Raw genomic sequence first — 65,671 nt, forward strand, 5'->3', positions numbered from 1 at the left:
ATCTGTCAGTGACTTTGACAGTCAAAATGAGTACATTCACTGGTTCTGTCACTGTGTTTAATCCTTTCTGAGCATAACTGTGGTATAGTTCATGCCACACGAACTATAATGTGTTTTATAATTATAGTTTATTTTGAAATAAAAATAGTAAAATGTTCGTTAAGAGTTACATTTTCGCTGAAAGAAATAGCTGTGATTATGAGGTGAGCACTAAGGAGATTGGAAACCCGATTGCTCCTATATGACATTGGGGTACAATTGATACAAGTGTATCCATAGCAAAGAACTGCAAATAGGAATAGTTTATAACAATTTTTCTCGCTCGGTGGTTAGCTGATCAAATGAAAAGCGAAAGTCGGGGAGGAGCCGAATTCTGCAATTGAATTTAAAGGGGACAGAGACGATAATTTGGTCTACAGTTTATGAGCTAATCGGAAAAGTTTAGGGGGGCTGAATAGAAATATAGGGGGTCCAAAGCCCCCCTAAAATAGGCCTAGCGACGCCCATGTTTGTGACAGCACCAACTTGCTGATATTCAAGTCATACAATGACGGGACGGAACTTTCAGTCGCTAAATTCAACGAACATAATGGTAAATAAAAAACCGCATACCTGTGCTTTACTGGATTCAGTCTGTCTATTCTGTTCAAGATTTGGCTGGATGTTTTTGTGTTGTATGTGTATAAATCCGCGAAGCAGGTGTAAAAGAGGTTCAACTCATTTTACCTCATTTTTCCAGAGCTCAAACAGCGGCGCGCGCTTGAGCTCGGCTTCTGTGGACCGTAAGCCCCGCCTCATTTGATCTGATTGGCCGTCACAAACATTCTGACAATGACGAGCGCCGCTTCGCTGAGCCGGTGTTGTGCCGAAATGTGTGACCCGTCGAAAACTGTGACTGAGGGCGCTGTTCAGTAAAAATTTCACTCGGGAACGTGCTTGTCGCTCATGCACGTGACCGTGAACGCGCAGACACTGAAATCAAGCGATCAGCGTCGAGCAGTGCTGTAAAATGATGTTTTAAATCCTGGGATTCAGAAAACAGGTTCATGGAAGAACTTTAATTTAGTCCTGATATGTTGACCATCCAAATTCTTGTAAAGAAGAAATAAAAAAAATTCTGACGCTGTTGTTTCCTGATAAACTCGTAGTTTGTAGGTTTCGTTATGAAATAGTTTATGCATTCCAGATTCAAACTACTGACATATGACACTGTAGATCAGCTTTACGGAATCTGAGGTAATATTCATAGCCATCTAAATATTCTACTGCATATGCCAGATTACAATGATTAAAGTTACAAAGGCAGGCAATCTTCTTTCTATTTGTATAACATTTTTACCAGATATTAGGCTAATATATATTTTATAAACCGTGTCTGGAATCTGAAATTCAGCTATTGAATTGCCATCCCTCTTTTATTTGTGTGATTATGTTTAATAAAATAACTCATGTCATATCTACTGCATCTAAAGCATATTGACCAGATATTTATTTACAAATGCTGTAGTCACTGAATCTGAAATTAATAACCATATTCTTCTATTCATATGAATGATAATAATGTTTAATAAAATGACTCATGACGCTCCTCCATATGATCTGATTTTCTGAAATCTTTATAAAGGTTATTGACTCTGACAGATAAAAATATATGCCTACAGAATTCTTATTTCTCTTTTTCTCTAAGGATGCATGTTTGATGTCTTTAAAAAACAACAGGGTCAAAATTAGCGATTAGACATTACAGAAATCTTGCACCCTACAATTTGCAGTAATGTTTACATGTCAGCAACTGGTATAAGTAACAATTAAATGACACTGATATTCCCTCTGGTGTTTTTTTTTTTTTTTTTTTTTTTGCTAAGTTTTTCTAGACATAAAAATCACAGGTTTGTAATTTGTATTTGTAAATTTGTAATCAAAAGGGTAAAGTTCGACTGTCTTTATAAACCTTAAAAACAAAAAATATCAAGTTAATTTTAAAAAATCACATTGAAAAACTACACTTTGTGTACACTTTATAAGTGTTTCAAAACTGGAGTCAGGCAGAGATCATCCTTTTACAAAAAAATAAAATAAAATAAATACAGTGGGGGAGAGAGGGGATTTTACTATGGATGTCAAGGTTTACAACCTCCTTCAAAATATATATATATTTGTGTTAAACAGAAGAAACTCATATTGGTTTGGAACAAATCAAGGATGAGTAAATGATGACTGAGTTTTCATTTTGGGGTGAACTATCTGTTTTTACTCATCAGATTCAGTGACCTAAAGATCAAATTAACTATATCAAAGAATAAGTGAGTCTGGTCAATATTGCTTTATAAAAGAGGAAGATGATGGACTGACGCATAACCTTTATCCCTTTATCAAATATTATAATCAGTCATCATATGGTGTAACCTAACATATTTCAATGAATTTTATGAGTCATTTTCAGTGAACATCAATCTATATACAAATAAAACATCTCAATAAATTAGAATGTCATCAAAAAGTTGATTAATTTTACTATTTCAATATAATTCATATATTAAAAAACACTTGAAATATATCAATCGGTGTGTAATAAATCTATATAATATACAAATCTATATAATAATAATTGTAAAAGTAGACTTTTCAATAAAATAAACAATATTCTACTTATTATTAATAATAATAATAATAATAATAATAATTGTCGTCTTCATTAACATTAATAATATCATTATTAAAATATGATTTTTTTCATTTCCTAATAAATAATAAATATTACATTTAATTTCTTAATTTCTCATTTAATTTGTTGTTGTCTCCTGGTAGACTGGTAAAACTAAAGATTTAGTTATGAGTTTGAGTTGAAAAAATCGTATAGTTTGTTCATTACAAATGCTAAATACTGAGTTCAAATTACATGTGACACAAGTAAGATTCATAGCCATAGAAGTGTGTTATCCCTGTATAACCTTAATTATAATGTTTAATAAATCGACTCATTTTGTGTCAGACCTATTCCTGTTTTATAAAACATTGATGACCTGATATCTTTATACAGGTGGATGTCAATAAATTAGATGTCATCAAAAAGGTGATTAATTTGACTAATTAAATTCAAAATGTGAAACACGTATATTATATAGATTTATTACACACCGATTAATATATTTCAAGTGTTTATTTAATATATGAATTATATTGAAATAGTAAAATTAATAAACTTTTCAATGACATTCTAATTTATTGAGATGTTTTATTTGTATATAGATTGATGTGCACTGAAAATGACCCATAAAATTCATTGAAATATGTTAGGTTACACCATATGATGACTGATTATAATATTTGATAAAGGTTATGTGTCAGTCCATCATCTTCCTCTTTTATTAAGCAATATTGACCAGACTCACTTATTCTTAGATACAGTTGATCTGATTTTTAGGTCACTGAATCCGATGAGTAAAATCAGATAGTTCACCCCAAAATGAAAACTCTGTCATTGTTCCAAACCAATGATTTTGACCCTGTTGTTTCTCAAAGACATCAAAAATGCATCCTTAAAGAAAAAGAAAAATGACTGCACTAAAACAAAGAGACATAGGAATTCTGTAGGCATATATTTTTATCTGTCAGAGTCAATGACCTTTCTAAAGATTTCAGAAAATCAGATCATATGGAGGAGCGTCATCAGTCATTTTATTAAACATTATTTTCAGTTAATTTCAGATTCAGTGACGACAGCATTTGTAAATAAATATCTAGTCAATATGCTTTAGATGCATAAGATATGACATGAGTTATTTTATTAAACATAATCAAACAAATGGCATTTCAATAGCTGAATTTCAGATTCCAGACACAGTTTAGATAAAATATATATTAATCTAATATCTGGTCAAAGTTTTATGCAAATAGAAAGAAGATTGCATTACTTTATTAACTTTATTAAACTTTATTATGAAACATTGTAATCTGGCATAGGCAGTAGAATATTTAGATGGCTATGAATATTACCTCAGATTCCGTAAAGCTGATCTACAGTGTCATATGTCAGTAGTTTGAATCTGGAATGCATAAACTATTTCATAACGAAACCTACAAACTACGAGTTTATCAGGAAACAACAGCGACAGAATTTTTTTTTATTTTATTTATTCTTTACAAGAATTTGGATGGTCAACATATCAGGACTACATTAAAGTTCTTCCTTGAACCTGTTTTCTGAATCCCAGGATTTAAAACATCCTTTTACAGCACCACTCGACGCTGATCGCTTGATTTCAGCGTCTGCGCGTTAACGGTCGCGTGCATGAGCGACAAGCACGTTCCCGAGTAAAATTTTTACTAAACAGCGCCCTCTGGTCACAGTTTTCGACGGGTCACAGATTTCGGCACAACACCGTTTTCACCGCTCACACTTGCCCGGATTTCTACACATACTACACAAAAACATCCTGCTCAAAGCTGCCAGGTCCAACCATCCATCACTGAATAGTTTAAGACGCACTGAATCAGGTAAAACGCAGGTAAAAGCCATTTTAATTTACTCCAGCATCTTTGGTTCATTTATACTTTTAGTGACTGATTGTATGACTTGAACCTGAGCAAGTTTAATGACTATTTAAATGTTCTGTTACTCAAAGTAGTAGCCTAAATGTAAAGTTGTCGACATTTGAAGTAAATGTTTTTCAAAATTGCCAAAGATAAGGGTGTTCAATGGTTTTAGGACAACTTAATGACAAGGTTTGATCTACTTCAAACTTTGTTTATCTGCCTCACTTTTATCACACCTCACAACAACAGTCAGGCGGACGCTGTTTCCGCGTACAATGGAAACAACTCGCGTTTAAAGGGATAGTTCACCCAAAAAATAAGTCTGCAATTTTTCTTACCTATCTTTATTTTGTCCTATAATTTTTGTTATTTTTGGATTCGACCTCTGTCAGCAAAATCAGCATCAAACAATTACCATTAACTACAATTGGAGGTACAAGATATTAATATTGAGGTAAAGTTGATTTCATAGTCACACATTCCGACTTTCACCTTCTTAATATATTGTTAGAAAAGCATTGTTTGCAAAGCCTAAACAGTAAAATCATATTAGCAGCCAATGACTATCAAAGTACAACATTGTTCACAGCTAATTAAATAGTACTAGTGTTGTTTTGAAGTCTTTTTTCACATACCCATACCCAACACATCCAATATTCAAATCAGCGTCACATTGTCACTGTTCAAAAATGAAGGAATGTCCGACTCCGAATAAAAAAGCAACTTTACCCCAATTATATTTATTCATAATTATGTTCCAGAATACCCACCTTGCCTGAGGTAAAGTTGGCTTTATATTCACACAGACTTTACCCATAATTATATAATTTCAGAAAAGTACTCTTTGCAACTGAGCAATTTCATATAAATGTCCACCTAGCCATGAAAAAAAAAAAAGTTTTCACCAAAATAGAGAAACCGTTTCTTCATTTTTTGTGTAAGCATATATGATACAGTACTCTAAAAATACTCAAAGTCTCTGTTAGTGTTATCAAACTATTATATTTGCTTTACAAAAGTCACCCAAGTGGCAATTTCAGATCAGTCACATCCATAACGAAGCTTTTTCCTCATAAATGCAAAAATGTTGTAGGATTGGGTTTTAAACCACAGCGGTTCAAACTGTAGTTCTGCCGAATGACTAAAAAGTTATCAGTATTGATGGTAAAAAACTGTACATTCTAGTCAAACCATTCTTCTGCAATCTTATACCAAAAACGGAAATAAGGGCAGTATTAATAGCTATAAATGTGGGAGAGCGTTGATATTATGTGATTGTATTGTATTGCAATAAGGAGCAATTAAGTGTTGATGTTAAATCAAAAGTAAATCACAGAATACTTGATAATGAAATGATTCAATGACAATAATTCTCTATGGTTACAACTGAATTAGTTACAAAATAACTGTATAAAATGATGATAAAATATGAAATGACAAAAGCATATGATATAAACTGTACCCAGCTTACATGTAAAATTAAAAGTTACCAGAGGTAGAAGGAGAGACACAGGGGGAGGGAGAGAGAGACAAAGAGAGCAGGCCCAGAAGTTAGCCTGATTGCAGTAGAGTCAGAGAAGATAGACTCCAGAGAAGGAGAGGAGCAGAGCAGCCTAGCCTAGCCTAGCCTAGCAACAATAGCCTAGCCTAGCAACAATAGCCTAGCCTAGCAACAATAGCCTAGACCAAAATTCACCGGCTTTTAGACCTATTTTGTATCTTTCTTGACCATGTGACTAAAGCCCAAATGCTGAGACTGACCAAACTGACCAATCATCATGTGACCACATCGTAAAACCCCCAAAGTCCACACACCAGGCCCTGATCTTATCAGTATCTGCCTTTGGAGTCAGTATGGACCTTCTTGAGTCAAAAAGACATGTTTTGTCATGTAAACAAACGCATATAATAATTTAGCCTCCTACAATGTAAAATAAAATCAAATCAAGGATTTTTGTTCTATAGTGAGCCAACTCTTTTCCTTTTGATTTAGCATATTTTATTTTGGGTTGTGCAGTTTAATTCACAGAATTTCTACAAAGTATGTTGTAGACTGTAAACTCGCACATTTTTTTGTCACATCCATAACGCATCTTTATTTTGCTCATTTCAAATATAAAACCGTTGTGAAGTCATTTCAGAAGTCTATTTCAAACTGAATGTTCAAAGTACCATGGTAAACATTATGTTAAACAGCATGTCTCATGTTTTCACTGGTTGAATGTGCAAATGTAAAACAAGTTTCACCTCAATCCAGCCTTGCAGTATTTGGTTTCAAACTGTTTTTCTCATATTTCTTGAATTCACAGTCATTGTCATATTTCCATTGTTAAATTGATTTATTTGTAGGCTAGGATTTGACCAAATTAGATTTTTCATACTTTTTTATTTTTCTGAATATGATCAATCGCAAAACAGCTCATAGCCTTATATGAATGTTTACATTTTTCTGTTTTACCTTAGGAAGCACATTGCTTTCGTTACAGTTAGTTTTTCCACAAAATACATGAAAGCAAAATAAATTCCACATAACCATCAGATATCAGCATGACAGGCCACCATAACTATTATGACTGCCAATTAAACATAGCACATATTTCTATACAATAATTCTAAGGCAAACAGAAATAAGTGAGATCAAACAGCATGAGCTCATCAGCAGTATCAGTAAGTGTTTGAGCAGGAATGGAAAAGGTAACCGCATTTTCACACAGACATACTCTCACAATCCGACATCACACCTTCACAAGCTCATGCAGAAGCTAATGGTCCAGCAGAACAAACCATGTGTCACTACAGGCATGCACAGAATAACTGAGAAGAGTGCATTCTTTTGCACATACGTTTAACTTTTTCATCAATCTACCTCAGGTAAAACACATGTTTTAGTTGTCTATCAAAATAGTGAGCCATATATTTAGGTAATGTGTTAAAACCCTTCTTTTAAAAGGATCACAAGTCCTTTCTTTGTCATGTTTTAAAAACTGGAGATTCTACATCTCTTGTCAATCCCAAAACCATAGACTACAATAATCTTGATATCTCAACTAACATCTCTCCAATATATGTTTTTGGCTCCCATGTTCATCTTCAACTCGTAACTGGAGCATACAGCACCTGCTCTTGCTTTCTACTGCTCTGTAAAAACAACACAAAAACATAGATTTATTAATCTTAAATGCATCTTGATTATTTAGATGCAGAAAAAAAACACTAATTTAGAACATGTAAACATGTATTTATTTATTTATTTATTTATTCAGAAATCATGTAATCTTCCTTGTTCAAAATTTAATGCCACACTGTATTGCTATTTTACACTCTATTCCTATTGTTAAACTTCACAACACATAAATAAATTTTACAAATCGAGTAGGCTACAGGATGGGAGGGAAAAAAAATTTCATGGATTCATGGGATCTATTTTTGCTGCTAAAATATACCAAAACAGTCATTATTTCATTAAATATGTAAGTGACTTAATATTATTAACTTGTTTGTTGAGCTGTCATATGAAATCAGTGTGACATTTTCAATCGTGAGGTGATGGTAAATTAAGTGACGTTCAGTTGTCAGCTCTCTTGGTCGTCAGGTCGTGTGATGTATGTTGCTGAACTGTATTCAAATGTTATAAATATAAAAACACCACATTTTGAAATTTAACTGCAGTGTGTCAATTTAGTTTGTGTGTGCTGCGCTCCTAGACTTTAGAAAACGCCGCTCATTTGTTTGATTTCTCTTCAAGAAGCTGAGCAAGCCTCAAAAATGTAAGATCCTTGCAGCCTGACTGAGTCCGAAACTGTCACATTCATTTTTTTTATATTCGTCATTTAGTGGCTGTCAATTGTCAAAAACACCCCTCAAAATATTTGCTACGGATGCGAAAAATGCAGAAAATCTGAACCAATCGAATTAATTTTTATGATGGATTCGAATTATCTATCTATCTATCTATCTATCTATCTATCTATCTATCTATCTATCTATCTATCTATCTATCTATCTATCTATCTATCTATCTATCTATCTATCTATCTATCTATCTATCTGTCTGTCTGTCTGTCTGTCTGTCTGTCTGTCTGTCTGTCTGTCTGTCTGTCTGTCTGTGCAAGGTGGTGTTTGGGATGTGGAGGAGTGGGGTTGGGGGTGCACTGGGGCCAGCTTTGGGGGGGCCAGCTTGCAAAAGGTTGAGAACCCCTGTATTGGTGTATCAGGTCACTATAGTTAACACTATTATTCAGTAGCATTTATTAACATATGTAAATACTCTAATACATGCAGTATACTGCACTTTACCATAGTTCCATTACTAGACTTGAATACTATTAGACTTTATAATCTTGATTTATTGGATTTATCTATGCTTGTACACATTTTTTAATATTTTATGCAGATGCAGAATATATAAATATCACAATGTTATTTTATGAACAGCCCTTCTGTTCTGATCTGTCAATCACCAGTCGTCTATAAATAGGCCAGATCAAGACCAGATCTGTCTTCAAGTGCCTTTTGCAGATTATTGAAAAGAAAATATATTATTATTATTATTATTATTATTATTATTGTTATTGTGCGATCAGTAGCTGCATCCCCGGTAAGCGTGTGCATTAATGTACCTCTGGGTGAACGATCAATGCTAATCAAAGGTCACTTGAATCTTTCTTTTTTCATGAAATATCTCTGTGCAAATGCCCATGCTTTTTATTATTATTATTTATGCCCTTTTTCCTTTCTATTTTAATTTTTAAATTTAATTTCTGAATTTAATTTCTGAACATATAAAGCACTTGATAACATATACAGAGGGTTTTTGGGTTAAGCAAGCGGCTCTGAGTGAGAAAAGCAGAATCTTCAGAAAAACTCCCAAACACTCAGACGAGCAGAGCAGAAACGTATGACTTAATACAATAAATAGGATTGAGTAAAACTGATTTGTTCTAAGATACTGCATTAGTGACATTTTAAAGACTTTGTGGCAGCAGATCTTTTTTATTTTGTTCTGTTGTTTTAGGTCGAGTGTCTTTTATGTTTCATCCATGTGATAACTGTGCTAAAACTAGTGCTGACGTAGTAGTAGTAGTAGTTGTAGTAGTAACATGCTGTTGCTAGTGATTTGAAAATGTCACCATTGCAAAAAAAAAAAGTTAAACATTCTTGTGGAATGCTCTATTTTTAATGTTATCAGACAACAATTTTTATCTGGAGAGACTTTAAATAAAATATTTTTAAACGTGAATCCTTTTAGAATTGTACATTTTTTATTTAAAGTAAACCTTAAAAAACAGTTTTAGATTTTTATCTTATATATTATCGTTATTATTATTATTATTTATGTATTTTATTTAATTGTTAAAATGTTTTTATTGCTATAGAAAAGTGGTATTTATAAAATGTGGTAAACTCATAGGCGGAGCGTGTGTAAGGCTGTGTGTAAAAACTGCATTGAAAACATGTAACAGGTGTAAGGTGTAATATGAATGTAACTTAATGTTGATGATTAACACAAGACTTTAGCTATTGTAAGTTTGTCAAATTTAAAGTCCCCCTTCGCACAAAAATGGAACTGTCCAACTCCGCACTTTGCACTGATGAGCGCTGTTTATTACTGGAGTTCGCAGCTGCTCTGAAAACCAAACCAAAACTGCTGGTCAGCGGACTATTCTGACTTGCTGGTCAAGGACATAAGTAATAAAACGACACATGAATATTACGAGAGAGGTATAATAAAGTATTATTCTGGTTTAATTTGTTTTCAGCATTAAATGAAATTGCTAGTTTCATTGTAACGTAGTCTAGCCTATAGTGTAGTAATCAGGACCGGAGTAAGCTGAACTGGTAGGGGGATATAACTGAGGACTCGGTTGGTGAGGGAGGTGTCGCAGACGCCGCCCTCTCTATTCTGTCGCCTCTATGGACGTCCCGGCCCTGGTAGTAATCTTGTTTAGGCAATCGTTTGGAGCTTTACATTTTAAAGGTCAAATATTTATTGCTGAATTACAAGTTCGGTTTTCGATTGGCCTCGTGAAAAAGAGAATGATTTCGTATTCTCAGGGCCGGCGCATCCAGAGGGCAGCAGAATAGTGAGGGCTGCGTCCGCGATGATGAATTTTCAGCTGTCTTCAGAGTTACACGATCCTTCAGAAATCACTTTATTATTATTATTATTATTATTATTATTATTATTATTGGTAATAGTAATAAAAGCAACAAGGAGTAATAATTTCATTTGAAACTGCACACAGTAAGTAATAAATAAATATTTAATAATTAAGTATTTAACAATTTTTAAATATTTAATAAATGCCGTCTTGATGAACAGAATACCTTTAATTAGATTTTTAAATAAAAGTAATAATAATAAAAAATAAATAAACTGACCCCAATCTTTTGACAGGTAGTGTAGATCAGTGGGTTAGTTTAATACAATAATTTAATGTGCGAGTTGAATATAATAGACGTTTGTTGATTGGCGGTGCTTTTGTTAAAACCTCATCTTGGTTGGTCGCAAATCTTTTTAAATGCATTAAAGGGCAGCGCTTATATTAGCCTTACCCTGGAGTTTGTTCACCCTCCGCCTATGGGTAAACTTGATCTGTTTTTTTTTTTTGCCATAACATAGCCAAAGAAGCTGAAATGGCAATAAACTCAAAATGATCTCTCTCTGCTAGCGATCTGATTTAAGATCTTAATTTAATTTTAAACGTAACATTTCAGTAATTACTTTAAAATACAGCCTGTGTTGTGATTTCATGCAACATAAGAATTTCTCTTTAAGGCTTTTATAAATATAATTTATCATGCTATTTTCGATGTGTGTGACAGATCAATATATAGACAAATTCTCTTACTGATTCATGTACGCGGCTTTTGTTGAACTCCGACAGCGTATAAATGACCTCTGTTAGAATCTCAGCTGTTTCAACAACAAAAAAAATAGCATTGTGACTTACGCATGTAGAAATTAAAGCATTAAAACACACATTTCTCTTGAAAGTTCTGTTAAAATTATTAAACCTGACATTTGGCTATATGCTGACATGATTTGACATTGTTGCATAATTTCTGCACTGAGACGTTTGAGATTTATTTGTAGGATTTATGGCTAGAACTGGAGCCGCTGCAGAGCTTCAACAGTCTTCATCCAGAATTTACCTCAGGTTAAAAAAACTGACTAAAAGCCGAGACTTAATCACAAAAATGTTATGCATTTAAACTAATTTTGAATTTTTCATACTGTTTATTTGTTTTTCTGAAAATGATTAAGCCCATTTGTCATAAAACTAATAATAATAAACAATATTATGACATTTTATGGACATTTTAACTTGTCATGAACGGCAGCTGTGCTTTAGTTGCATTGCTGCTTTTATAGTTTATTACTCCAGAAAAGTGATGAAAGCAAAACTAATTCCACACATCTGTCAGTTATCATTTAACATTCATATTTAACTTGACATTAGGCCGTATGTCCACAGGATTCTATGCACTAAGATGTACAGTATGTATAGAATTACGCTGTAACTGTGTGCAGTATTAATTGTGACTTTTAATTGACTCAAATATTTGACTATATAATAATATTTCTGTATAATACTTGTTTTTTTTTTAAAAAAGTAGCTTAACTTGCCTTCTGAAATGGTTTCTCTGTGTTTCCTGCAGATGCAGAAGATCCAAACTGCAGAAATAATCAGCAGAGATCCAGCAGTAGCAGCAGAGATCAACATTAGCAGAGATCCTGAGCCTGGAGGACCTGAAGGAGACCATTATTATTGTGAGTAAATTTCTACTCAAACTCTTATTTTGCTGCTACTATACCTTCATAGTGCTGCCAGAGTGTGTTGGTGTCTAGTTGTGTGGTCTGGTTGCTGATAGTGTTGTTGATCACGCAGCTGTAGGTGTTTTTATCCTGATATTCCACCTCCAGAGGTAGAGAGAGACTGATGCTGAGATCAGACACACTGATGCTGGACAATAAACTGTTTCCTTTGTACCAGGAGAGACTCACAGCACTCACATTCACCACTGAACACAACACTGAACAATACTGTACTGATGAAGATGAAGAACATTGAGGAGAGTTGAAAATGACAGGAACAGGCAGGCGAGCTGAAAAACATAAGAGAATAGAGATATAATAGAATGTCAACTCAAACTTTAAAAAGTAAACAACTTAACTGAGCGGGTTTAGCTGAAGTGAAGAGTAAATGATCTCTCTACTCACCATTAACAGAAACTCTGAATGTTTTTGCTGTAAATTTACTTCCACTTATGGTCACTTCATAATCTCCAGCATGTTCAGATCTGATGTTTGGGATGATCAGTGATCCAGTTTGATTGTCCACCTTCAGTCTGTCTCTGAATCTCCCATCAGGACCATCAAACATGGAGAATATTTGCCTCATTATTTTTATATTAGCTATTTCGGCCTTTTCAGCTCCAAATGTCCACACTATTTGATCATCTTTGACAAACACGTCAGTGTGTAAAGTGACCAAATCTCCCTCCGTCACCGACACGGACTCACCAAACACACCTGGAAAACATTCAGATTATACTCAGGTTAGAGCTACTAATAGTTTACTAACACTTAAATAACTTGTTATTTGTTACTGCTGCAGTGCCATATGAACGTTTTTCTTTTTTTTTTTTTTTTTTGAAATTATTAACACCATAGAATAGCTTTCAAAGTCACGTTGGTTGAAGTTACATTTTTAAAAAAACTTTAAAAAAATTTACCTTTTTAAATTAATTTTACTCTACAGTTGTTATAAATCTCTACACACGCACAGACCTGGACTCATATTTTGGTAACAAATAGCTGACTAAGTCAGTCACTGCCATTGTATTTATTTATTTTTTTTACTATTTTTGAAATCAACTGTCTGGTTACCAACATTTATAATATTTTCTTCTGTTCAACAGAAGAAACTCATAATTATTTTTATTTCGGCATTTATTAATGTATTTGTAATAAGTTAAGCAATGAGAAAAAACACTTGTAATTCTATTCTTATTTCCATTGTTTTCCACATATTTCACATATTTAATATTTTTATGTTATATTTAACATTAATATATATATATATATATATATATATATATATATATATATATATATATATATATATATATATATACATACATACACTGTATATATAGTTATATTATATTCTATTTTATTTTATATTATATTTCTATGATTAACTCACCAATTGGACTCCACCAGCACAAACATATAACAAACATCCGAATCATTCTCTTCAGCATTTCAGATGAGACGTTTGATGAAACAATTCTATAAACACTTCCTCTGTGAATCCGCCCACAGAGAGTTCGGCCCTCCTATTGTCTGAAATGCTCACATCCTTTACTAATGATGTATGATTACATACTAATGCTCTTTTGAATCTTTCATACCCTAAATTTGTAAATATTCTTTGATCTCTAATTTAACGCATCGATATTTAAAACTGCAAGGCCAAGCTTTTGAAAAGTTTAGTATTGTGTAAATATTTCTAAATCTCATTCTAATGTAGGGCTTGTTGATTGTTGACTTTTTAAAATGGTTTCAGTGAATGGATTATTTGCTATTATGTATGAGAGGAATGTTAATAATGTCTGCTCTCTCTCATTGTGGTTCTTGCAGCTTAAACACGAGTCAAACTGCAGCCTGCGGTGGGGGGTTTTCAGAGATGTGGTCTGATGGCAGTTTGTAGGTGAGAGTGATGGGCTTTTTGGTTTTGTTTATGTGTGTTTATACGTGTAAAGGTTGTTGCTTTTTTGTGAACTTTTGGCAGCGCAAACGCTCAAGATGTAATAATAATAATAATAATAACGATAATAATAAACCACTTTGATGATGGACTTTGGCTGAGGGATTTTAGAATGACCTAAACAGCATTTCAGATGTTTTAGATTAGTCTAATTTCAATAACAAAAACAATAACTGAAGGGTCTAACATGTCTATCCAGCTTCTATCATATTGTTTAGAATATTTTAGTGTTTTAGGTTTGGTTGTTTTACTCTAAATCTGTGGTTATCAGATAGAGTCAGTGTAAGAACACGGGGCTTTATTGCAGGTATATAGGTGTAGATCAGTTTCTATATAAAGATATGGTTTTGGGGCCCTAGCATGGGTATATATATATATATATATATATATATATATATATATATATATATATATATATATATATATGGCATATTTTTTGTTAATTTCTTTGTCTTGTGTGGAAAAGTACAGCAGTTCTGTAATGTGACCTTGAAGAACTGATATAAGCCGAATAAAAACCTCCCTTCCTTGTCACACTCTGCAGTGACCTGTGTTTCTTTATGACTGTCTGACGCTCTTGCAAGAGAATCAAAAGATCTTTAAATATAATTGGACAAGTTTAACTCTTTTTCAGTGATGTCATTTTAGAATTGCCACAACAGGCATTTATATGACGGTCAAATAAAAACCAACCGTTATGTTTTATTTTTCTTTTATGCCATTTTCAGACATGCAACAATTTTGCTTTATTGATTGTCAATGTCAAATTTATTTATATAGCACTATTATACACAATCAAAGGTTGACCAATGTGCTGAACAATACAAATCACAAAGAAAAAGGTAGAAAATTATAGCTAAAAACAAACAATTCTCACTGATAAAATGCCAAATCAAAAAGGTAAGTTTTCAACCTAGATTTAAAAACAGACAGAGATGATATAGACCTAATACAGAGGGGCAGAGCATTCCACAAGGTAGGACCAGCTACTGCGAAAGCCCGGTCACCCCTGCATTTCAGCTTCAACTTTGGGATGTATAAGGCTAATGTTCAGTCAACAGGTCTGACAGGGAGAAAGGAGCCAGGCCGTTTAGTGATTTAAATAACAGGATAAGAATTTTAAAAGTGACTCGATAGTGCACAGGCAACCAGTGCAAAGAGCGTAGGACTGGTGTGATGTGGTCATATTTTTTGGTATACCAGTTAAAAGCCGTGCAGCAGCATTTTGAACTAACTGTAGGTGGGATAGAGTTGTCTGACTGATCCCAAAATCTAGTGAATTACAGTAGTCCAATCTAGAAGTAATAAAAACATGTATTATTTTTTCAAATTTTTTTCTAGATAGAATAGGTTTGACTGTTTTTAAAAGTCGAAGCTGAAAAAGCAGGATTTGATCACTGCGTTAATCTGTTTATCAAATCTCAAGCCATCATCAAAGATTGCAATGTGTGGATGTAAAAAAAAAAAAAAAAAACTAAATATCTATATCAATTATCTGCAATAAGGTGTTTCTCATTGGCATTTTAAATGGATTTTAAGGCCCAATCCCAATTCTATTTTTGTACCCCTTCCCCTTATCCTTGGTCCTTAAAACTGAGTGTGAAGGGGAAGGGCTTCAAAATTTACCTCTAAGAATTGGGACACCACTAGAACACCTGCACACGTCATCATATGTCATCGCAAGCTTGTACTTCATACAAGATCAGATGATTACGACTGCTCTAGTTATTCCAGTTGGTATTTATCTCCAGGAAATCACTGAAGGCATATATTATGCTATCATAACAATCTAATGTGGCAATAAGATCATAATTATACTGTGCATTTCACATAGTGGCCATATTCGTCTTTGTAAACACTCCAAAAACAACATTAACATTATAGCAGACACTGTAAAAAGCTCATTCCCAGCCATTAGACTTTTCTGACAGGGTATCTGAGTGTCATCGAGTGTCAGAATGTTGTGGGACTGCTGTACAGGAGTTATTATTATGGATTATAGATCGCGAAATTTAGCAGTTTTTATTTTAGCGTTTTTTTTAAGCATGACGGTAAAACACAAACGCGGTTATGAATATATTTAAATGTGTTTGTTTGTTTGTTGTAAAAATTCGTAATAATGACGAAAAATAATAATTTGTGGATCTCCTGACTTTCAGGTGCAGCTATCCTGCCATTGTGGCTGGTGTATTCTGGGAAATTTTCTTACCCCTTGGTTTCAAGTGTGGTCCTGAAAAATCTTCGTTCGAAGGGGTATCTAACCCTTCTCCTTAGCCCTACACCTTCAAGCTAAAGAGAATTGGGACACCCCTACCCCTTCACAGGAACGTGCAAAACGAGGGGTAATGGGAAGGGCTAAGGGGTAGAATTGAGATTGGGCCTAAGTCTGAGTAGCAAGAATGCATGTTGTGCAGTTCCCTGGTCTGATAAACACACAGAGATGTGTGTACATTCATTTTGATCCACTAAGCATAATATGCAGAAAAAAAAAAAGTCACAATTACCTGAGACTAGTATCTTCCACAGGCCATGTGGTCTCTCAGTCAGAATATAACACTTTCGTTTTTGCACATTTACAGACATTTTGCAGTTTTTGGTGCCAAATTTTTTTCCTTGTAACTGTAGAATAACAAACAAAATTCAATACATTTCCATTGGTAACTGATGTATTTGTAGGATTTACGGCAAAAGCTGAAGCAGGTACAGACCTTCAGCAATCTTTATCTATCTATACTAATTAACGACAACTAATTATTCACAAATCAGTTCATTACTGTAAGTGAATTTAATATTTTATGATTTACCTTTGGAGAGCAGCTGTGTTGTGTTAGTTTCTCCACAAAATGGATGAAAGCAAAATAAATCCCACATACCCAGCAGATATCAACATAATAGGTGACCATACATTAAATAACTACTGAAAAAGCATGAGCTCAGAATCACATTAATCACACATTACTATGAGGTTTGACCTTTTTGTGAACTATCAGCACTGATGAGTTTATTATTGTGTAAAACAAGCTGTAGAGCAGAAGTCTCAAGGTTACACATGAGTAGGAATGGAAAAAAGCAACCACACGTTTTTACACAGACGCTCATTCAGAAACAGATCAAACAGAACATCACACTTTCACAAGCTCACGCAGAAGCTGTTGGTCCAGCAGAACAAACCACTAGACAATTAGGCATGTGCCGGTATCACATTTTCATGCTGCGATTAATTGATTGAGCTTTTATCACGGTATACGGTATTATCACGATATTGTAATTTTACTAGAGAAACAGGTAAAAAAAACACAAAAAACTTCAGTTTCGTCAACTTAGTAACTTTAATAAATTTTTAATTAACTAAAAGTACTTCAAACATTTAAATACAAATAAATATAAATAAAACAATACGCAATATAAAAGTAAACTTGAGCAATTATATCAAAGTGAATGTGCAAAGGGAAACAGTCAGATCAGCAATCCCTGTGCATTTTTTTGGAACCCAAAATATTTCCAAACCTCTGACTTTACCCTTTTTGAAGGGGGATAAATTGTCGGCAGCGTTTCTCTTTCCGCCATGCTTCTTCTTCATGTGAGGATTATAGTGCGGTGGCAGCGGCGGCGCGCACACGGTGCTTCTACATGCGGGCATTGTTTACATCAGAGTGCGCATCAGTTCTGCGCAGCATATACGCAGTGTTTCTTCAAGCGGTTGATGGAAAATAAGCTGAAGGGGGATAAATTGTCGGCAGCGTTCCTCCTTCCGCCATGCTTCTTCTTCGTGTGAGGATTATAGTGCGGTGGCAGCGGCGGCGTGCACACAGTGCTTCTACATGCGGGCATTGTTTACATCAGAGTGCGCATCAGTTCTGCGCAGCATATACGCAGTGTTTCTTCAAGCGGTTGATGGAAAATAAGCTAAGGCGCGCTCTAAGAATATAAATTTGGATCTATTATTTTTCACGGTATTTTGAAGTGCCCGCGATAACAATATCGTGCATATTCATTACCGTGATTTATCGCATTACCGAATACCGGCACAAGCCTATAGACAATACAGATAGAATTAGAATAACTGAGAAGAGCACTTTCAACACACTTTTTGGTCAGTATTTTGCACGTATGTTTTACACTTTTGCACTGATACTTCACCTGAGATACACTTAAAGGTGCAGTATGTGCATGTCTTCAGAAACATTTTTGTTGTGCTGGTTGAAAGTCTCTTAACATTCCAATTGTAATGATTACAGTAAATGATCTAAATGTATTTAAATGTATTTTATATTCTGGGTAAAGTATGAATAAAACATGTTCATCCAATTAAAATTTGTCAGGCCTGAAGCTACAAACACAAACCAACTTAGCAAATATGACCAACAGCAGGCAGCATCAGGGCACAGACATGCGCATCCACAGAATTAAGCCCAATCAGATGATAAATGCATGAAGAGTATCTGACTTACTGGAATCAATCAGCCGGAAAACAAAGTAAACTCCAATGTTATTTAGACCTAAATAGAGATTGTACTACAGCAGTACAGCAGTACAGGACAGTAAATTATGAACAACAATGACCAAATACAGGCTGAGTGCTCACAGTCTGACTGTAAACAGACAGAGCTGGCAACCCTGAGAGCCGCATCAGCCCAGTCAGAGGTGAAGATGGTGGAAAACTTCCTCACCCACTGCACAAACTATCAGCACAGAGAAACATTCTACCCCAAACTACAAAGCATTTACCCACAATTCACTGAGTCAGACAATGAAACACAACTGCAGTATTTACTAGGGAAAAAAACTGACTATATCCTTCTAGCGGCACTATTCCACCTAGCCTGCTTTACTGAGGCAAAGTTGGTTTTATATTCACATTGGTTCATTTTTGAACAATGACAGCCTGTGATGCGCTCCCTATATTGTTCACCATGCTACTCTGAATATTCGGTCTGAAATGGCATGCAAGTATGGCTTAGTAATACGCGTAATTCCTGCAGCCCACCGGGCAACCACCAAGTATACAGTAGCTTTAGGAAGCCCTTGAGAGAGTGAAGCCAGCAATCCTTGCATGCATGAAATATTGCACATCATGACAAGTTTTGCTACTCATCTGAATACATGCTAGATATAATAGTTTTTCGTTTAGAATTCTAAAGTACTATAAAGTTTGCTAACTGGCAAATCACATGATCTAGTACAGGCATGTCCAAGCTCGGTCCTGGAGGGCCGGTGTCCTGCAAAGTTTAGTTCCAACCCCAATCAGACACACCTGGGCTAGCTAATCAAGCACTTACTAGGCTTTCTAGAAACATCCGTGCAGGTGTGTTGAGGCAAGTTGGAGCTAAAATCTGCAGGACACCGGCTCTCCAGGACCGAGTTTGGACACCCCTGATCTAGTAGGTCTCTGTCATCTTTAAGGTGTGCGCGTTCGCGTGATATCAGGAGGCGTGGCTTTGGACGGTAGGGGAGGGATTGTGTTTCAAAGCTATTATGCTAACCAATTAGCATTTAGGCAGATCACCTACTGCACCTTTAAGGCTTTCGGAGTCTATCATTATAATACCTGGCCATTTAAGTTATGTAATTTGTTAAAACTCTGTATTACAAGGACAGTAGTTTCGTTTTCTATGGTCCACCCAGTTAGTCCAATGAAGGTGTCTACTGGTGGATGAAGGCTCACTGTGTGTTGGTCTTTCCAATGCACACTTTTGTTTTTGGCAAGACAAGACCAGTTTATTTTCAAAAAGCTCATTTCATACACAATGGTAATTCAAAGTACATTACATAAACAAGACTAAAAGAGACAAGTGTTAGAACATAAAAATAACAAAGATTAAAAATTATTAAAAACAGATTAAAATTAAAACAGATTAAAAGATGTTCATTTAAAACAATGAAAAAGAAAAAAAAAAGACATAATACTGTGGTCTGTTGGACCAAGTGGTCATTCGGTAAAGGCACAGCTAAACATATGTGTTTTAGTTTAAATGTAACCCCACTCTTGCTCCAATTTTAACGAGGTGGCTTAAAATATTAATATTATATATTAATATTTGTTTCATCTAGTCGTAAAACATTAAGAAGCTTATTGTAAAATTTAATTTAGATGAACTCATTGACTACACTATTCATTGAAGATTATATGTAATTCACAATTAAGAATTGATCAGGCTTGATTATTAGACAGAGGTAAATGGAGAAGTTAATTGAGGTAGTGTAAATATGAACTAGTTTACCCCCCCAAAATGTATTTACTCACTATTTACTCGCACTCAATTGGTTCCAAGCCTTTGAGTTTCTGTTGAACACAAAATAAGGTGTTTTGAAGAATCCATCGTAGCCAAAGCAACTCCTGTGGAAGTCAGTGGTTACAGCTTTCCACCATGTTTCAAAATATCTTCTTTTGTGTTAAATAAAAATAAGAAACTCAAAGGTTTGAAACAAATAAAATGAGATTAAATGACAATTTTCTTTTGTGTGAACTTCCCCTTTATCAACACTGAATTTTGCATGGTACAAGTCATTTTACACTTTATTATTATTTTTTTTTAAAGAGCCCATATTATGGGTTTTTGAAAATGCCCTTCCATGTAGTGTGTAACACAGCTCTAAGTGAAGTGAAATGTCCAGCTACGGCTTAAATCTGTAAGTGTACAGTGTTTAAAACTATTGATTCATCTATAAAAGAGTCGACTCATAGTGCTTCAAACGAGTCGTCTTGATAACGAGTCATTAGGTGCTTCGTGATGACGCGGCTGCGAAACACAAGTAGTTGCGCGCGCAAACCCGGGACATTCGAAACCTGCGGCCCCGCCCACTAACACAGAAAAAAAGCCCCCCACACACACACAGAGACGCACACAGACACCGGTCGAATGAAGTCACGCTGTGCAGATGGATATTATTGACAGTCTAATCAAAGATGAAACCTCAGCAATATAGCCTAGCCTTGAGCAGTTCGAGTGCTGTTGGAAACTACATGCTTACAAAGAAGACTTCTTCAGTTTGTTAAAGGAAGGATCAGTATAGACTGTCAGAACATGGATCAGTGCATCATGAATCAGTTTCTTCCCCCATTTCACCAGTGTAAGTACGTGCGATTAAAACTGTTGCCTCATTTACTCTAGCTTGCAAATTATGTATTTAGTTGTGTTTTGTTACTTGTAACCGCGTGTACTGTATCAGGGTAACTTTATATTCTCATATCGCGTGTAAAACCACGTTGAAAACACGACGCGTGCCGCTTTGTTTACGGATCGTCAGCTGTTCCTACACACATGCAACGGTCAAGTTTCAAAATGTTCAGCTCAGATTCAAGGGAGCTGTCTAAATTGGACCCAGCAAGCTGAACTGGCACTCTAGTCTAGGCGAACGATGAGTGTGTGTGCGAGCGTGTGTGTGTTGCGCAGGGCCGGTTCAGCAAGCTGAACTGCCGATCTAGGTTAAGGACGATCACACCACCTTCAACCCGAAAGTGAAAACGAAAGTGACCCGTTAGCAACGTGAGGACCGGGGGGTGTCACAGACATAACCGAGGACGCGGGTGGTGAGGGAGGTGTCGCGGAGGTGTTTGTGTGTGTGTGTGTGTGTGTGTGTGTGTGTGTGTGTGTGTGTGTGTGTGTGAAAAGAGCAGGTGAAGGGCTCCTCGCCAGTTCTTGGAGTTTTTGCTCAATAAAATAGTTTGTCGTCTGTTTTTTTAAGTCCATTGTCTGTATTTACATTCACCCACTGGCAGCCAAAATCCACACCTTACACTATGAAGCGTGTATGCACTGTGACTACTTTTATATTGTTGATTAGCTGCTGGGCATTCACTCTGTCTCGCGTTGAAGGCTGTCAGTTTCGACCAATCACAACAGGCTGTCATCGGTCCAATCAGCGCAGATTAGCTTCGCGCTGAGGACGGTTTGGGAACAAATGAATCGCTGAACGAATCATATGGGAGTCGCTGGGATAATTAGGTAAAACTAAATGCAGATTATAAGACCATCAAAGTGTTTTATGACCTTGCATGCATATTAGACTGTTGTTGGAGACCCTTAAAACCTAAATATGACCCCATTTCATGTATAATATGGGCTCTTTAAATAAAATGGTACTAAGAGTTGTTTGCCATCTTAAATTTACAAAGCTAAGCAGCTACATTTTGATACAACCTACAAATCTTTCGGAATTAAAAAAAAAAAAGTTTAACATCAGACAATAAACAGTACTATACACCAGTCAGTAAACAATACAGAATACAGGATAGATTGAGCAAAAACAAAAGATGCAGCAGCAGCAAAAGATGTGGCTTATTATCCAAGTTAATGCTGTCAACAATTTCATCTGACTGGCCACTGGCAGTTTATTTAATGCACAGACTGAGCCCTAGGTTTAATAGCTTTAGTAGGAAATTCCAGTCATTTGAGGCAGCAAAAGCAAAATGACCATTAGTAGCTTTCTCTCTGGGGTTAGTCAAGGTAATAGAGTTAGATGATGTAGTTGTGTTTGTGTTTAAGTAAAGTTGCAGGAGCTTTTGAAGACATTCAGGTAACAGACTACAAATTGTAAAACATCTGAAATGTTGTTTTGGTTATTTTATAAATCACTCAGTCCGTTGTCACAGACACAGCCATATCACCCGGCAGCCCAAGACCCGTTACTCAGTGAATCAAAGGAGGGCTGAGCCTGGTCAGTACCTGAAAGGGAGACCACATAGGAAAACTAGGTTGCTGTTGGAAGTAGAGGCCAGCAGGGGGTGCTCAACCTGTGGTCTGTGTGAGTCCTACTGCCCCAGTATAGTGAAAAGGACACTATACGTCAGTGAGCGGCGTCTTTCAGATGAGACGTTAAACTGAGGTCTGATTCTCTGTGGTCATTAAAAATCCCATGGCACTTCTTGTAAAAAGTAGGGGTGTAACCACGGTGTCCTCGCCAAATTTCCTCCATCTGCCCTTATCCATCATGACCTCCCAATCATCCCCATCCACCGAATTCGCTCTATCACTGTCTCTCCACTCCACCAATAGCTGGTGTGTGGTGAGCATTTACATTACAGAGTTTTAAGCGTCTTAAAGAGCATGTCACGCCTCCAAAAGCCACCGTGTGCTCATATGCATTTCGTCTTCATCTTCTGAGGCACAAATGATTATATGAGAATAAGGCTCACAGAAGCTTCTCCTACCGCAGAAAACTCCTTTTTGTTTTTGGATATTTGGCACCAGTTTATCAGGAAAAGGCTATTTTGTTCTCTTTTGCTCAGTGGATGGAAAGAGCGATTTATTCCCAAATGTTTTATGGGATATTCCAGGGTTGGGTGCAAGTCCAATGTCTAATTCTGGGGCAGGTCACAGGTATTAGAGTGGAGAAACTATGACGTCAATTTGTATGCAAAAAACCTGAAAGCGAGTCAGCATTTTAGCAGTTCCGATTCCCTCGTCCCCAAGTCAATGGGCTTTTTTAATGAGATTTCAGTTAAATCGCTTAAGTTTCATGGCTAACACAAACTCAAGATACTTTAACATTTTATTCTGCAACATAAAACACAGTTACATCTCTTGATTTTTTTAAATTGGTTACGCTTCTTTAAAGACGATTGCTATCAAGTTGCTAAATGGGACTACAAGTGGTGTCGGAGACATTATTCGCCATCGAGCTGATCTGGAACGCAGCCCGCTTGTGTTGGGCATTTAGATTTGTCTGCTGTTTTCATAAATAGTTTTTTATAGTTTGTAGTATTTTTCTAATTGGGATTTCATATTGTGTGTAGATAATGCCTTCATAAGTAGAGACCGTCAAGATAGATTAATTTGTTGATCCTTTATTTTAATTAAATGATATTATGAAGATATTACTTACCAGTGCAGCATGTCTCTTTCCTGCTCTCAGTAATGCAAACGTGTGAATAAATGTGTAAAAACATGTTAAAATGACAGGTAATATTTATGCAATTAATTGATTTTTTTTTTTTGGGTTCTTTTTCATCTGAACACATTTATCTCTGTCATAAATGCAATATTTACAATCTTCCTTCACATGTATAGCAGATGTGACTGTATGGGCTACTTTTCGCTGTACTTCCTGTCAGAAAAAGCATATCGAATGCTGTTCTCTATCCATGATGGAACTTGCAGACATTTGATAGCTGTCCTTCGCGCCTCATTTCTATCGTCTATTACTAGGTAAGCACATGCGCGATACACTTATTTAAATGTATTATGATAATACTATGTAGGCACGTTTGTAAAACGCAGTATGTGTTTTAAAACTTTTACAACAACTGTGAAGCAAAACGAATGTATTTCCCACAAAAAAAAAATATCTATCCAAAAGGCACGCAGGTCTATATACAGATGTGTTGTAATGAACAGTGTTTGAACACAGCTTATTATTTACAATCTTTGAAAAGCCTATGGGAAAATCCTATGGGGATTTTATCGAGGCAACCAGTTTTATGCTAGCAGCCGATTAGCCTTCAAGGTGATGTCATAGTTCCTCCACTCTATTGGACGGAAAGTATTAAATCTGGTCAAAGAGATCGGTGTTGATGAATTGTCCCATCAACAAGATGTTGAGCACAGAGAGCTGAAGTTCTGTTCAATCACCTTCTCACTCCGGCAGTGCTGATCCTCCACTGACCCTCTTCAACACCTCCTCCAAACTGAAGCTAATCAGTTTTTTTAGCACCAAGTTTCTTCACGATTCTCCAATAGCGTATCCTCTCCAGTCTCTTCTTCAGGAACAATATGTTGCTGTGTTGTTTTATTGGCAGCCTGAGTCTGATTTAAGAATCCCCCATCTCCCTCAAAGGACGCTAGTAGGGTCATCACGCTAGTAGGGTCATTCACAAAACAAAGATATGATCAGACCTGTTAAAGAGGTCTTGGATTTGTTTTTCCTGCTGTTATTTATGAAATACCTCTCTTTTTTTTTGTCCATTAACATTTTTTCAATTATATCCAAATAAAATCTGTAATCAATCTGTACAAAATCTCCTGCACTACAATATAGCCATCACTACATAAATAAACTGTCATAATAATAATATTAATAATAATAATAATAATATAAAATGTATTAATATGCATATTTTACCCCACTCTTGACTTGTTTCAAACCTGCTTGAGTTTCTGAAGAATACACAAAAGAATGTTGGAAAAAAAATCAGTCATTGCTCTTCATAGTTGGAGAAATATAGAAGTTAATTGTTAACAGGTTTGCAACAATTGACTTCCATTTTTTTTCTCCTACTAGGAAGGGCAATGGCTTGGAACTAGTCTAGGCTAAGTAAATGATGGCAGAATTTTAATCTCTGGGTAAACTATACCTTTAAATACCACTTAGAGTTTTATTTTGGTCAGAATATTACACATCTTGTTAAATGAACTGTGTGTAATACTTACATCCTGTGCTGCTGATCCAAATTTTTTTAGGCGAAGATAATAAATCACACCAGCAACAACAGCAGCAACGACAACCAGCCCAACAACTATTCCTGCTATTGCACCTCCAGACAGATGTGAAGGTGGAGGAGCTGAAAAGAAACAGTCATTATTATCAGAGAGTGAAGGATCTTCCTTTTAGTATTTAACAACAGCTTTGATTCACATTCACACTTCTCTGCTTTGGTCATCAGGGGGCAGTTTCAATAAGGAGGTTTAATCAGTAACTACTCTGAGATAGTAAACTTTTTAGTTTTGGGTTTCAGATCAGCTAAATTGAGTTCAGTCAACTCTCAGCACCAGTGATGCAGTCCTTGCTATATGCACGTATACTCCATATGCATACTTTTTTCCATGACCTCTTTGGCTATTACCACTTCTGAGGATCAATAATTGCGTATACCCTCGGTATACTCACTTGTTTTGCTGATTAGACTTCCCTAAATTGTATGTATTCACGTCCCCTTTAACTGTATACCAAATGTTTTTTTTTAACTGGCATCTTCATTTGTTACAATTGGTGCATTTTGTATAAATCGCTCCATTCTCCGCACCCCTGACCAGAGCAGCAGCTGTGAGAAAGTTTCGTGAGTTTTTCGAAGACCACGACAAGTCAACTGAGTGATGGTGTCTCGCTGAAATGCTCAGGTAAAATTATAAAACAGCATGGGCGTCGCTTTAGCCCTCCTATATTTATTTATATCTATTCAGCCCTCCTAAAAGTTTTGCGATTAGCTCATACTGTACACAACTATATTAATCGCCTCAATCCCCTTTAATTTTGATATGAAATCGCCGGCAGACTTCCGCCGCTCCGTTTTCGGCTTGTTTTATATTTAATCAGCAAACCACAGCTGTGCAGAGCGAGAGCACAAGGTGTGTGTGTTTATCGAAAAATTGTTATAATATCTGCATATACAGAAACACTTGTATCACTTGTACCCCAATGGGTCATGGAGGAGCATTCGGGTTACCCAATCTACTGTTTCCTCTGCGCTCCCCTCATCATCAGAGCTGCTTCCTTCAGCGAAAATGCAGCTTTTAATTTCGCTATGTTTATTTCAAAATTACCTATGAAAACAAAACGCATTACAGTGCATGTGGCATTAACTATAGCATACATTCATGCACAGGACTAAACACAGTGACAGAACCACTGTGAATTTCAACTGCATATCATCACGTGTTGTATCTTATTATTTATTTTTCCTATTATGACTTATATTATGATAGTGAAATATGTAAAATAGCCTGTACATTTTTATGTTCATATTTATGCCATTTTGAATTTATAAAGTGGCCGTTTTATTTATTTAATATATGGAAAAAATTTATTGAATATATAAAATGATTTGTGCTACAGTAAACGGGTATGTTGAGCATATTTGGCTCATTCAGAACTTAAATGGCTTTGCCTGTCTATGAAATACAGTGGAATACTGCTAGTTTGGTATACAACCCTACCATATTAGTCAAAGATTTTTAAATGTATTATTTTAAATTCTTTCTTACACGCGTAACAATATGCAATTTAAAAGGGAAACTAGTATACAATAGCGACAACAGAAAACAGACTCCTAATAGCTTGGTTTAAAACAAGCATGCACAAACGTGACAATCAAACATAATAGCTGACTGATGTTTAAACCTATTAAATGTAAAGTGATAAGCCAGTAAAGAAAGTAAGTTTCAATATTAAAATGATTAAATAAACTACATACTGTAGCTTATTTGACTTTTTGAAGAAGTGTGTTTTGCCTTTGTTTTCCTGATTTTAATTGATTTTAAATGTACAGTTTATGTTAACAACATACAGTACTTGATATAGCTCTCTTGATTTTTCGTACAGTATTTACATTTTTACAAGTCCCTTTAGAGTTAAACAGTTGGGTTTTACCACAGCGTAATATATTCAGCCAATCTCTGGGTCTGGTGGGGGCACTATTAGCTAAACATAAATTACTGAATAGGATTAGATTATTAGCATCTCCCTTTAAAACAAACAAATTTGTTTTTTGTTTTTTTTTCTTCTTTTTAAATGGATAGTTTTCCCCCAAAATTCAAATTTATATCATTTACTCAACCCTAACTTGTTTCAAACCGGTTTGTCTTTTTTCCCCTCTGTTGAACACAAAAGAAGATATTTTGAAGAAAGCTGGAAACCTGTAACCATTGACAAAGTATTTGTTTTTCCTTTCGTGGAAATTAATAGTTACAGGTAACTGAAGTTAAATTAATTGTGTGTGTGTGTGTGTGTGTGCGTGCGTGCGTGCGTGCGTGTGTGTGTGTGTGTGTGTATATATATATATATGCATGCATGTATGTATGTATGTATGTATGTATGTATATGTATATGTGTATATATATATATATATATGTGTATATATATATATATATATATATATATATATATATATATATATATATATATATATATATATATATATATATATATATATATATATATATATATAGCTAATGAATCAAAGAAACATTGACTTTTGTCGTTTATTTGCCTACTTTCATTTAAAATTTCTGTTGGGTGAAATAGTACACCTTTTTTTTTTTTTTCATATCATAACTGTAAAAAGATATGATCAATGGAGCTCCAATATTGCGATTCACCATAGCAATGGTAAAAAAAATGTGTAGATTTGAAATATAAAAAAGTTAAATTATTATTAAGTTAGATTATTGAACTAATAAGCTATTCGTTTTCATGGTATCCCATAGACAAAAAAATAAATTAAATTAAAAAAGGACTTTTTCTACATGCAGCATTAGCAAACATTCTTAACAATAGATCCTATTTAAAGAAAGTGCTTATATGGTTAGATACAATAGTTCTGACTCAAGATATATTTTATAACATTGTATAAGTAGCTATTCTTTGCAATAAGTGTACATAATAACAATAAGATGCTATTTATACTTGTACAGGTAGTTACTTTTTGTATCTCAGTATTATAACATGATGCAATAAAAGCAGATTTGTAAATGATTATGTTTAGGGGTGTCAAAATTTATGGTTTCTTCAATGCACCGTGATGAAGATGTGGACATTTTGGTATCGGTTCAGCAATAGATCATAACTGGTTATTACATACTGATGTCATTTATATGATGTCATTAAGCACATATTAAAACTGTAAAGCGCCATCTCTCTTTCACTTTAGACCTTTGACCTGCTGGAGTGTTTGTGATGTGAATGTTTTCTCCACCATGTCAATCATGGATCAGTTGTGATAATTGCAGATTTTCTTTAGTGTGCACATCACTGCTCTGTGAACAGTAAGGTTGTAACGGACTCGTGATCACAACCCACGATTCGGAACACACGTGACCTGCAGATTAATACTTTTTTTTTTAAATGGTAGATTAATCCTAAATTTGTAAAAATCACAGAGATCTTATCTCGCAATATTCAATCACATATATGAAAGCATTTAGGCATTCCTGTAACATATAATGACTGAAGAAGTTATGGTAAGTTATTCGGGATGTGGTGGTGGGTTTCTAAGGTTATTAAAGGTGTTTTCTGTCACTACTTGTTTAGCCTGCATAAATGCATTCAGTGTAAGCTGCACGATTAATCAATAAAAGATCAGTTTCTCAACACCCACACAACATCAATTATAAATTACACTGATTTACATGTTTATTAATACTTCGAATCGCTGTACTCAAATCTGTGTTATGCATTTAACGATGCTCAAAAATTAAAGTTGTAGGCAACAATTACATTTAATCAAAAGGGGGAGACAACCAGCCATCAAAAATATGCCACTGAATAATTCTTCAAAAATTATCATCTAGCAATGAAAAAGTTTTATGAGTGAATAACACAATCATTTATTAAAAATGAGACTAGGAATAAATATGGGTTGTTAGATTTCTACATTTAGTGTTATCAGCAACAGTAAATGTTCTACAGTACTGAATATTTTACAATTTATTTTCATTCAGCTGATTATTTCTTCATTTTATTTTTTAATAAAATTACAGGTTCTTAATTCTGTTTGTTAAAACCAAGTTTCTTTCAGTACTGTTTTTGTAATAAATAGAAAGCAAATTTGTCTCCTCTTTTTGGCTGATCTGAAAAAATGGTCCGATCCATGACTAAAAAAACCATAATGTGATCCGAACTATGAGATTTGTGATCCGTTACACCACTAGTGAACATCGCTGATCGCTAGAGCCAATCACAGCCATTTCTGTTGAGCGTGAGAACAATGGCCAATCTAAGGTGTTAAGGAAGTCACACGACGCTCAAAAAGCAAGCGGATTATTATTTACTTTTTCTGTATTTGCTCTAAATGCTCCTGTTGTACCTGTGGTTGAGTTTTGTTTGATGCATTAAAAAAGCATGTTTTCTTTCAGCAGGTAAAATGAAAAGTACAGTTTATGACACGATCATTTTAACCGATCAGAACTGTGAGGCAGTGTAGGTTCACACCTCTAATTATATTTATTTCAATTATACTTTTATCTTTATAAAACACTTATTAGGTGCTTTTTTGACATTCAACATTTATTAATATATATATTAATATATATTTAACATTAAAATAAAAATATATTGTAATGTGATATTAGCTGGGAAGTGTAAGAAAAGCAAGCTCTGCAAAAAACAAACTCATTCAATCACATTATTAGTTACTTCATGCTTAATGGAAAATTTAATCCACATCAGAGTTGGAACAAAATTCTAATTTATTACAAAGTTCAAATAGTTTAAGTAAACTAAAAAGAATGAAAGTAAACCTTCTGAGATAAGCAGAAGAGGTGCACCCCTAAAAAAAGCAGAGGTTGAGAACAAAGATGTTTGCAGACTGGGCAGGAAACATCAAATGTCTCCTTTTGTACATTAGGGTGTCTAAAGTACACACGTGAGGCATGTGTCCAAAGTACAGCATATTGTAAAATAGCTTAAAATAAAGTTACTTATTCTAAAAAAAATTAAATACAAAAGTAGAGAACAGTTTTAGCACAGCAGTTTTCAGACATCTTTCTTGTAATATAGTATAATGAACTGTTTTAATTTAAAGATATTTAGGGAAAAGAATTAAATACTCACAAATGACAGTAAGACCGAACCTCTTCTCTCTGGTGATGCTAAAGCGTCCGTCACTCCTAATGAAAATCTCTGATGTATAATTTCCAGAGTCTGTGTTTCTGATGTTTGTGATGGTGAGGGATCCAGTGTCATTGTCCAGTTTCAGTCTCTCTGTGAATCTCTCTTTACACTGAACATCAGTGCAGATCTGACTCTGATTTCCAGTGATCTCAGCAATGAGAATATTATTATAAAAAAAACTCATCACAACATTTTGGTCACTTCTCACGCCAGGATTAAAAGTGACGAATTCTCCTGGGTTTTTTACTTGATTACGGTGAGCATCAGGATTATCTATTTATATAAAAAAAAAAAAAAAAAACAACAACAACAGATAATCTTTAGTAAAATGAAAAATATGAATATATGTATGTATGAATGAATGTATGTGTATGTGAATATAAAGTGGTGTGTAAAAAGTGTTTCCCCCATATTGATTTTTTTGCACGTCACAATTTAATCTTTCAAATCAAATACATTTTAAAAATTAGTCAAAGATAACAAGTAAACACTTTTAAAAGATGTTTTTTATAATTAAGGGAGAACAAAATGTTTGCCCTTCCTGTTTTCTTGTTTTCTTAATAATGTCTTGTTAAGAAATTGCTTAAAACCTGCCTGACAAAGTGAAGTAGACCAAAAGATCCTCAAAAGCTAGACATCATGAAATTCAAAAACGCATGAGAAAGACAATTATTTACCAGTCTGGAAAAGATTATAAAGAAATTTCTAAAGCTTTGGGACTGCAACAATCTACAGTGAAAGCCATTATCTACAGATATCAAAAACATGGACTGGTGGCTGGCCAACCAAAATTACTCCAAGGGTACTGCGACAAATCATCCAAGAGGTTACAAAGTGAAGTTTATTTATAAACTAATTTCGAGAGGATCACATGCTTATGATTGCTAGTGGCTGGACCCGCATTATCTAATTCTCAATGCACCAATCAGACGACTCCTAAGCAACTACAAAAACCCTGGGTTATGCATCACCGCTATCTTCGTTTTGAAGAATCCCCCTTCCACCCCTCCTCCTTCCTAGATAGGTGACACGATGGCCCAGTGCTTAGCACTGTTGCTTCACAGCAAAAACGTCTCTGGTTCCAGGCTTTACCAAACCAGCCGACGTTTCTGTGCGGAGTTTGCCCGTTCTCCCCGTGCTAATGTGGGTTTCCCCCGGGTTTCCCGGTTTCCTCCCATCGATCAAAAACATGCTACCTAAGTTTATTGACTATACCAAATCAACACCATAGACTTGCCCCTAACTAGTACTTATCTCTTTAAGAGCAACTACTACCTGCTTTTCAGCTACCATGACAGGGAAGTTCTCGAGCTCTACCTAAGCTCAAACTCCCCTCTCGCCTTGCAAACGGGAGGGAGCCCCAGGCCCCGTTTACACGAATGCGTTTTTGTTTTAAAACGCATAAGTTTTGCTACGGTTACGCCATCCGTCTACACTACGCCGCAGGTTTCGAGCCCCGAAAACGGAGCGTTTTGAAAATGCTGGAGAGGTCGTTTTCATTCTAAAACGCTGCTGCTCCGTCTCAGTGTGGATGGGGGAAAGCGGAGACATCTGGAAAAGAAGGCGGGGCTGCAGACATTCGCCTATTTGATTGGGGCTTTTCCTCAATATTAAGTAGCCTACACACAGTTCTGTCTTACATCCTCTCCTTGTAAGTTCAGACTTCGCACGTTTGATATGGGGCCCCAGGCTCAAAGACCTTATGAGCTCAGGGCTCTCTCCTGGGACAGCATGACAAAGTAGCTTATAATCAATCATCAGCTAAGTGTGAACTCTTGAAAGAACCCACAACAACAGCCAAAGAACAGCAGGCCCCAGTTAAAGTGAGTGGTCATGATTCCATCATAAGACAAAGACTGGCCAAAAATGGTTTGCATGGCAGAGTTCAAGATGAAATCCACCGCTCCAAATCAATCTCAGTTTTCCCAGAAAATTTCTCGATATTCCCCAAGACTGTTGGGAAAACACAGTGTTGACTGACGAGCCAAAAGTTGAACTGTTTGGAAGGTGTGTGTTCCATTATGTGAGGGGTAAAAGTAACACTGCATTTTAGAAAAAAAAAAACCCATTACACTAAGAGTAAAATATGGTGGTAGTGTGATGGTCTGGGGCTGTTTTACTACTTGAGGACCTGTAGGCTTGCTTTGATAAATGGAACATGAATTCTGCTGTGTAGCAACATATCCTTAAGGAGAATGTCTGGCCATCTGTGCTCTTAAGCTAAAGCAAACTTGGGTTCTGCAGCTAGACGGCGATCTCAAGCACAGCCTACTTCTGAATGGCTGAAGAATAAAGCCGTCAATGGCCTAGTCAGGGGCGTAGCAACCAGGGGGACGGGGGGATATGTCCCCCTCACTTTTAGAGACAAACCATTTAGAAACAAGTGATTAAGAATGTAAACTTTTGGATTTCGTACAGCTGTCCCCACCACTTTTAAAATGTCCACTACGCCCCTGGGCCTGGTCAAATTCCATAGCTGAATCCAACTGAGATGGTGGGTCATGACCTTAAAAAGTTGATTCATGATGGAAACAACATTCAATGTGGCTGAATTACAACAATACTGCAAAGCCAAGCAGGCCAAAATTCCTCTACAGTGCTGTACAGCCTCTACAGACTTATTGCCTGCAAGTTATTGAAAACACTTGATTGCAGTTGTTGCTGCGAAGGTGGCTCAACTAGTTGTTAGGTTTAGGGGCAAACAGTTTCCCATACAAGGCTAATACACTAGTTTTTGAATTTTGTTATCCCTTAATAATAAAAACCTTTATTTCAAAACTACATGATGGGTTTACTTGTCAATTTTGTCTAACATTTAAATCTGATTTTAAAGTTTTAACTTATGTATTAAAAGCTCTAGATGTACTTGCTTCGGCCTATATATCTGAATTTTGAAGTTTGTATTCTCCCCCAAGAACCCTTAGGTCTAGGGCTGCAACAACGAATCAATAAAATTTATAAAAATCGATTAGTAAAAGCGTTGGCAACGTATTTCATAATCGATTCATTGTGTCGCGCGACACAGGGTCGTTTGATTATTAAAAACACTTTAGTTCATCGCGGAGCGGAGTGAACACCGTCTCTCTTGCGCAGTGATACAGAGTTCGGCGCCTGAGGAAGAAGAGCAGGGTCCAACTTTTGTTCCGTTATGAAGTGAGGACCGTAAAGTCCCTAGTGCTGATGTTTTACTCGCTATCCAGCTTGACAAGCGTGACAATTTAGCAGGGGCGTAGCAACCGGGGGGGGACACGTGCCCCTCACTTTTTGGAAACAGGTTACTCTGTCCCCCGACTGACCCACACGTTTTTTTTGACCTAGCGGCCACAAGTGTTCTCTGATTTACTTGATTTGAGTGAACAATCACTCAGCCAATCACAGCGCGAATCTCTTCAGCGTCTGCCACGTGCTTCATTCATTCACATTGCAGTCAAAGACAGGGATGACGCGGAAGGGAGCAACAGCTACAACTGGGTAAATCACGGTAAATCACTAACGTTACAGAATCCTACTTTTGTTCCGTTTCGAAGTGAGAACCGTAAAGTCCCTGGTGCTGGTGTCTTGTCTGTCGCTGAACCAGAGAAAGACAGCGGGGTTAAGTTGGTTTTGTTTTCGGTATTCCTGACACATTCAGTGACAGACGGCATTAACTAAAAAACCCTCTCACCCTAAAAAGATCTAAACTGTATTCCCTACAAAAAGACAAAGCTGGTTATGTTTCACAGCTGTCTTTCTTTTTTCGCTCGATATTATGAGCACTGCTTGAGCAGTCGCAATATGCGTTTAGCCAGACAGAGCTCGCGCTGAGCTAAGCTCTCAGTAAGGGACCGTCGAAAAGTGCTTCTTTTTTTCCCGAAAACAAGACCAACTTAACTCTGCTGAGAAAGACGTGTTATATTATCACAATTATGCAGCGTTTTAACCGCCTAATGCTTAATTTATGTTTTAGACATGTAAATACACACGCGTACTAGTAAAACAAGAACTTTAGAGTTTGTAAAACACACAAGGAAGTCTAACAATCCATTCAAATATAATTTGCTGATGTGTTTTCACATCAGATACACATTACCCATAGTGAAAGTAACTATAAAGTTGAATCTATTCTTCTCGAAGTTCACCAGCCACTTGCTTGCATGTATTTGGGAATAACTGGTGAATAATTATTATTATTATTATTATTATTATAACAGCTCAGGGATGAGCTTTTTTGAATAAGCGGTTGAAAATTAATGTTTTTTTATTTGAATCTTTTTGGCTCGAGACTTCCAGTCTCATTCACTTTCATTTACTTTTAGATGTTAAAAACAGCTCATTTTGCTGCTTGATGTTGCAAACTGATATTTTTATAAAATATATTATTCTACTTTGTCTGTTTAGCTCTACAAACAATCGTTTGCATGACAAGTAGTTTGACCATTTTCTGCCATTTATTATTCCTCATCATTTCTCCCATAGGCAGCTGAATCAGAAGTTCTAAAACAAATAGCAAAAATGAGCGCACTTCCGCATTGAGGAATAAGGTTAATATCAATAAAGTTGACTTTGTTGGATGATCTGAAACATTACAATGTGACAAACATGCACAAAAATAAGAAAGGAGAAATTAGTAAACACTTTTTTTACACCACTGTAAGTGTATATGAATATACAGGCACACACAAAAGCATGAGATGACATGATTAGACATGATTTAAAAATTGTAAAACTTAACAGCTGGTTAACAAAAATGATTTTGTATTAGATCAAAATGAATGTTTGATGTAAACTGACAAAAGTGCACGTGCTTATGAATCAAAACACATTTTTGATAATAAAGATTCTAAAGTTTTCTGAAAAGAATCAAATTATTATTAATAAATGAAGTGATTTCATTGATGTAACTGTAAATTAAGAGTGCAGATAAAGAAAATCAAAGGATCTTTAAACATTCATGAATAACTCACCATGGACAGTAACATTAAAGCTCCTTCCCCCATTGCCTTTGCCATTGCCATTGCCATTGACCACTGGATGATATTCTCCAGAGTGTGTGTATCTGATGTTCATGATGGTCAGAGCTCCAGTCTGATTGTCCAGCTTCAGTCTGTCTCTGAATCTCTCAGTGCCTTCATTACACTGAACATCTGTACAGATAAAACTGAGATCTGCATCGCGTTGAGCGATGCGGAGGTTATTAAAATACCATTTAATGTCTGCAGGCTGTTGATTTTTAACATCAGTGTGTAGAGTGACTGAATCTTCTTCCATCACTGACACCAAGACAGCATCTGCATAAACACCCGTCACACCTGAAGAAGATGCAGTAAACATAAGCCAAAGAAAATTATACAATAAAAATATACAATAAATCAGAGATTGAAGGCAGTTGAACAGTTTAATAATGTTACAGGCAAACAAACAACAGAAGAACATCACTGATTAACACATTCACTCTTAAGACAAATATAGGCAAGACTCATAGATGATCTTTACCATCAAAACAGTACATTCTGTGTCATAATTTTGGGATTTTATTTTCATTACTCCCAATGTTTCTTAGCTTCTGACCAATATGTAACAATTCTTCTGATTGGATAGACATATCATGAAAAAAAAGCACTAGATGCACTCCGAAATGCATTCGAGACTGATATAAATCTGATTGTTAAAAAAAACGGAGGTGTGGCCTAGCATGAGGGGGGTGGGGGGGTGCAATAATTAAGGTTGTTAATTTCCATGAAGGAAAACTGGTGTTCAGATTTATTAACAGAATAAGTAGTTTGTTCCATTTATTTTAATGGTCAATAAAAATACTATAATCCAATACATCTTATACACGCAACATGCTTCACTTAATAATTCATACATTAACAGTACACTATACTCAAGGTGGTCATTTGATTTGATTTTTTAATGATTTTTCTAATATGACTCTTCGGTAAAAAGTCAGTATTTTCCATGATTTTGGAATGTTATCATTTATATGTGATTGAAGTAGGGAAAATAAACATTCGTACAAATTTTTTTTTCATTAATTTAGCAACATTCCACATGAAAAAGGGGAAAATATTTACAAAAAAACACAAATAAACCAATAAAACAGTCATAATTACACAGTAAACACCAAAATAGTAAGTTGTGAATATGAAAAGGAATGTGAATAGTCATGACAGCCGGGTAATGACTTTAATACTATTAATTTAAACTCGCAAATAAAACACGATTACAGCAAAACAAAGGAATAATAGCATAGCCTACATGCAAATTCATGATTATTATATACCCAAATATGAACAAAAGTGACGATTTTTGATTATCCTTCATTTGAATTCATTTACGCGAATAAAAGTGAAATAAGATTATAAAACTGCAGCGCATTAAACACACGCGTCTTTAAACTACCGCAAAACACAGAGTAGACGCGCACTACAATTTAAAGCACAGATAGCGTGACCGTCTCTCTCGGAACCGCAGATGGCGTGATCGCAGTGTAATGAACTGTGTTTTTACACAGAGCTTATTATTTGCAATCTTCAAAAAGCCTATGGGAAAATCCTATAGCGATTTTATCGAGGGAACCAGTTTTATAGCAACCGATTAGCCTTCAGAGTACCTCTGTTGTGCCGAAATGTGTGACCCGTCGAAAACTGTGACCAGAGGGCGCTGTTCAGTAAAAATTTCACTCGGGAACGTGCTTGTTGCTCATGCACGCGACCGTGAACGCGCAGACACTGAAATCAAGCGATCAGCGTCGCGCGGTGCTGTAAAAGGATGTTTTAAATCCTGGGATTCAGAAAACAGGTTCATAGAAGAACTTTAAAGTAGTCCTGATATGATGACCATCCAAATTCTTGTAAAGAAGAAATAAATAAAAAAATTCTGACGCTGTTGTTGTTTCCTGATAGACTCGTAGTTTGTAGGTTTCGTTATGAAATAGTTTATGCATTTCAGATTCAAACTACTGACATATGACACTGTAGACCGGCTTCACGGAATCTGAGGTAACATTCATAGCCATCTAAATATTCTACTGCATATGCCAGATTACTTTGTAATAAAGTAATGCAATCTTCTTTCTATTTGTATAACATTTTTACCAGATATTAGATTAATATATATTTTATAAACTGTGTCTGGAATCTGAAATTCAGCTGTTGAAATGCCATTTGTTTGATTATGTTTAATAAAATAACTCATGTCATATCTTATGCATCTAAAGCATATTGACCAGATATTTATTTACAAATGCTGTCGTCACTGAATCTGAAATTAACTGAAAATAATGTTTAATAAAATGACTCATGACGCTCCTCCATATGATCTGATTTTCTGAAATCTTTAGAAAGGTCATTGACTCTGACAGATAAAAATATATGCCTACAGAATTCCTATTTCTCTTTGTCTTGGTGCAGTCCTTTTTGATGTCTTTGAGAAACAACAGGGTCAAAATCATTGGTTTGGAATAATGACAGAGTTTTCATTTTGGGGTGAACTATCTGATTTTACTCATCGAATTCAATGACCTAAAAATCAGATCAACTGTAGCTAAGAATAAGTGAGAATGGTCAATATTGCTTTATAAAAGAGGAAGATGATGGACTGACGCATAACCTTTATCCCTTTATTAAATATTATAATCAGTCAGCATATGGGGTAGCCTAACATATTTCAATGAATTTTATGTGTCATTTTTAGTGAACATCAATCTATATACAAGTAAAGCATCTCAATAAATCAGAATGTCATCAAAAAGTTGATTAATTTTACTATTTCAATATAATTCATATATTAAAAAATACTTGAAATATATCAATCGGTGTGTAATAAATCTTTTTTATAGAAGGTTTATGGAAGAACTTTAATGGAGTCGTGATATTTTGTTGTTGTCGTCTCCTGGTAGTCTGGTAAAACTAAAGATTTATTAATGAGTTTGAGTTGAAAAAATCGTATAGTTTGTTTTTTGCAAATGCTAAATACTGAGTTCAAATTACATGTGACACAAGTAAGATTCATAGCCATAGAAGTGTGTTATCCCTGTATAACCTTAATTATAATGTTTAATAAATCGACTCATTTTGTGTCAGACCACTCGTCCTGTTTTATAAAACATTGATGACCAGATATCTTTATACAGGTGGATGTCAATAAATTAGAATGTCATCAAAAAGGTGATTAATTTGACTAATTAAATTCAAAATGTGAAACACGTATATTATATAGATTTATTACACACCGATTGATATATTTCAAATGTTTTTTAATATATGAATTATATTGAAATAGTAAAATTAATCAACTTTTTGATGACATTCTGATTTATTGAGATGCTTTACTTGTATATAGATTGATGTTCACTGAAAATGACCCATAAAATTTATTGAAATATGTTAGGTTACCCCATATGCTGACTGATTATAATATTTGATAAAGGTTATGCGTCAGTCCATCATCTTCCTCTTTTATAAAGCAATATTGACCATTCTCACTTATTCTTAGCTACAGTTGATCTGATTTTTAGGTCATTGAATTCGATGAGTAAAATCAGATAGTTCACCCCAAAATGAAAACTCTGTCATTATTCCAAACCAATGATTTTGACCCTGTTGTTTCTCAAAGACATCAAAAAGGACTGCACCAAGACAAAGAGAAATAGGAATTCTGTAGGCATATATTTTACCTGTCAGAGTCAATGACCTTTCTAAAGATTTCAGAAAATCAGATCATATGGAGGAGCGTCATGAGTCATTTTATTAAACATTATTTTCAGTTAATTTCAGATTCAGTGACGACAGCATTTGTAAATCAATATCTGGTCAATATGCTTTAGATGCATAAGATATGACATGAGTTATTTTATTAAACATAATCAAACAAATGACATTTCAACAGCTGAATTTCAGATTCCAGACACAGTTTATAAAATATATATTAATCTAATATCTGGTAAAAATGTTATACAAATAGAAAGAAGATTGCATTACTTTATTACAAAGTAATCTGGCATATGCAGTAGAATATTTAGATGGCTATGAATGTTACCTCAGATTCCGTGAAGCTGATCTACAGTGTCATATGTCAGTAGTTTGAATCTGGAATGCATAAACTATTTCATAACGAAACCTACAAACTACGAGTCTATCAGGAAACAACAACAGCGACAGAATTTTTTTTAAATTTTATTTCTTCTTTACAAGAATTTGAATGGTCAACATATCAGGACTACTTTAAAGTTCTTCTATGAACCTGTTTTCTGAATCCCAGGATTTAAAACATCCTTTTACAGCACCGCGCGACGCTGATCGCTTGATTTCAGTGTCTGCGCGTTCACGGTCGCGTGCATAAGCGATACGCACGTTCCCGAGTGAAATTTTTACTGAACAGTTTTCGACGGGTCACAGATTTCGGCACAACACCTCCACTCTATAGGCTTAGTGGTGGGCAAAGCGAGGCTTCGTGAAACACTGAAACAGTTGAAGCAAATGTATCGAAGCTTCGAAACGTTTCGAAACCCCACTCTACAGTGACGCCTAGTGGTCATTTTTTTATGTCTTGCACTGGAACAGTTTCAACAAAGAACAGTTGAGCAGATTGAGGTATTACATCCCACTTTGTAAACTGGAATCCACAAGTGATATAGTGGAGTGGTTAGAGTTCCTGACTTCCATGTGGGGATTGTTTGTTCCAATCCTGGCTGATGTAGCTGTTTTGAGATGCTTTAATATCAGTTTGAGATTCTTTGTTCGTGCATCGGTCTGTTTCAACATTGGTCTGACATCCGAATAAACACTTTGTGAATAAATATGGCTTGTTTCGGTCATAAAACAGGGTTGTTGCTAGATCAGATACAGTTGTGGACAGAAGTTAACAAGAATTATTTATATTATTCATTAAATTTCCCATTTATTGTATTTTATTAACGTCTACCACAACTCTAAACCCAACCATCACAGTACTGTAAAATATTCCTTATTGTTTTACAGTTACAAAAATGATGCTAAATTGATGGCGTATCAGCAGCTGTATCCTATCTAGACTACACCATAAACAGTAACATGATTAAAATACATAGAATCTCGATTTTGGAGTAAATTTGTACAAGTCGGGATTCGAACCCAAAAGTCAAATGAAGTCTGTAACAATATGCACACGCACAGTCCATTTGGCCATACGTGACAAATGCTTATGTGTGACCCTGTCAGTCAAATGCAGATTCTCCAAGTCTCGAAACGCTTCTGAACTGATCGACGCTTTGAATCGTTTTAGTCACGTGACCAGGTGTTTTGAAACACTTTAGTCACGTGACATGGGTGTTTCGGATCATGCTGCGGTACAGTGTTTCGAAACACTTGCGCTTCGGAATCTAGACACTGTCGAAACGCCAGTTTCACGTCAGCCATCCCTTTATAGGCTACGTTTTATCTTACGCACTGCTGGTGCAACCGCGCCCCAGGACACTGCTTGTATGTCTGCCGCGCCACAGAGCGTTGCATACATATTAAATTACATATGAATTTGCGCGACAGGTGTCCGTTACTTCCAACTGTCATTTTCGCGTGACATCCGTTGTGCGACCCGGGTATAAATGGTAAAATTGGGTTTAAAATCACGAGCGACGTCCCTGAGGAAACTAATTAAAAAGTCTTACCAAGGACGAGTAGAATCAAGATCCATGACAGCAAATTAAAGACATTTGTCATTTTAATGACTCTTCTACACGGTTTGCATATTCTGATTAATAAGAAGCAGTTCTTCCACTAAACTGAAAACGGACATTAAGAAAAGTAAGCTGTTTTTCTCTTCAGCTTCCTCTTCTTCTTCTTCTTCTTCCTCTTCCTCTTCTTCTTCTTGTTTTAGGGCGGATCGCAGACTAATAAGTGCATTACCGCCACCTATCTTTCAAATGGACCATTGACATTAGAAAGAGCTTTAGAATCAGAATCAGAAAGAGCTTTATTGCCAGGTATGTTCACACATACGAGGAATTTGTTTTCGTGACAGAGCTTCTACAGTGCAACAGGATAACAGAGACAGGACAAAAAACAGATAATAAATATATATATTAAAAAAAATAGAAGTAGTGAGTGCAAATATACAGATTGACAAGTGTATGTACGTGTTACACATTACACACACTAAATTCTTGACTGACCTACCTAGTCCCTGTGCCTGTGAGTACATTTTCATTTTTGGGTGAACCATCTCTATTTTGTCCACCTACTTATTTCCCCACACTGCAACAAGAGCAGGAACCCATAAAAATACAGCTAATTCTTAGTTGGGATTCTCTAAACAAACGTTTCAGTCCTTTGACTAAAGTCATGTGAAAAAAGGTAGGACACATCCTGTGAAATTCTTTTTTCCATGCGCAGACAACACCAAAACTCCTCCAGAATGATCTTACATAGATAATGAAGTCATTAAGTGGATATAAAGGCGGCGTCTGAATCCTCAAATTGTCACCTATTGCTAAATTCCTTTAATAAATATGATGACATGATGTCTTTCATCTGAGGTTTTATTTTTTTTATTTGAAGACCCACCATGGACTTTTATTATGTCTTGTTATGAAAGGAGTAACATGCAAAAAAAAAAAAAAAAAAGCTTTGAATGTTTTAAAAAAAAATGTAATTCTTAAAATATCCAAATGTGGTAAATCTTCTAAATCAAGTTTAATCTGATTTTCAGATTTTATGGTTTGCAAAGGTTTCAGTGCATTCCTAAGACAGAAACAGCCTTTTCACCTACCAACCAAACACACGTGTACAAGAAGCCCATCACTCTCACCTACAACACTGCCATCAGACCACATCGCTGACGAAAACCCGACCGCAAGATGCAGTTTGACTCATGTTTAAGCTGCAAGAATCACAATGAGAGAGAACAGACATTATTAACATTTTCCTCTATGCATAAAAGGAAACAATGCATCTATTAACATTACTTTAAAACGTTTTTAAATACATGAGCCACACTTTAGAATTAAATACAGGAATATTTACACATATTACCATATTTCTACTTCAATCACTGCTTTAACCAAAAGTGGTTACCTTACCGATTTAAAACAAGTGTTAAATTATAAATTAAAGATTATTTGCAGGTTTAAGGTAACAATTAACCAAACGGGCATTAGTATGTAATCATACATCCTTCCTAAAAATAGAGTATTTATTTCACTCAATTGGAGAGTCAAACTCTCTTGTGGGCGGATTCATGTTTTCAAAGGAGAGTTGTTTTTTTTAACACCACTCCTTCACTGATCGTCTGGAGAAAATGTTTCGCATGTTTGCTTTATGTTTGTGCTGGTGGGGTTTAATTGGTAAGTTTAATATGTAATATTTCACACAGAGAGAAGCCTCAAACTGAAGCTTTAAACTGTGTATAATCTGAATGTTTTCCAGGTGTGTTTGGCAAGTCTGTGTCAGTGATGGAGGGAGATTCGGTCACTCTAAACACTGATACTCAAATACCTAAAGACGACATACGATGGACATTTGGTGCTGAAAACTCGATCATCGCTAAATTTAAAATAAAGAAGCAAAACCTCTCCACGTATGATGTTCCTGATGGGAGATTCAGAAACAGACTGAAGCTGGACAATCAAACTGGATCTCTGACCATCGTGAACATCAGATCTGAACATGCTGGAGATTATAAACTACTGACAACTGGAATTAATCGGACAATAAAAACCTTCAGCGTTTCTGTCTATGGTGAGTAGAGATCGTCATTTGTGTTTTATTAAAGGAATATTTAAAACAGTAATAAAATGAATGTTTATCAAAAAGATTTAAATAAGTGGCCTATATTCACAAACACAACGAAATCTAGAGTTATCTGTGCACAACTTAAAATGCTAATGGATAAGTTAGCATAACCGAAAACCTCAAAATTAGTCATAAAGGTTATTTTGATTTTATTATTTTTTTAGTTGTATTCATACACCTGAAAGCTGAATTTTTGGATTTGATTTGTTAGGAAATGACAATTTTTAGTTGAGTTACACAACAATTTGAAAACCTAGAGTCTGAGGATGCAAATACATCAAAATATTGAGAAAAAAAAACTGTCTACATGAAGTACTTAGAAATCCACATTACTAAACAAAAAGTATTTTCTATATATATATTTGCAGTAGGAAATGGGTCAGTTGGCTTTTCTGTGTAGAGTTTGTATGTTCTCCCCATGTTAGTGTGGGTTTCCTCCGGGTGCTCTGGTTTCCCCTACAGCCTAAAGACATGTGGTGTAGGTGAATTGGGTAAACTAAATTGTCAGTAGTGTATGTGAGTGTGTTCTGGTCCTCCAGATTGTTGGTTGAGTGTTGGGCGAACGACCCTCCTCATAAAAACTAGATGTTACGAAACACCAACATGGTGCGGCTAAATATCAACTTCCATATAAATGGCTCAGGGAGTAAGAAAGAAAGAAAATAATAAATAATCAACTTTAAATTGTGTGTAAAGCTGTTAAAATTTTATGGAAATAAATTCATAAAAACGTAACAAAAATGCTTCAGTTCTTTTAAATATTTTTTTAAATACACAAAGTTAACCTTTATATTATTTACCTAATGTGTCTTTACTAACGTACTGATACAGTAGAGTTCACTGAAAGCTCATTATTTTCATAATGAGAAGTTAATTCATATAATTTGAGTTCTCTGGTGTAGTAATGTAGTTCTCTGGTGTTTTCCAGCTCGTCTGCCTGTTCCTGTCCTCATCTTTAACTCTTCTCAGTGTTCTTCATCCCAGTTTAATTGTTCAGTGTTGTGTTCAGTGGTGAATGTGAGTGCTGTGAGTCTCTCCTGGTACAAAGGAAACAGTTTATTGTCCAGCATCAGTGTGTCTGATCTCAGCATTAGTCTCTCTCTACCTCTGGAGGTGGAATATCAGGATAAAAACATCTACAGCTGTGTGATCAACAACACCATCAGCAACCAGACCACACATCTGGACATCAACACACTCTGGCAGCTGTATGAAGGTACGGTAGTGCCAAAATACTAGTTTAAGTCGAAATCCACTTGCAATAATAACGGTCTCCTTCAGGTCCTCCAAACTCAGGATCTCTGCTAGTGTTGATCTCTGCTGCTGCTGCTGCTGGATCTCTGCTGATTTTTTTTGCAGTCGTGATCTTCTGGATCTGCAGGAAACACAGAAAAACAGATCATGATGGCAAGTGTCACCTACTGCTTTTAAGAATAACATACTAAATATTATAAAAACATAATCTAAATATTCCAGTCAATTAATAGACTCGGTTAAACTACTATTAAAATAAATAAATGATATTTGAAAAACTGATATTGCTATAGTTTATTTTATATATTGCATTATTAAGTATAATTTCATCAGGTGAAATGAAAAGCTCTATATTTGGAATAAATGTATAATTTTAGATTATTGCAATGAATTTGTAGGGGAGTTTATGGCTATAAAATAATAAACTAATAAAAAAAAATCAAAAACATTGATAAATACAGTAGAGCAATGATATAATTGAAATAAACAGTGCTTTATGTTTGTCTGGGAGTCTAGCAATATTCAGGTAAACAAATTGTATTGTCTATTGCGTGTTTATATATATATATATATATATATATATATAAATCCACTTAAATTTATATAAGTTAACTTAACTCCTTCATGTTGTCCCAACACAAATCAATTGTGTGGAACCCAGCATTTTACACTATAAAAATGCAGGGTTCCACACAATTCATTCATGCTGTCCCAACACAAATTGAATTAGTTTAATAAACACTTTTAACAAATTTATGTGGATTGAACATAAAAAAATAAGTTGTTTCAATGAAATCTCAAAAATTGTGTTTCAGTTGTGTGTGTATATATATATATATATATATATATATATATATATATATATATATATATATATATATATATATATATATATATATATATATATATGTGTGTGTGTACTATCTATCTATCTATCTATCTATCTATCTATCTATCTATCTATCTATCTATCTATCTATCTATCTATCTATCTATCTATATATATATATATATATATGTGTGTATATGAGTGTATTACAGTGTTTCATAACTGTTAGCATTAACTGTAAATGTTTCAATGTGTTTTTCTTATTCAAACAGTTGATATTCGATCAAAGGAGATCACTTACGCTGAGACAGTGTTCAACAAAAGACGTGTGCATGAATCAGTAAGACACTATTATTCATTCATGATTATTGTCAGTGAGTAAGTAGATCAGCACTTGTGTTTTTGTCCAGGTCACAAGGGTCATTTTTTGGGGGGAAATTTAGACTTTTAATATCTAATATTTAAACATCATATGAAATCGGAATAAATAAGCTTTAAGGTCTTGTTAGGATATGACAATATTTGTTCAAGATACAACTATCTGAAAATCTGAGTGCTCAAATACATAAAAATTTAATTTAGGGGTTTAAATGTAGGGGTTTAACCCTGGCATCCTGGTCAAATTTGCGTACTGACCTCTGCCCATCATCATATGATAATTGGCCTCATCACTCTCTCTCTCTCCTCTCCACCAATCAGCTGTATATGGCTGCCATCGTGTCATCCAGGTGGATGCTGCACACTGATGGTGGATGAGGAGATTCCCCCAATGTGTAAAGCGCTTTGAGTGTCTAGAAAAGCGCTATATAAATGTAAGGAATTATTATTATTATTATTATTATTAAATGAATGGAGAAAATCACCTTTAACGTTGTCCAAATTTAGTTGTGTATATATATATATATATATATATATATATATATATATATATATATATATATTGTTTTCCCACTGTAAACAAGGTTGATAGTACACCTATACACTCATTAAATTTCACAATTCTTAACCCTGTAGCAGAATTGGACAAACTAACAAAAATTTCTCATAATTATGGAAGAGAAATAAATACAACAGAATACAAATATACTAATGGAACACACTCTGCTTTAAGCATCCTCACTGTAAGAATTAAACTCAATTTCATTTTAAAGCTACAAGAGTCAGTCCTTCAGTCAAGAGCAGTGCGTGATTGTGTCCTTGTCTTTTTTTGTCTGATTAATAATGATAAACACCGTCGCCAGCAGGAATATATTGTAATGTTGCTTAAAAGTTGTGCTGTTCCGTTTGTGTTTTCACAAGGGTTGACAAAGGCCAATAGACAGGAAGATGCTGAGCTGGCATTGCAATCCTCCGCCTCGCCTCCATCGCAGCAGCAACCTGCTCGCGAAAAATACAAACTAAGGCACCGTTTACACTAATACGTCTTGCGCATTTTAGAACGAAAACGATCCACGTCCACACTGGTATTTCACCTATAATTTCTGAAAAGATCTCCGTCCACACATCATGTGACCCCACACACACACTCTGGCATGGGCTGCAGCATATGCGCTCGTTTGAGCTCCAGGCAGGCAATGGGTGCTTTGAGCACAAAACCCCAGAGAGCAGTGCATGTCGGACAGTTCATCAAGGATGTACCGCTGGATTGCGTCTCACTATAGTTGTTAAACATGATATTTAATTAATCTAGTCTCTATCTAATGACTCTTCAGTCTTTTAAATCTATCAGATAATGTGTCACAGCGTCAGTACACTGCTTCAATCTTTCACTTTCATGCTTGTTCTTAGTAATTTTAGCGAAAACCTCACATACTGTTGGATGTGCACCTTTTTTACCCACCAAGATTGTAGATGCCATTATACCCTCACAGATCACTCTGCCTATTCATGCCAGAGTCCAGCGGAAAAAGTGATTGACAGGTGGTAATTTGTGTGTAACTTATCTTTATTTATTTATGATTTGTTTATGGGCAAAACAAAGACCATATGAGTCAGGTCATTGAAATGGTAGGCTACAAATAATTAATTCGTTATGAATTAATTAACTACTCATAAATAATTAATTCACTGCCGCCTATGGCGACGATGCCATCATCCGTCGGGATGTTTCACATTAGACATCGTACGATGCCAAGTTGGTCGACGTCGCCCAACCCTAGTTTTCACTTTCACAAGCCAATTTATTCTTAACTCTTTATGTTCACTTATTTCTTCATAACAAACAGGGGTTAATGTGAATAATCACTACGCAGTGCATTTTGAAACATTTATGTATGTATTTAACAATTTAGGCACTCACTTTAAGATGATGACTCTACTCTCTGCTCATCTCTGAGGCTTAGCGTATACACACACACACACACACACAAAAGCATGAGTTCTCTTTCACGCTTTTAAAAACATGAATGAATTGAACACGTCAACAAAAGAAGCGTGTCTCGTGCTGCAAGAGTCACATTACAGTACTTGCTTTTACTCATTTTCATGAAAAACTTAACTTCCCTGCTGAAAAAAAACAGCTTAAACCAGCCTAAGCTGGTATTAGCTGATTGACCAGCCTGGTTTTAGGGGGGTTTGGCCATTTCCAGCCTGGTCTTATCTGGTTAGGCTGGGAGATGACCAGCTAAAACCAGCTATGTCCAGCTTAAACCAGGCTGGTCAAGCTGGTTTTAGCTGGTCATTTCTCTGCCTGACCAGCAAAGACCAGGCTGGAAATGACTAAAACCTTTTTAAAACCAGGCTGGTCAACCAGCTAAAAACCAGCCAACCAGCCTAGTTTAAGCTGTTTTTTCAACAGGGTTTGCAGAGGAACAAATGCGTACTGCTGGAAAGGGGGCAGGATATGACACAAATCTCGATAAATGTTTTTTTTTTCCAGCCAGAATTGAAATCGAAACTGAATTTCGATTAATTGCACAGCCCTAAAATGCATGTGCACAGTTCACAGCATATATTTACACATTGTTCACAGCACACGTCCATTTACTCCTAATATCTCTCAATATGACACAGGACAGCTGACAGTCAATAAATGAGAAACTGGCATTACTTTTTTTGATAAACGAACACCATTTTTTCTTAATAATGAAAAAAGTAATGCATTAATTACTTTCCTAGTTACTTGAAAAAGGTAATCCAATTACATAACTCGCAGTTTGACCTTTGGGTTTGTGAATTTCAATAAGTATAATAAAGAGGAATACTAAAAAAGTCATTCTTTAAATGTTAAGATTGCATGATGGAAGGATTTTGTATAAATTATGCTTTTTTTTTTTATCCAGAACATGAGGCATGATGGAATACATTTAGCCTCAAATACCACAATTGTGGGTTTAGTGTGCGTAAAATGCACTACTTTTTTCCAGACCTTTCTTGTGCATTTGATGTTGCTTGCATGCACTTTCAAGTGGCCAAAACCACAAGTCTGGGTACTTGCACAGGTCCAAAGTCCCTTTTAGACTTGGCGGCCATCTTTAAAACACTTTCAATCTCTTTTCAGTTCTCCTAATAGCGGTTTATGAAGCTTGCAAATAACTTTTGCATTTAAAGCACAAATGATCTTAGATTACAACCATCTCACAAGTGTTGTTTACTTTGCTCAAACAGCTTATTTTTTAAAGGTTGGGTCAGCCAATGTGCATTTGAACAGTTTCAATAGAATAGAACAGAACAGAACAGAACAGAATAGAATAGAATAGAATAGAATAGAATAGAATAGAATAGAATAGAATAGAGATTGGTCATTTATTTTAAACTATAAGCACTGAAATAATGAAATGGAAGCCCAGAGTCCCGATCTCTAAACCTGATTGAAAATCTATGGAAAATGCTTGCAAACAAACTTTTGGATAAGAAACCAAACTAAAAAAAACAAAGAAATCTAGTGATGTCCCGTAGTATTTTCTGATTACTTTGCTCTCCCTCTTACTCATTTTTGACTGCTGTAACCTTCAGAAATATTCATAGCAATGCCTCACGCTAGTCATTTACATTCTCTGAAGTACTTTGGTTATTTTGTAAAACACTTTCTCAGGAATAAAAGCTGTCAATGAAGCAGTACTTTTCTGTCAAAATATCAACATGAGAGTCTAGCATAGAGCACCAACAACTAAAATTACACTGAAATATACTACTTCTGCAATATTAATCTCTGCTTTATACTGTATCTAAAGCTTATCAGGATAAATTTTAGATTAACTATTTTATTATGTGTTTTTACGGAAAAGTAATGAGAAGGATCATCAGGTGCTGCATGGCCAATAACTATTTTATTATGTGTTTTTACAGAAAAGTAAAGAGGAGGATCATCAGGTGCTGTATGGCCAAATCAAGACATGAAGATAAACTTTAATCTTTTGGCAACAAACTCAGATTGAGAGTCTAAGACTGAGTTTTGGGCTTAAACTTGCGATTGAAAGAATAGTTCACACAAAAGTGTAAATTTACTCATTATTTACTCATCCTCGAGTGGTTCCAAACCTTAATACAAGTTTCTTTCTTCAGTTAAACACAAAATAAGATATTTTGAAGAATGGTAAAAACCTGTAACTATTGACCCCCATGGTGGGAGAAACAAATACTAAGGGTGATAATAATTACAGGTTAACAGCTTTCTTCAAAATATCTTCTTTTGTGTTTTATAGAAGAAAGAAACTCAAACAGGTTTGGAAAAAGTAAAGGGTGATTAAATGATGACTGAATATTCAGTTTTAAGTAAACTTTCCTTTTAAAAAAACGAATTACTTGCCAAACTCACATAGCTCATTATTTTCATGATAGACTACTAAAGCCTATTGTGTACCTCAGGTGGAACATCAGCGTGAAACAAAGTGTGAAACGTACGTGCAAAATACTCACCAAGTGTGAGAATGCACATTTCTCAGTTTTTTTTTTTTCTGTGTACTAACATGTGGTTTGATGTGCTGGACTAACAGCTTCTGCAAGAGCTTGTGGAGGTGCTATGTCCGTTTGATCCGTTTCTGAATGCGTGTGTCTGTGTGAAAAACGTGTGGTTGCTTTTTCCATTTCTGCTCACGTGCAACCGTTAGACTCTGCTTAACATACAGCTCTTTGATAAACTCATCAGTGCTCATAGTTCACAAAAAATATTAAACCAAGTAGTAATATTACCATGAAATATGAAAATATCAAAAACTTATACATGCATAATGACTGCTGTGTTTTGCCGATTAGCTCATGTGGTTTCACTTTTAAAAAGAAAACATGTTTGGTTTTTTACTTCTCTTTGTCTTACAGAAACAGAAATTGTCAAAATGTGGGCTTCGCTTGCTCATATTTAATAAAAATAATAAACTGTGTGAAATTTCTGTGTGTGGGTGTGATTTACATTTCCAGTGTCTCAGCTTTAGTTGCTTTAATTATTGTTAATTGTAGATAAAGCCTGCTGAAGGTCTGCTGCACCTGTTAGAATCAGAAATAAAGTTAAAAACTACCATCAATACTGGTACCATTAAAAGTATAGAGTACCTGCAATGTCCAAAAACGTACAGTTTGAATATGTACTTTTAGATACAAAACAATTTTGTACAGTTTTTTAAAAAAGACACTGAACATATTGGAACTCCAATTTAAGATCAGCTCAGTAAAGGGAGATATTCTGGTGTTTGATGCTAATTTTGCTGAGGATTCGAATCTTAAAACATCTAGGATTGTATAACCTTTTTTTGTTATATGATTGATGATTAAATGACAACAGAGTTCCCGATTGTTTTGAGTGAACTATCCCTTTAAGCGCAAGTCGTCACCAGTTATGTAGGAAATACTGTAGTCAACATTTGAAGTGGATCACAGCCTTTCATCAAAGTTGTCTGAAAAATATTTATTTAATTACCATTGATAAAGCAGTTGGGATTTTAAGTACAATATGATAAATGTGGGGGAAATACATGTAGTAGCAAACGTAATATTGATTTAACATCCCTGCTGAAAAAACAGCTCAACCAGCCTGGTTTTAGAGGGGTTTTGGCCATTCCAGGCTGGTTTTCAGCCATTTCCAGCCTGGTCTTAGCTGGTCAGGCTGGGAGATGACCATCTAAAACCAGCCTAGCCAGGCTGAAAGAGCAGCCAAAACCAGCTATGCCCAGCTTAAACCAGGCTGGTCAAGCTGGTTTTAGCTCGTCATTTTCCAGCCTGAGCAACTAAGACCAGCCTGAAAATTGCCAACCCCGCTCTAAAACAAGGCTGGTTGACCAGCTAATATCGTTTAAGCTGTTTTTTCAGCAGGGATGAAATTTAAACGGTCAATAACTTATTTGTGACAGCAACAACTTGTTCGGATTCTACAATGGCGGGATTGGACCTTCAGTCGCTAAATATAACGAACCCAACATAATGGTAAATAAAAGTCGCATACCTGTGTTTTACCGGATTCAGTCTGTCTATACTGTTCAAGATTTGGCAGGATGTTTTTGTGTTGTATGTGTATAAATCCGCGGAGCAGGTGTAAACGCGGTTCAACTCATTTTACCTCATTCTTCCAGAGCAAAAACAGTGGCGCGCTTGAGCTCGGCTTCTGTGAACCGTAAGCCCCGCCTCCTTTGATCTGATTGGCCGTCACAAACATTCTAAAAGTGACGAGCGCTGTTTGACTGCTGCACTGAGCCAGGCACTTACAACATTTTTTAAAAATCCTTATCTATACATAAATGACAGTGTCAGTCTGCCATTAATGCATATTAGCATGATAATACTTGTATTTACTTTCTCACAATGTATTTACATTCTAAGCTACTGTACTATCAGGGACGGACAAAAATACATTGTATTTTAAATTAAAATACCAAATATCTCAGTTTTACATGTCTCAAAATAAACCACAAAATACTGCAGCCACAACAAGTATCAAAATAAAATACTGTATTTTTGTATTTTGAAAATACTACAAAACAAGGACGCATGAGATTTATTCACAAACCCTCAATCAACAGGCCTATTCGATCAATTCCTTCACTATTAAACTGTCTTTCAAAGTCCTGTCTTGAAGATGATCTCTTTAATCACTGTAAAAACCATGTAATGCAGATAATGAGTTGGATTAAAGCCCTACTGTATATCTCTTCATTGTGTTTCCATCCATTGCGTGGCCAGTGAAACTGCAACAACACCTCTTAATAGTCTTAAATAAAAAAAAAAGTGATATATGAAGAGGTATATATATATATATATATATATATATATATATATATATATATATATATATATATATATATATATATATATATATATATATATATATATATATATATATATATATATATATATATATATATATATAAGAATGAATGATAAAATGCCAGTAAACAATCATTGGAATTTGCTGAATGTTCTGGGAATGTCTTTGGTTTCCAAAATTTCGGTTTCCTTTGTTTAGCCAGGAGAGTTTTCATTATGGAAACAGAATGATAAATTATGGTTTGCATGTTATTATAATGCTATTTTACCATTTCATTAACACTATTTTGACATAAAAAAACAACCTTAAAAAAAAAAAAAAAAGTACGCTAAGAGCTCATTAGGCGATGAGTTTGTTGGGCAGTTGCAGAACCAAAAGTGAAACCAGTACATGGAACTTATTAGTTTGCTACGTGCAATTCATGACTATGACCAGCAGATGTCCTCACAGTTTAACAAATTAATAAAATCTCAAGCAATGATGTCCTGCATTACAGTTTAGAGGAGAGGATTGATGCTTCATAATCGTTTGAATAGCCATCTTTGCATCTATGTAACTTCCTACATAAATGCATAGTAGTATTACAGCTTACATTCATATTCATTTTCTGTTCAGCTTAGGCCCTTTATTATTCTGCGGTCGCCTCAGCGGAATGAACCACCAACTTATCAAGCATACGTTTTATGCAGTGGATGCCCTTCCAGCTGCAACCCATCACTGGGAAACATCTTTACACACTCATTCACACACACACACACACACACACACACACACACACACACACAAGGGACAATTTAGTTTATATAATTCACATATACCGCATGTGTTTGGACTTGTGAGGGAAACAAGAGCACCACACGAACACGGGGAGAACAAGCAAACTCCACACAGAAATACCAACTGACCCAGCCGAGGCTCGAACCAGAGACCTTCTTGCTCTGAGGTGATCATGCTACCCACTGTGCCACCGTGACACCCTTGCAGCCTACAAAATATTCATCTTACTGTTCTATCACATATTATTATACAGTATGTCTCATATATCTTGTCAAATCAGCTGTTTGTGCTTACATGCCACAGAGTTCCTCCAAATTTCAGGTGGAGTCTCCGGTAAATCATGACAGCAGCAACAACGTCAGAAAAACACTGTTGCAAATTTCCACTGCAGCACCTAAAAGTGGAAGGACAAAAAAGTCATTCATCAACAACATCTTTTACTCATAATGACACCAAAGTATAAATGTTGAAAAGTCAATTCAGTTATTTAATGCATTATCCAAATGTTCATTCTTAGTTCATATTTTTGTAAAGAGATATTAGGCCAGAGGTACTCAATGTCTACACTATAAGTTCCAAATCTGAATTTTTATTAAGGTCAAAGGTACGGAACATTTTATATTACACATCTTGCTTATTTTTATATAATTATAATTTATTGGATTTTTCAAGAACAACCACAAAGAAACACACACACACACGGCACTGTCTCGAGCAAATCCTATACAACGAGTCAATGAACAAATAACAATGACAACATAGTTTAGCAAGTGACAACAGAAAATAGAATAAAGAAGTAAAAATAAATGATTAAATATGTAAAATCAGTAAATTAAGTCTCTGAAGAATCCTCAGAGGTTGAGTGGTTGGTTTGCTCATACAGATAGTTAAGAAATAAACCCAAAACCCTGAATTTTTTTTCAATAGAATGAGTCCTCAGAAATCTCAGTCTTTCAATCTGTATTACCGAAGTCATGTCTGCAATCCACATTTGAAATGTAGGAGATGAAGATGACTTCCAATGCCGGAGCAAAAGACACATCTTGCTTTTAATAAACCTTTATACATGCATCACAAGTCAACACTATTTATTTTTCTTTAAATAAAGTTCCATTTACATTCAAATCAAATTAAATACAATGCAAATGTGGCAAAACCACTTTTGTAAAAACAACAAAAGGTAGGCCAGACTGTTATCACCAATAAGTCCAAAAGCCAGGGTCTGTCATCGTATTGGGTTGTGTTAGTGCCCTTGGCAAAGGTAACTTGCACTTCTGTGATGGCATCAATAATGCTGAAAAGTACACAGAGATTCTGGAGCACAATATGCTGCTACCTTCTTTTCCACGACGCCCATGCAGATTTCAACAAGACAATGATAACCCACATTCTACACATAACAAAGTTCTGGCTTCGAAGGAAGAGAATACAGGTACTTGACTGGCCTGCCTGCGTTCCTGACCTGTCTCCAATAGAGAATGTGAGGCGCATTTTGAAGAGTAAAATATGACAACAAAGACCCATACTCTTGGCCACCTTATGACTTGTTTGCAGGAAGAATGGGACAAAATTGCATCTGAAACACTTCATTACTTGGTGTCTTCAGTCCCTAAACGTGTTTTAAGTGTTGTCAAAAGTAATGGCAACATTACAAAGTGGTAAATGCTTTACTCTTACAACTTTTTTTTTAAATGTGTAAACCAAAATTGGAATAAGTGTTACTTTAAAAAAAGAAAAGAAAAGAGAAAAAAAACTGAAACAGAAACACATTAAATAATGTTTGTTGTATTATCCGCAATGAAATTCAACTCAAAGTAAATTTTTGTATTTGCATTTTTCATATTGTCCCAACTTTTTGTGACTTGGGGTTGATATATATCTGAAATGGTAATTATGACTACTTCATTATCTTAAATATGAAATGAAGCTCTTGCAGTGCCCGTCTACTGTTTTTAGACATAAATAAGCCAATACTGGCCACCATTATCATAATTTTTTTTTTCTGCTGATGACCTGCGCCTCCCTGCCATGTCCCACTGAAGAACCCATTAGTATAGCTACGACAGAGAAAGTAAAAAGCACATCTGAAATTAAAATGTGTGCAAAAAATAATGCCGTCTTTTGAAACTGCCCTCTACAGTTTTAGGCAAAAATGACATGAGATAATTGCGGTGCGTTCCAAAAGTGACATTCTGACCTCCGAAGGGCACTTTGGAGTGAAAAAAACATCATGGCTGCTATATTCAAGTGTCATTCTAAACCAAATTTCTCAAAACCGCTCACTTTAAAGAGCCCTTTGAAATTAAGTATGTTTAAGTTACTGATAGACACTTCGGGCCATGATCATTTATGCAGGGAAGGTGGTTGGCTTCAAACACAGAGTTCAATTTGCATGAACTCCTCTCCATGCGCTAAATCACTTCAGAGACACCCTCCAAAGGGATTAGGGAATAGAGATGAGCCTTTCCGATAGTTGTTTAATTACATTTTTATAATTCTATGTATTTATTCTTGTTGCTTCTAAATACTGTATTATTAGTTTACATACCTTATCATCTGTATCTTTTCTTATTACACTATTTTCTGCACATTCTCTACAGTTTGTGGAAGTCCACAGTGATTACTTTGACCAGATTTATGTTAAGACCGTTCAATTCTAATTGGGGTACAATTGTTTTATCCTCTCTATTACATAAACAGTTCTTTCAAGGCCATTTATACTATACAAATATCCCCCTTAGCTGGACTGTTGATGGTTGGGGAAGGCGTACTTCATTAAACATGCAAAAATGTCCAAGATTGTTTGAATGTTTTCACTGCATTATTCTATAAATCAACTAAATCTGGTGAGTCCAGTTTGACCTGGGGTTCATATTTAACTCAATCGAATAGTGTTATTTATAGTTGGGCCGTTTTCGATGTGCAGCAACTGTAAGGTTTATAAATAGAAAGACAGGAACAAACTTTTCACCTACAAACCAAACAGACATGCACAAAAAACCCCACTCTCACCTACAAAAAACATCAGACCACATCTCTGAAGAAACCCACCGCAGGCTGCAGTTTGACTCATGTTTAAGCTGCTAGAATCACGATAAGAGACAGGAGACATTTTTTACATTTTCCACCACACATAAAAGCAAACAATGCATCTATTGATATTACTTTTAAAACGTTTTTAAATACATGAGCCACACTTTAGAATTAAATATAGGAATATTTACACAATATTCAATATTTCTACTTCAATCACTGCTTTAACCAAAATTGGTTGCCTTACTGTTTTAAATATTTAAGTGTTAAATGATAAATCAAAGACTATTTGCAGGTTTAAGGGGGAAAAAAAGAACTAAACTATCATTAGTATGTAACCAAATATCATTCCTAAAAATAGAGTATTTATTTCAGCCAATAGGAGGGTCAAACTCTGTTGTGGGCGGAGTCATGTTTTCAGAAAAGAGGTTATCCACCAATCTTTCACTTTCAGCGTCTGGAGAAAATGTTTCGCATGTTTGCTTTATGTTTGTGCTGGTGGCGTTTAACTGGTGAGTTTAATATGGTTGATTTAATACAGAGAGAAGCCTCAAACTGAAGCTTTAAACTGTGTATAATCAGAATGTTTTCCAGGTGTGTTTGGCGAGTCTGTGTCAGTGACGGAGGGAGATTCGGTCACTTTACACACTGATGCGCAAATGAGCATGCATGACCACATAGAGTGGAAATTTGGAGCCAATAACTCTTCCATAGCTATCGTTAAAATAAAGACACAAAACCTCCCCGCATATGATGGTCCTGATGGGAGATTCAGAGACAGGCTGAAGCTGGACAATCAAACTGGATCTCTGACCATCATAAACATCAGATCTGAGCATGCTGGAGATTATGAAATGCGGATAACTGGAGCAAAACTGATTTCAAAAACCTTCAGCGTTTCTGTCTATGGTGAGTAGAGATCATCATTGGTAATTGATCAGTGATGATGAAACTGTTATATTTTATTAAAAGAATATTAAACAGTGATAAAGTTAAGCTTCATCAGCAGAATTTAAATAAGTGGCCTATATTTACAAACACATTATCTAAAGAAATCTAGAGTTATCTGTGCACAACTTGTGTTATCTGATTATATACTAGCAAAACAGAAATCCACAAAACCAGGCATAGTTTTAGTCAAAATTTGTATTCATACACCTAAAAAAAGCTGAATAAATAACCTTTTCCAGTGATTCATAGTTTTGGCTTGTTAGAAAATGACAATATTTGATTGAGATACACAGTCTGAGGATGTTAAAAGTCAAAATGTTGAGGAAAAACACCTTTAAAATTGTGTAAATGGAGTGCTTAACAATCCATATTAATAATCAAAACTGAGTTTTGATATATTTGCAGTGGGAAATTTACTAAATGTATACGCATACAAAAAATACAGTATATATGCACGTAACATATGGTTTTGCGGTCCAACGTCACATTTCAAAGTGCTCTAATTTGTTTTTTAAAGAAATATTTATTAATTTTGTGAACAAAAATAAGCTTTAAAACTGATTTAAGAGTAAAATTAAAGTAGGAAAAGAAAACGTAAAAAAGAAAGAAAAGCAGAATCAACTCCGAATTTTGTGCAAAATTGTTTTAAAAATTATGCAAAAAAGCCATGAAAACTTACCCAGGTACAAACAGGTTCTTTAGTTCTAGCTTGCTTTTTTAACCCCTAAAACTAATCTTGATATCATTTACACAGAAAATAAAAATTATGTTCAGATTTACTGAGGTATCTCTCTCTCTCTCTCGTTTCCAGCTCGTCTGCCTGTTCTTGTCCTCATCAGAGACTGTTCTTCATTCTTCTCTACATCATCCCAGTATAACTGTTCAGTGTTGTGTTCAGTGGTGAATGTGAGCGCTGTGAGTCTCTCCTGGTACAAAGGAAACAGTTTATTGTCCAGCATCAGTGTGTCTGATCTCAGCATCAGTCTCTCTCTACCTCTGGAGGTGGAATATCAGGATAAAAACACCTACAGCTGTGTGATTAACAACACCATCAGCAACCAGACCACACATCTGGACATCACTCAGCTCTGTCAGGTGTGTGAAGGTACAGCAAAGATTTTTGCGGCTTGTTTAAACCACTTATTAAAATGAGCTAAATCAACACAATTCTTGAGTTTTTTTTGGGGGGGAACAACTTTGTTTTAGGTTTAATCCACTTAAAATTGTAAAAACAATAAAAAGTTAACTTAATCGATTTGAGCTGAAGCAAATGTGTGGAACCCTGCATTTTTTTAAAAGTAGATTTTCACTCACAGTACTAATGGTCTCTTCCAGACTCTGGATCTCTGCTAGTGTTGATCTCTGCTGCTGCTGCTGGATCTCTGCTGATGATTTTTGCAGTCGGGATCTTCTGCATCTGCAGGAAACACAGAAAAACAGATCATGATGGCAAGTGTCACCTACTGCTTTTAATAATAACATACTAAATATGATAATATAATCTAAATATTCCAATTAATTGAAAGACGCAGTTAAACCACAATTATAAAAAAATAAATAATAATAATAATAATTTCTGTAGATTTTGCCAAGATTCAGAATAGGGCTGCACCATATTGGAAAAAAAAAAACTGATATTGCGATATTTTTTATTTTTTCTGAGATTTACATACTGCGTTATTGTGTATAATTCATCAGGTGAAATGAAAAGCTCTATTTGGAATGAATTCATAATTTTAGATTGATTTGTAGGAGAGTATCCTTTAACAATACATTTAAAAAAAAAAAATCAAAACCATTGATAAATAGAGTAGAGCAAAAATATAAGTGAAATAAGTAGTAATTAAGTTTGAATAATCAAATGAAAATAAAACTGATATATATACACAGTTGAAGTCAGAATTATTAGCCCCCCTGTTTATTTTTTCCCCAATTTCTGTTTAATGGAGAGAAGATTTTTTTCAGCACATTTTTAATCATAATAGTTTTAATAACTCATCTCTAATAACTGATTTATTTTATCTTTGCCATGATGACAGTAAATAATATTTGACTAGATATTTTTCAAGACACTTCTATACAGCTTAAAGTCACATTTAAAGGCTTAACTAGGTTAACTAGGCAGGTTAGGGTAATTAGGCAAGTTATTTTATAACGATGGTTTCTTCTGTAGACTATCAGAAAAATATATAGCTTAAAGGGGCTAATAATTTTGGCCCTAAAGTGGTGTTAAAAAAATTAAACTGCTTTTATTCTAGCCGAAATAAAACAAAGACTTTCTCCAGAAGAAAAAATATTATCAGACATACTGTGAAAATTGCTTTGTTAAACATAATTTGGGAAATATTTGAAAGAGAAATAAAAAGAATCAAAGAGGGGCTAAAAATTCTGACCTAAACTGTATGTTGTATGTTATATATATATATATATATATATATAAATAAACACACACACACAATCTTTATTTACTCAAAAAATTAAGTTTGCTGTTTGCCAAGTTTAATTGTTTTTTTGTTCAATCTACTTAAATTTGTTAAAAAATATATAAGTAAACCTATTTCTTTTATGATGTCCCAACACAAATCGACCGTGTGGAACCAACTGTGGAATTTGGTATCTTTATGGTTAAACTTTGAAATGACCAAAAATGGAAAAAAAGGCGATCTTATGATTCGTTTCAGTGGAGTTTAACACAATTTTGTTGATTTCTAACTTGCACTGAGCAATTTTTTGCATTTTGTACAAATGAAATAAAACAAGACTTATAGCATCTCGGCCAGAAAGTCATGTTTTTGAATATACTATACATGAATTACAAGATTAGCGTAATATTATTAACAACTTAAAAATAATTTTAATTATTAATTTTTATTAGCTTAACTATAATCCAGACTCAGCATTGCGACTCTACATCATAATGCCTGCACACATTGCGAAATCAAGGTTGAAATGGTATATTGTGCAGCCCTAATTCAGAATAAACATGTGTAAACTTCTCATTTGTAAGGAAAACAGAAATGTAAAAACATATACAGATGTTGAGGTCATAAACATAAATTAATCATTCATTACAGTAGCAATACTCTGTCAGGAGTTGCTTGGGCTAAAGTTCAGTGTGAATGCAAAACTAGGCAATGGCATTTTAAATGAATTCTTTCATTTTGACAGCATCAACTGTAAATGTTTCAATGCATTTTTTTTATTCAAACAGTTGAGATTCAATCAGAGATCACATACGCTGAGACGATGTTCAGCAAAAGACGTGTGCATGAATCAGTAAGACGCTTTATTATTCATTTTTGATTATTGTCAGTTTATAAGTGGATCAGCACTTGTGTTTTTGTCCATACTGTATGTAACCCTGAACTAAAAAACAAGTCACAAGGGTCATTTAAATGGGAAATTTAGACTTAAATCATCTCATATTTAAACGTATTAAAACATATTTGCTCAAGATACAACTAATTGAAAATCTGAATGTTCAAAAAAAACATTAAATAAAGTTGTGCAAATTAAGGTCTTAGCACTGCATTTACTAATTAAAAATTAACTTTTGATATATTTATGGTAGGAAATTTATAAAATATTTTTATGAAACAAGATCTTTACCTTATATACACCATTTGTCCGAATGATTTTTGGCATAAAGGAAAATTACAATGTTAAACAACCAAAATCAAGTTTAAGGCACTCAAAAAGAGAGAGAAAAATAAAAAAATAAATAAAGCCCTTATCAATATGGCTATTATAAAAAAAATAAATAAAAAACTATTTTTGCACTGCGCATTTCTGCAAAACTTACCTTTTCGGGGTGACAATCTTCAAGCGTGGCAAGTTTGCCGAAATGCATAGGTGCTGTTTTTTTTTTAATAATGGCAGATTAATGAAAGCTTTTTAACTTTTTAACTTACTTTGAGTGCCTTGGACTAATGACTTAGTTTGTTTATCTTTAAGAATGCCTCATCCAAAGACATTAATAACCCGCAAAGCACTTATGATGGACTTTGGATTTAAAATTGTTGTTTTTAATTGGCTATTTATCCAAATAAACATACATATATACACACACACACACACACACACACACACACACACACACACACACACACACACACACACACACACACGTAAATTTGGTCGATTTACTTCACATTATTGACTTCACATTTCATTTTTATTATTCAATTATATTGTATGTATGTGTAAAATAATTAAACTTCAATGAGAAATGAAAGTTTTTATTTACACTAAAATTGAAATGTGAAGTCAATAATGTGAAGTAAATCGACCAAATTTACATCTGTACAGTTGAGGTGCAGCTCAAACAAATCTTTCTGCATTGCATGAGCAGTAAGAGTGAAAGTAAGTTCAACACACTGCAACAATTAATATTCAGACTTTGCATTTCACAGTTTTTATACATTTTATACACAGAGATACTGAATCTGTGTTTGTGCAAGTGAGACTAGAACTATACTGAGAACTATATACCATTAGCCTCAAATACCACAAATGTGGGTTTAGTGTTTGTATAAAGTGCACTTGATGTTGTTTGCATCCACTTTGTTAAAACTACAAGCCTGGGTATTTGCACAAGTGCAAAGTCCCTTGGCAGCCATCTTTAAAACACTTTCAATCTCTTTTCATTTCTCCTAATAGCAGTTTATGAAGCTTGCAATAAAATTTTGCATTTAAAAGCACAAATGATATTAGAATACAACCATCTCACAAGTGATGTTTACTTTTCTCAAACAGATTATTTTTTTAAGGTGGGATAGGTCAATGTGCATTTGAACAGTTTCTATAGTAACCAAAGCTTCTAATGGTAGTTATGGGATGGCTTCATCAAATAGTGATTGGTGAAATTTTATTTTGAACTATTTTCATGCAGGACGATGAACCCTAAACACAGAAAAATGCAGTTTCCTGAAACTAAAAAGCACTGAAATAATGAAATGGCAGCCCAGAGTCCCGACCTAAACCTGATTGAAAAATCTCTAGGAAAATTCTTGCAGACAAGCTTATAGATAAGAAACCAAACTCTTAAAAAAAAGACCAAAGAAATCTAGTGATGTTCAGAAGTCTCTTCTGATGTACTCTTGCTTAGTTCTTACTAATTTGTGACTGCTGTAACCTTCAGAAATGCTCACTGTAATGCTTCACGCTACAGTCATTGACGTTCTTCAATGTTGATCACAGTGTTTTCCATAAAATATCACACAAAACCAAGTGCTTTTGTAAAACACTCAGAAATAAAAGCTAATATTAACATAATTTTGAGTCTAAAATTGAGCACCAAAAACTAAAATTACATTCAAATATACTAATTCTATAGTATTAATCTTCACTTTATACTGTATCTAAAGCTGATCAGGATGAATTTTAGATTAACAAATCTGTCTTACTATGCGTTTTTTACAGAAACGTAATGAGGATCCTCAGGTGCTGTATGGCCAAGTCATGACCTGAAAATAAACTTGAATATTTTTCTGATTATGAGACCTGCCTGTCTGAAGACTTTAATGAAGCGCCTCTGGCAACAACCTCAGATTGGGAGTCTAAGATTGAGCTTTGGGCTCTATTAAACACAAAAGAAGATACTTTGAAGAAAGCTGAAAACATGTAACTATTGAATGATTACAGGTTTTCAGCAGTATTCAAAATATATGTTTAACAAAAGAAAGAAACTCAAACTTGGAACAAGTAAAGGATGATTAAATGACTGAATTTTCAGTTTTAAGTGAACTATCCCTTTAAAAAATTAATTACTGTCTGTGTAACACTGACTTTTAACAAACTGCAAAACTCACAATACCCATTATTTTAATGATAGACTTAAGCCTTAACCTCATGTGAAATGTGCAAAAGTGTGAGAATGGCCATTTCTCAGTTTGTCTGTTTTTGTCTGTGTACTGCCATGTGGTTTGATGTGCTGGACCAACAGCTTCTGCATGAGCTTGTGAAAGTTCAATGTCTGTTTGGTCGGTTTATGAATGCGTGTCTGTGTGAAAAACATGTGGTTGCTTTTTCCATTCTAACTCAAGTGTAACCGTTAGACTTCTGCTCTACATACAACTCAACGATGAACTCATCAGTGTTCATAGTTCACAAAAAAGATCAAAGCAAGTAATAATATTACCATGAAATATAAAAATATCAAAAGCTAAAACCTGCATAATGGCTGCTGAGATTTTGCTGATGAGCTTTGTTTACCTCTCTTTGTCTTAAAATAATACTATGTGAACACAGGCCATGTTTTATTTATGGTTGTAATACTTTCTGGTTGCCTATCACCAGGGGCGTTGCTAGACAAAAAGCTCTACTAGGGCACGTACCTCCTTCCCATAGTACCTATATATAATATTATACAATTATTCTTCTAAATAATCTTAAATGTAACTGGAAAACAATGTTAAGACAACTGGAGTGATATGCTAAGATCATTTAAGAAATTACTTTTGCATAAATATTAATTTCATTTGAATTAAATTCTATAGACAATTCAATAAAATACAAAAAAAGAGATGTGTTAAAGGATTATCTGTTGTAGACTTGACACATGGCAGAGAATTAGGTTTATGAAGTCTTACAGGAGGAATGCTTAGTAAGATCACCTCATATTGTTTAAACTTTAGTTTTGTCGATTTGCAAAACAAAAAAGGCTGTTACGCTGGTTTTACATCGCATGAGCGGCGCGCAACAATCAGGTAGCCTGCTTTTTTGGCGCGCATGTTAACTACCGGGACTCGCACAGGCAGAAAAGCTGCGCGTGCGAGAGGCGCTCGGGTTCTCGGCGCACACGCGGAGATGCGTCAGTTTGCTTTTTGATTACATTGCTTTCACCAGCGTTGGTTCTGTTACACATAGAGAATAACGTCTTTATTTCGGAATTGCCACTCTTAATAAATACACTTGCATTTGAAGTAAATCATATCAATGCATTTACTGGCGCACTGGAGATTTTTACTGGGGCACGTGCCCCAGTGAATTGGGTCTAGCGACCCAATTCACTGCCTATCACTCTGATATCTGATGGCTATGTGGTATTTACTGTGCTTTTATCCACTTTTTTGGAGAAACTACTGTAACTATAACAAAAGCACAGCTGCTGTCCAAGGTAAAACAGGAATTGTTAAATTGTCAAAATTTAGATAACGCTATGAACTCTTTTGTGACAGATAGACATTGTTTGGTCATATTCATTCATTCATTCATTTTCTTTTCAGCTTAGTCCCTTTATTAATCCGGGGTTGCCACAGTGGAATGAACCACCAACTTATCCAGCATATGCTTTACAAGGCGGATGCACTTCCAGCTGCAACCTATCACTGGGAAACATCCATACACTCTCATTCACACACACATGCACGATGGACAATTTAGCTTACCCAATTCACCTATAGCGCATGTCTTTGGAGCACCCTGAGGAAACCCTCGCCAACACAGGGAGAACATGCAAACTCCACATAGAAATGTCAACTGACCCAGCCAGCACTGCATTAAATAACATTTCCCCCGCCATGTCTTTATAATATGAGCATTTATTTTACCCCATTATATTCAATGGAGCTTCTGCGTTAGCCTGCCGATTCTGACGGTTGCGAGCAAACAGCTTTTTGTCTCGTTTTATGCTTGAACAATGAAATGAATGCCAAAGTTTATTTAACTGAATGTATTTTAATTACATTACAACATCGATGCTGTAAAGGAACCGTATAAAATGGAAAAAAAAAAAAAACTTCACAATAACAGGTCACCGGAAGTTTATCAGTATGGGAAACACACTAGCTCGGCATATACCCTATTGATGAATGAACTGAATATTGACCTCCATCTTTAGATCATAACAGCTCAGTAAACAGAGTCATTCTTTGATTCTGATTTTGATGAGACTTCAAATCCCCAAAACTGCTAGGAGTTTAAGACCTTTTTGTATTAATGTGTATTCATGATGACAGAATTTATATATTTTTTTGGTGAAATAAAACCTTTAAGCTCCAGTTAACTAAGATATATAACCACGCCATTACTG

At 35.1% G+C, this 65,671-nt stretch overlaps 3 protein-coding genes across 4 annotated transcripts; 1 reads left to right on the forward strand and 2 right to left on the reverse strand.

Annotated features, from left to right (window-relative positions):
• Nucleotides 1-6,609: 6,609 nt before the first annotated feature.
• LOC130216166 (T-cell surface antigen CD2-like) lies at nt 6,610-17,183 on the reverse strand. Its single transcript, XM_056448058.1, has 6 exons — nt 16,817-17,183; nt 12,761-13,072; nt 12,355-12,645; nt 12,167-12,289; nt 11,388-11,452; nt 6,610-7,674 (listed from the first exon to the last, which is right to left on the reverse strand). Exons 1-6 carry the CDS (start codon nt 16,893-16,895, stop codon nt 7,627-7,629), a joined length of 918 nt encoding a protein of 305 aa, XP_056304033.1. The 5' UTR covers nt 16,896-17,183; the 3' UTR covers nt 6,610-7,626.
• Nucleotides 17,184-17,277: 94 nt separating this feature from the next.
• LOC130216167 (carcinoembryonic antigen-related cell adhesion molecule 1-like) lies at nt 17,278-41,632 on the reverse strand. Of its 2 annotated transcripts, XM_056448059.1 has the most exons (5): nt 41,482-41,632; nt 35,801-36,145; nt 30,798-31,130; nt 25,682-25,812; nt 17,278-25,109 (listed from the first exon to the last, which is right to left on the reverse strand). In XM_056448059.1, the coding sequence occupies exons 1-5, from the start codon at nt 41,531-41,533 to the stop codon at nt 25,083-25,085; spliced, it is 888 nt and encodes a 295-aa protein (XP_056304034.1). In that variant the 5' UTR covers nt 41,534-41,632; the 3' UTR covers nt 17,278-25,082. The 2 variants fall into 2 exon arrangements, with proteins under 2 accessions (XP_056304034.1, XP_056304035.1); XM_056448060.1 differs by lacking the exons at nt 17,278-25,109; nt 25,682-25,812 and adding an exon at nt 26,651-26,791.
• Nucleotides 41,633-43,263: 1,631 nt separating this feature from the next.
• Nucleotides 43,264-59,470, forward strand: LOC130216607 (uncharacterized). The gene is made up of 4 exons (XM_056448499.1): nt 43,264-43,549; nt 57,271-57,597; nt 58,451-58,735; nt 59,424-59,470. Exons 1-4 carry the CDS (start codon nt 43,264-43,266, stop codon nt 59,468-59,470), a joined length of 945 nt encoding a protein of 314 aa, XP_056304474.1.
• The last annotated feature ends 6,201 nt before the right edge of the window (nt 59,471-65,671 follow it).

Source organism: Danio aesculapii, chromosome 22 (assembly GCF_903798145.1).
Source record: "Danio aesculapii chromosome 22, fDanAes4.1, whole genome shotgun sequence".
Classification (NCBI taxonomy): domain Eukaryota; kingdom Metazoa; phylum Chordata; class Actinopteri; order Cypriniformes; family Danionidae; genus Danio; species Danio aesculapii.

Excerpts from the sequence above, each read along its gene's own strand:
- LOC130216166 (XM_056448058.1), bottom strand. The coding sequence starts at position 16,895 with ATGTCTGTAAATGTGCAAAAACGAAAGTGTTATATTCTGACTGAGAGA. Across the intron at positions 12,290-12,354 it reads ACTCTGGCAGCACTATGAAG|GTCCTCCAGGCTCAGGATCT; the intron begins GTATAGTAGCAG and ends GGTCTCCTTCAG. Across the intron at positions 11,453-12,166 it reads CAGAGAAACCATTTCAGAAG|CTGAGATTCTAACAGAGGTC; the intron begins GCAAGTTAAGCT and ends TTGTTGAAACAG.
- LOC130216167 (XM_056448059.1), bottom strand. The coding sequence starts at position 41,533 with ATGACAAATGTCTTTAATTTGCTGTCATGGATCTTGATTCTACTCGTC. Across the intron at positions 25,813-30,797 it reads GTTCGGTCTTACTGTCATTT|CTCCTCCACCTTCACATCTG; the intron begins GTGAGTATTTAA and ends GTTTCTTTTCAG. Across the intron at positions 25,110-25,681 it reads TTGGATCAGCAGCACAGGAT|CGTGATGACCCTACTAGCGT; the intron begins GTAAGTATTACA and ends TGACCCTACTAG.
- LOC130216607 (XM_056448499.1), top strand. The coding sequence starts at position 43,264 with ATGGAGGGAGATTCGGTCACTCTAAACACTGATACTCAAATACCTAAA. Across the intron at positions 57,598-58,450 it reads CTTCAGCGTTTCTGTCTATG|CTCGTCTGCCTGTTCTTGTC; the intron begins GTGAGTAGAGAT and ends TCTCGTTTCCAG. Across the intron at positions 58,736-59,423 it reads CATCACTCAGCTCTGTCAGG|AAAAATCAAAACCATTGATA; the intron begins TGTGTGAAGGTA and ends CATTTAAAAAAA.